At 38.4% G+C, this 72,089-nt stretch overlaps 1 protein-coding gene across 1 annotated transcript; it reads right to left on the bottom strand.

Annotated features, from left to right (window-relative positions):
* Positions 1–56,225: 56,225 nt before the first annotated feature.
* On the bottom strand, positions 56,226–71,239 carry Cetn3 (centrin 3). The gene is made up of 5 exons (XM_051182798.1): positions 71,126–71,239; positions 69,747–69,882; positions 67,236–67,350; positions 61,702–61,893; positions 56,226–56,626 (listed from the first exon to the last, which is right to left on the bottom strand). The coding sequence occupies exons 1-5, from the start codon at positions 71,140–71,142 to the stop codon at positions 56,583–56,585; spliced, it is 504 nt and encodes a 167-aa protein (XP_051038755.1). The 5' UTR covers positions 71,143–71,239; the 3' UTR covers positions 56,226–56,582.
* Positions 71,240–72,089: the final 850 nt, after the last annotated feature.

Raw genomic sequence — 72,089 nt, 5'->3', positions numbered from 1 at the left:
AAAACTCCTTGTGCTATGTATCTTTCTTTCCACTCTCTGTCTCTATACTTCTGCCTTCTTGCCTTCCTATTTAAAGCACACCCAACTTTCCCATTTCCCTTTTGGAAGTACCTGTTCTCTACTATCCATCTCTCTAGGGTTCTTCTCCTTTCACTCCCCTCATAATTCCCTTTTAATGTCCTTGCATCTATGGTTACTCCAGGATATAATTTAAAGATGTAGATTCACAAATAAGACATAACATGTGGCAACTGCCCTTTTGAATCTGGGTTACCTCACTCAATATAATCTTTCCAGGCACATTCATATACCTGAAAATGTCATTATTTTATTTTTCCTTAGATCTCAATAGTATTCCATGGTGTATATATATCCATTCATCAGTTGGAGGACCTGTATGTTGTTTCCATTTTCTAACTATTGTGAGTATAGCAGCAATGAAGATGACAGAGAACGTTTCTGGGGAATAGAATGTTGAGATGTCTGGGGAGATGACAAGGAGTGATATAATTGGGTCATGGGGTATAATTTATTTTATTTTATAACTTTTTAAGATTTCTCCATACTGATGTTTAGAGTAACTGTACCAGCTTAGAATCCCATCAACAATTGATGAAGGATCCCTTTTCCACTCATCTTCATTAGCATTTGTGGTCAGTTGTTTTCTTAACCTTAGTTATTCTGATACAGTAAGAGGGAAATTTCAAAATAATTTTAATTTACATTTCTATAATAGCTAAGGATAATGAACACTTTCGTGATAATTTTGTTAGATATTTTTTTATTTCTTCTTTTGGGAACTCTCTGTTCATATCTATTGTCCACTTTTTTTAAGGACTATGTGTTTTCTTAACTCAATTTCTTGAGTTCTTTGTATACCTGCCTATTAATCCTCTATCAAGGGGCTTCCCTTGATTGATTGTTTCATTTTGCTGTCCAGAAGCGTTTTACTTTTATGAGATCATCCTTGTCAGTTGTTGGTCTTAATTCTTGAACTAAATATTAGTGACCACAGGCTCAGGTTATCCTGAATAGCATGTTCTGATATAGAAGCTACATGAACTTTTTATGGTCATCAGACAAAAGAAAGTCATAAATCAGTGTGTTTAGTAAATATTCTGGTGAGGCCAGCAGGTAGCTGGGTTATAGCAGGGTAGAGGGATCTCTACTACAGGTTTCTGATGCTGTCGGATGATATGCTAAGCTTTGGGTCTTAACTGATAATTGAGAGGATGCTATGTCAGATATAGAGGTGGGTAATAGACAGCTACTGAAGGAACTAAACAGAATCCAACGTTATTTTGGCACTTAACCTGCAATATTCCAACTTGCTATAATTGTGAAGTTCTAATCCACCTTGTAGACTCTTCAGTTTAGGTCTGGTTTTCTTTTTTCTTTTCTTTCTTTCCCTCTCTCTCTCTCTCTCTCTCTCTCTCTCTCTCTCTCTCTCTCTCTCTCTCTCTTTCCTTGAGAAAGCTTCCATTCACAGTATGACTAGACCTTCTGCGAGATAGATGAGGAAGAAAGACAACAAAGAAGGAAAGAACACCATGCAAAAATGAAGCAGGGTGTTGGGGAAGGACTTCGGGAAGTGCTCAAAGATCTCAAAAGGATGAAGGAAGGTTGGCAATGATTCCAGCCTTTTCAGTGGAATCTCATGTTCTAGTCCTCATGCCTGGAGTTTCCAGATAAACTAAGGAGGAAAACATGACTGAGAGAGAGGGGTCTTCATAAAAAGAAGATAAAGAAATGAGTCTCATCCTGAGAAGGTTCCCTTCTCTGGTCATTTCCCTGCAGCGGGTTTGGGATTGACTCTTTTGAAGTGCTGCCTGTTTTCTGTCCCTCCTCCTCTCCCCTGATCCTGCTCAGCCAGGCGCCTTCTGTTTGTTGACAGCTCTGGGTTTTAAAGTTAGTACTACCACCAGGCATTCCCGCTAATGGAAGAAGTCCAAACTCTATTTGGCCACGAATACAATTACACCCACAGAAGTGTATTTTTGCTCGCAGCTTTTAGTCTTCATTTTGCCAGGTAGGTAATTTATACAGAACTAGAAAAAGATTGTTTGGGGCAGGGATATAGTGCATTGCCTCTGAGCGACACAGCCTCTGTGCCTGAGTTCAAGGCAATGAGCAGCTCATGGAATTGTTCCACTTGCCATTTTCTTTGGAATGTAAATGAAACTGATGTTTCTTTGCCACCTACAAGGGCAAGAAAAGTGTCATGAGAAAATTCTCAATGTTCCCTCAAATAGCCAAGTCAAAGATAACCATCTTTGTATTACATGAGATTCTCCATGAATCTTCAACCTCGTGAGCTTTGTGTGTGTGACTTGTTTTCAACAAATATAACGCTGGAATGAAGCCATGGGTCATCTCCCTCAGGAAACTTGCTAACTAGGCACCCTGATTCCTCAGGCAATTCATCCACGTTGACTGGTGTCCATCAAACATCCTGACTGTTTCCTTTATTTTTTTTTCTGTTGCTCTAGTTGCAGACAAATTAAATTATCTCTCGGATATTATCAGCAGCTGTCAAAAAGTACATTATACTCAGATTTCTATTTTGTATTCAGAAAACATAAAAGCATATAACACAATCACTCCAGCAGCAACTTCAGTCGCTTCTTATGCTATTTACGTACAAATAAAGAGGCAATTATATGCCAGTCATCTATTTTTCTTTTCAAATTATGTCTGAGGGCATTCCAAGTAGCTATCAGATGACACACAAGATTTCATGAGCCCTCACTAATCCCCCTTTCCCTAGTTGTATTTTCCTAGATGAGTTCCCCCAAAATCATGTGAACAGCCCACTAAGCCCTGTAAACTCACAGTGATGCTCAGTAATGGAGAACAGACAAGTGTGAGCCAAACTTCTCAGGCAGGGTGCGAGGTTAGGTTACGGAGGAAATTCAGAGTATGGAACCAAAGACAAGGAATAAATATACTCAGGAACAGATCAAAACAGGGTATGTAAGTCACCACCTGATGAGGAAGCGAAAGACGATGATTGGGAACAGTACGTTTCCAGGGTCCTTTCCGAATATTTGCTATTCCCCTCTTATTCATACCCAGCTGCCACCAGCAGGACCTTCCGACTCTCTGAAAGTATGTTCTTCAGAAACTATGAATTCATGTTTAGTATAACAAGCAGTTTTCCTACTTTTTCACTCTGTGTTTTCCTTCCTTTTTTCTTCTCTCTCTCTCTCTCTCTCTCTCTCTCTCTCTCTCTCTCTTTCTCTTCTTTTTCTCTTTGAGAGAAGGGAAGAGGAGACAAATGTTTTAAATTTTACTGGAAACCACACAAGGAAACAAAAAAGTTCGAGTTTTTGAGCCTGGTTCTCATTTAGCTTTATTCTGTCTTGATTTACTAATCAGTGAAAAAAGTTCTATTTCTAGTCTTCCTTCATAGCAGACTTACTCAACCACATGAAATAATGGACACAAAATAGTCTGAAAAATACAATACTGTGCAAAGAAATAGTGAAAATCAGTATTTTCTATTTTGACTATTGTTATTCTCCCTGAGTCCATGAAAGTTGCCTTGAACAGACTTCCAAGACAAATCTGCATTTGTCTTTACAGTTGCACACTGCCACTTACATAGGTGAATATGTTCATCTTTATCCAGCCTCTGGCAAGACATTACTCCACCTTATGTGGCCAGAGGGAAAGAATAGTTCTGAATAAAAAGTAAGGGTCAAGCATCCAATTGACATTCATCTCTCCTAGTCCAATCATCTATCTGTCATAAGCCTCCAACTATACTTGGTAGGAGGTACAAAGGAAAATAAACAGTCAGGAGAATAAAAACCTGAGCAACCATTACATGTTTTTTTTGTTTTGTTTTGTTTTGGGGGTTTTGTGTGTGTGTGTGTGTGTGTGTGTGTGTGTGTGTGTGTGTGTGTGTGTAAACATTCCTCAGTCTGTGTTTCAAGAAGGTATTTTTGTTAAGGATATTTTTTTGTAGCTTTCCCAATATATAACCTTTTGATGATGTAACCTGCATCTCTATAAATTATATACCATGTGTCAGAATCAAATGTTCTTAAAATATTATCAGCTGTTGCTAAATATATTTCACACATTCCTTCCTAATTCTATGTTATATAGTAATTGATACACAGCCCACAAAACATCTAAAAATACTTTCCACAGTAAAATAAATGCCTCCAATTCCTTTCTACTCTATGGTAAATGTAAGCCACAAAAGCCAATGTAGAAATTTGTAACTACAGTTCAGGAAGAAAAGAGAGGAAATTATGAAGGAATGGTTTCCACAGCATAGCACTGACTTTGTCTCCCCATAATTACCAATCCACACACAGGACAAAGGGTTAGACCACACCCTTTCTGCCCCCAGATGTTGAAGCAATCCTCCTCTGGGTCAAGATACTACTTTACTTGAAATGAACAAACAGGAAGAAGCGCTCAAGTTGGTAGGGCACACTGTCATCTGCCTATTCAATAGTCACTCCCCTCCATCTGTCCAAATAGGACTATGACTTTCCGTGGGTATCTGTGCTGTCTTTCCAGCCTCACTGCTCTTTGAAAGAGCGTCTTACTCAGCAAGAAGCAGAATGCAGGTCTTGCCTCTGGTCCTCGGGAGGACAAGCCATGTCCTAATATATACTGAGCAAACTTGGGGGATAAACTAGCTCTATGCTATGATAGAGGTTCCCATCCTCTCTTGAGGAATACAAAAAAAATGAATCCACATTATTTCACACATGTATGGTATCTTCAGAAGTCAAATCAATGAAACAGCGAACAGGTTGTTACTAGGGCCTGAGAGTGAGATGTACACAGAAAAAGGAGACATTGATAAAGGAATGCAATTTCTTTGGGACCTGACAGTTTGTTATTATTGAGCATGAATTCAGTCATCTGCTACAGTGCTTTGGTGTTCATGGAGTCTCAGATTAGATAATTCTCTTGAGTAGTTTGGATCTGTATAAATTTATTGACTATTTCGTGCTCAAGACTCCATTGCACAGAAATAGCAATTTCATTATGCATGTAACTTTCAATAATAGTAATAATTGCCTATTGCCCTTTTAAAGTTACATTGTCCTGCAATACAAACCATCCCAGAAGTTGATTATTATTTGAAACAGAAAAGGGACTACCAAAATAATATTGTTACATCAAGATTTCTGTGTCAAATAATAATCCCCAAAATTCAATCATCATTCTTAAACACTGCTCTAATATAGGACTTTTTAAAAATAGAATTTCTTGTATGCCATTAGAAAATGTCAAATTTTTAATAATATAAATTGTAACAGAAGGATTTCATTTTGCCCAATTAAAGCAAAGTTTTTGTTTTGTTTTTAAAGTAACATTTTTATTCATGAATACCAACGCTCCAAAGAGGCAATAAAGGGTGTGAAGAGCTGACTTGATGAGCTAAATCAGAGCACTTATCCTGTATCTCCAGCATATTCATGTGTCGTTTTCTTACTTGATGTTTTTTTTTTTCACTCATGTCTATCTACTTTTCTAGTGATAAGATTTTTCCATTTTACTTCTGCTGAGAGATAATTACTGCTGTTACAAATTGCAACATAACACTTACAGAAGATTTTAAAGGCCATTCAATGTGCCCCTAAATAAAGACTCTCTAAGCAGAATTTATTAAAATAACAGGCAAACAAACAAGGCAGGTGAACTTAGCGCCATTCCAGTTTATTCTGTAGCTAGAGGATTTTATGTGTCCTGCCTGGTCCCACATCTGCTTCCAAATAATCACTCAGAGGCTTAATATTAATTATAAATGCTTGGTTGATAGATCAGGCTTGTTATTGGCTATCTCATACATTTAAATTAACTTATTTCTATTAATCTAAGTGTTGCCAGGTTGCCTTAGCATTACCAGTCTATTGGTATCTTAATCCTCTGGCTGCTGGTTATTCTGCCTGGCTATTAGCCAAAACATCTTCTTTATTAACCAATGGTAATAAAACATAATCACAGCATTTATGGAGACATCCCACACATCATTTCCCCTATTCTGCTTAATCAAAAAGGAAGATTTTGATGTTAATATCATAAAATTATATACAACAAAATAGCTATTAAGCAAGAGTTACAGTAATAATATATAATCTACTTGTATTTGGCAAAATTAAAGAAATATGACCTATCGTATCTTTGTGAGTCTAGAGTTTTATATCTAATTTATCTTTTATCAAAATTAAGGAAAACTATAGTTATGACAATCTAGTCTTCAACTCCATCAAAGACCCCAGAAGGCTATAACATTGCCTAAGTAAACAGGAAATGCATCATAAACAACTTCTAGAACTCTAGAAATAACAGAGACACCTGGCTGCCTTAAACTTCTCCTGCAACATAGGGGCATCCATCTTCAGCCTATAGGCCTAGAGTATCTAACAGGTTTCTCAGTGAAGCAGGAAATTTGAAGGACTATCCGGCCTACTTTGGCAAAATTTGTCAGTCATTTTCTTCTGTGACCTGTAGAATATCTGACAGACCCTTTCATGCAGCAGGACCCCTGAAGGACTGTCCCATCTTGCTTTGGCAAGTTCAGCAGTCATTTTTCCTGTGGGTCCTGCTTGTCCAGTTTATACAGCGTATTGTCAAGCAGTCCAGGCAAGAACAGTTTCTTGCCCAAATGGCTAGTCTTGCCTCATTGAAAGAAAATTCCATAAGGAGCTTCTTTGATGCCCATCATCCTCTTGAAGTAATTGGAGCTACCAGGAGCAGACATGTCTCACTGTTGAGAAAAGTCTTAAATGTTCTTAAAACATTTTAAATGCCATATTCTGTATGTCTTTGAAGTTATTGAAGATTACCTATCTATCTGAAATATATCCCTGAGTATTTAGAAAACGTAACTAATATGACTCTAAGTTTGACTCTTACAGACAAATATTAATTTGTATTTCTTAATTATATATTACATTTTTAATGAGCTGCATAAACATAATTCCTTAAACAAGAGTAGAAATATACATAGAGTATAACAAATTGACCTTAAATTTACATCAATAGAGGAACATATATACAGATTATCAAAATTAACTTTAAATTTGTATCACTATACCAAAGTCCATGCCAATGCAAAATGTCTGAGATTGATAGCTGTTTTTAATCCTATATTTCTATTATTTCCCTAAATATAACAAATATCCATAACAAATATCCTATCAAATAACCAAATACCATCCTTTCCTGCTCCCAACTCTTGGGAATGTGGATGTCTTTTTCTCCAAACTGATTCCTGCTGTCTGTGGAAGAAGTATCCTTAGGGTTCATGGAGACCTTTTAGAGGGCCTTGACAGATCAAACCATATTAGCCCGGGAAGAATCCACAGCTTCTCATCTTCTGTGGACATGAAAGCAAAACCTCTTTTCCAAAGCAACATATCCTTAGTCCCAAATTTTGATGTCAAGACCTTTAAAATATATATGTTGGTTTAATTTAACAGCCCTCACAATCAAATGTCTCTCTGTAGTTAGCTCATTAACAATCAAAAAATTCAAAGAAAATACAATAGTATACATAATGCAGACTATCTGTGTCTTTTCCACTTTTATGGAGCTTATTTTAATTTTTATTTCTCTATTTTAAAAGACTTTATTATCTCTAGATTATTCTGTTAATCTATGACTGTCTCTATCCTTTTTTCTTCTCACTTTCATCTAGGCTCTTTTTTTAAACACAATGTGACCCATTTAGAGGTTTCTTTATGTCTGAATCTGGCTTTATTGTGTGTCTGTAACCCTTTTCTGACTACTGCTTTAAACTGCTTAGGGGGCATGGCTAGGACGAAACAGGAGGCTTTGGCTGTTGGCTCTGCCTCATTAGGCTTCCCAACATGGCAGAGCTATGTTCACCGCCAGCTGTGAGAGCCAGGCTTACTGCCACAACTGGGAAGCAGTAGGTTCATGCCACCACCAAGCATTTGTAACAGACCTTTGTAAGACTAAAAGCTAAAGCCATCATGCAGTGCAGTGCAGTGAGCATCTTGGATGCACCTCTGTATAGTGTGGTGGGAATCCACCATGCAGTGCAGTACACATCTTGGATATGCTTCGGTGTAGTGTGGTGGGAATCTGCCACGCTGTGCTCAACCCTCCTCCCTTTTCTAAGATTTTTTAAAGCTTTCTCAGGCCCTGTGGAAATTTGACAGCCTCCTGTTGGTAAGCCATTTGTAGCTGGAAGAATTTATGTGTCCTGCCTTGTCCTGCAGCTGCTTCCAAATAATCACTCAGAGACTTAACATTAATTATAATTGTTTGGCTTGTAGCTCAGGCTTGTTGTTTGCTAGCTCTTACATTTAAATTAACCCATTTATATTAATCTAACTATTGTTTGTAACATTACAGGTCTGCTGCCATCTTATTCCTCCAGTGGCTGCTGGCATCTCTCTGACTCTGCCCATCTTTTTTCCTGTATCTCTGCTTGGATTTCCCACCTGGATCTGCTCTGCCTGGCTATCGGCCAAAGCAGCTTTTATGTAGGGCCCTGCATGGACCCCTGAGGCACCTTGAGCTAGCCTGAAGCTGTTGTCCAGAACTCTTTGCCCCAAGGCTTTTGTTGGTACTCTTTCTGTGACAACACATCTCGTGACACACACCTCGTGACACACACGCCCATGACAACACACACCTCATGACAACACAGGGAGGAGCTAAGCCTAAAAATTCCTGTAATTTTCCACTGTGCTATAAGTCGTTATTTAAGCCTGTTCTTGCCCCTCAATAAAGGGCATTCGGCATTTGGCGTTCCGACATTGCCATTGAACGAATGACCTGCTGTCTTGTCTTTATTTCAATCTCTAGGCCTTCGCCCTATTCGTGGAAGAGATGGTAGCACGGGCACTACACTTCTATATATTAGTTAATGGTAATAAAACATTCACAGCATATAGAGAGATATTCCCATCATTATTCAAAGCCTGTTGTAGTCATTATTCTGCCTCTGAAGAGGATCAAAGTAAAGAAGCAATAATTTGACTTTCATCTGGTATCCTAGCATCTGGGGTACCAACAGAAACAAGATCAAGAAAGATACAGAGTTTATAGCTAAGACTAACCTAGTATGAGCCAGGATTGGGTGGATGGTCTCATAATTACTGGGAACAGTTTTGAGTCACATTTGTATAGATTTATTTCTATTGTTTCTAATGGGGGGAAGGTGCCTGTGGACAGGTACTTGAGGTTCATAAGCAGGTGTTGGATCTCCTACAGTTGGAGTTATAGTAGCTTGTGAGCCACACAACCTAGGTGCTGTGAACCAAACTTGGGTCCTTTGCAAAAGCAGTAATTGCTCTTAACAATTGAGCCATCTCTCCAGACTTGTTGTTGTTGTTTGCTATATATACATATTGTTACATGGCAGGGAGTTGCCTACAGAGTCCAGAAGAGGGCATTAGATAGTTAATGAAGCTGGAGTTACAAAGACTGTGAGCTATCCATTGTGAGGACTGGGAACCAAATCCTCCAGAAGAATAGCAATTAGCCATTGAGTTATCCGCACCCCCCCCCCCAGCCTCTGTACTAGGCACATACACACAGATTCCTTAGCTGGGGTAACCTATTCTGTCATTTTGAACTTCTATCTGGGGATTGACTCCCTGAATTTTCTGATGATGAAAGCAGTAGCTTCCCTGTTCCCTATACATTGTGATTGCAGCCAGCATCTCTGAGTCTGAGGTCAGCCTGGCATATAGACTGATTCTCTGGACAGCCAAGGCAACACACAGAGAGACTCTGTCTCAAAATAAAATAGAATAAAATAAATAAATATGAAATATATGTTATGTTTATCCAACTCAACTTTAAACATAGAATAGATAGAAGAAAAATGCAAAAGTAGTCATTGATTACTCCTGCATAACAACAGAGAAGGAGCTTCAAGATCACCCAATTGACCGACCTAAGAATGAGACTAAAGACCCAAGAAAGATGGCATTTGGGGCCTAAATGTCTATGAGACTAAATTCAATGTGCACCACATAAACCAAAAAGGTCATGTAAAGGAAAAAGGATGGAAATATTAGAAGACTGACCTTTAAAAAGGAGAAAGGCGAATTCTGGCTGCAATCCAGAGGTTAAATTGGAAGGATATTCCACCAAAATGGAAAGCTGAGTTAAGTCTGTAAGCCCCCACTTCTTGAAAAGACAGGTAATGCAGAAGTGGGTGGTAAGGTGGAGCCCAAGGACCAGAACAGATTAAATATCAGCAATGCCCTCATCAAACATAAAAAGAAAATAAAGGTAAAAATTGGGAGACAGAAAGTATAAATGATAGGAATTGGTTATATGTAGGATGTAGTATATAATAATCAGCTGTGCATATGTCTGGAGTGTTTTTTAGAAAACTGAGTATGGAATAATGAGAAAAGCTTTACCTCGGGGCTTTTTCAGTGAGCAAAGGTGAGACTTGAAATTGAGCCCCACTATGCTTGCTAAGATATTAATGTCAAAACCTAATATTGATATTAAATAAATCACCAAATCCTTGCTACAGTCTGTAATACATAACTAGAAATAATTCTCTAAAACTGTGTGGATGAATGTGAATACTCATAACAGTGTGTGTGCTGTGAGCACTGATATAAGCACTTCTCTTTTGATATTTCAATATCCAGCAGTGTGTAATTATATAATGTCATCATGTTATGTTTAGAAAGAATACCCCCACAGGGGTTGGCTTATATCACAAGATCTTTGAATATGAATGCAGTTACAAGGATTTTCATTTTGATTATACCTGTGTTGAGGTAGTATATTGCTATAGGTTGTTGTAATAACATTTCAAATTCTATGGCTCTTTCATCCAGGTATTTGGGGACATGTTACTGAAAGCAAGAGAGACAATATTCAACAATTCAAAAACACAAAGCTGTGATTCTTCTCTTACTTATTGTGGAGCATATTAAGGATACGAACTTTTTGTTATTGTTTTTCTATTTCTGAAAAAAATTGGTAATGCAGAGAATGGTGCTAATATGAATATAATGACAATTACTTGAAGCATACAATTACATGATGAAGCAGACTATATATAATAAGAAAAATGCATATCTAGAACAAAGAAAGGACAGTAAGATTGCTTTGAATTCTAGTAGAAAACACATTGCATTTTAAATGTAACAAAAGTGTGCTTCTTTCTTAATTGCTTTCTCATTATAAAACTAGACTTACGTTTGGAGAAGCATAAAGCTATGTCTGAGGGCTGGGGGAACTCACCAGAACTGGATGGATCTACGAAGATTTTGTGAACATTCCCATGTGACTAATCCATACAAAGGCAGCACATTTTCAATACAAGAAACAGACAGACAGAAAGCTTCATAAGCACAGCAGAGAAGAAGCATGATCTAGACACTCAGAGCACAAATCTACAATGCAGTTCTGATCAGTGTCTTTACTGATTATAATGAAAATTATGGTGCTAGAGTATTACAATTATTTTAAGAAAGAAAATATGCTATTTAACATCAACATTGATGCATCATAACATGAAACTGATTGTGTAATTACTTGTCAGCCTAAAACTTTCATGTAATCCTGCAGGCTAAGGGCTCACCTTTGCATAATGGTTTGTTTTAATAATACATTCAAATAAAAGAAAATTCAAACTACCTCCAGGTGCATAATTCCTTACTCATTCCATGAAGTTTTGACAAGACCTAATGTGGTCCAGGTATCAGAATAGGGGCTGGAATGCGTACTGTTGAGTTAGGCAGATAATCAATCCTATGCTTCACGGATGCTTGGTAAACAAGTCCTGTACTTATGAGCAGAAATGCTGGACGCATGAGCTCATCTAACAGTATGGATGAGAAGAGTACGATGCAAAATAGACTCTGAAAGATCAGTAGGAGGTAGGGTTAAGCTAGGCAAAGAGAGTCTTCCCAAGAGTCCAAAGCTGGGAAGCAGAGTACCAAACTCAATATGTCATTGGAGTGGGTTTCTTCTGAGCAGTGGGTACAGTGAGCACAGAAGCTATGCTGATTTGGGAGATCATTGTACCTGGCACACAATAGGTACCCAGGAATTAGTCACTGGATAAATGTACATGAAAGGCAGCTTGCTGGGCAAGTAGCACAAAGTGTTCCTATAGCAGTAATCAAGGAACAAAAAATACAGGAAGCTATGGATGTGTTCAGATGCTTCCATTTTATTCTTAGAACAATGGATATTATTAAAGTTTTCATGCATGGCAGCCACCTATCCATCCAGAGAGATGATTTTTCTATTATCCTATTTCATATATAATTTACTATAAAATGCACTGCCATGAGCAACATTAAAAACAAATGTCTTTCAAACTGTATGTAAAACTGGATTATAACGTTGTGGGGGAAAGTCAATGGGTACAGAACTTGTTGCACAAGCATACGAATCTGAGTTTGGGTCCCAAAACCCAGGTGTGTGGTACCACACAAAGTAATCCCAATGTACCTACAGAGACTAACTGGGGTTTGAGGGCCAGCTAGCCTGTCATATTCAGTGATGAACAGAAGACCCTGTCTCAAATATGGTAGCAACCAAAGACCAACACTGAGGTCATTTTGTGACCTCCAAAATAGACCTTGGTACACATGCCCACACTTACACAGACACACAGAGAGAGAGAGAGAGAGAGAGAGAGAGAGAGAGAGAGAGAGAGAGAGAGAGAGAGGTTTTATTTTTAAAAGACTGAGCAGTAGGTCATTGATAATGTGTCTAACCCAGCATGTCCTTCAATAAAATCCTCAATGGGCTTTAGAAAGGGCTGGGGGTGACCAAATATAGAAAATATATTCTGATTTCAGAGATGTTAAAATGCAAAAGAAAAATAGTATAAAACTTTGAAAACTAGAGATGTATGGAAAGAAAACAGATTAGAAGTGGAGAAGAGAGTGAATACAGTTAGAGGGCAACTCTCAAGGCTGCCTTGGTGTTTCCATCTATTGCAAAGGTATGGGACACCCAGATCAGAGTCTGATAGAATGAAAGTAATGGACAGAAAAGAGAGCTGTATAGGAAGGGTGGAGTAAAGTGAGGAGGGCAGAGACACTGCAAAGCTCCTGGTGCTGTTTACTGAGCTGGAAACAGTGTGGAAACTGTGGATCCGGCTGCAGACTGAAATTTGCAATTTATCAGCATTCAGGTGGTGAATGAGTTTGTGGGAGCAATGAGATTTCTTTCCCCCTAGGGCAGCAGTTTTTCAGTCAAGGGTAATGACTCCAGCTGCACTGCTGAGGTTGCGTTGGTGGGGGATGCCAGTGATGGGAGATGGAAACAAACTGAGAGGACCAGAAAAGAAAATGAGGGGCTGACACAGACATCTTCAGCAGTAACAGAAAGCAAGTTCAGACAGAGTAAATATGAAAACCCAGCACCGGGTGACTCAGCTACCAGTGGAGACTGAGACAGAATTATAGGTTCTGGAAATCATGCTGCCATTAGCTACAATGGAGGGCAAAGGAGCAGCAGAAGGAAGTGATGGACAGGGGAGAAAATGAGCTGTGGTCCAGGCTTTTTGTCATGGGCCATGCATGGGCTGAGGAATGTGTAGGCAAGCTTCTCTACTAGGCAGGAAAACACAGACATCACTCTGAACCCTCCCCATAAGCGGGTGGAGGGGCATCCTGACCTCACTTGTTTTGTTCTTTTGTTCATGGGAAGGGTGGCAGCTTGTTACCTGACAATAGAGGTCTACAGACAGATCTGAATTTCAGCTTTTGCTCACTGGCTACAGACTTAAACATCTCGGACAATATGTGTGTGTGTGTGTGTGTGTGTGTGTGTGTGTGTGATTATATGACTGGCAATAAATATTAAGATATTTTCAAAAGATCTTAGACAAGACATTTGATATCTCTGTGCCCTAGTTTTCCTAATAGGTAAACTGAGAGAAGTATCTGGTTTCTACAGGTGGTTATGAATTGGAACAGTGACAAAAGTTTGATAGAGGCTAGCTATTTTTATTACCTGTCTTGGTGTACCCATCAACTCTGGAACAATATCTTCCAGCTCTCATAACTGTATTTGTTTCCTTCTTCCATGGAGTATTTATTGGCCCCTGCTATGTGGGAGGTACTGGCAGCCATCTGCTTATGCTGTATTTTTCTATTTTTTATTCTAGTAGTCATCTGAGCTATGAATTGCATGCTATATTCCTCATTATTTCCATTTCTTGTAGTGTTTGACATCTTCCTCTCTCCTGATGGTTTGAAGGAAAATGGCCTATTAGGAGGTGTGGCCTATTGGAGGAAGTGTGTCACTGTTGGGGCATTGAGGTCTCTTTTGTGCAAGCTTCCCACAGTGTGACTTTCAGTCAACTTCCTGTTGCCTGCAAGATGTAGTATGCACAGCTCTAGCACCAATTCTGCCTGCCCACTGCCATGATCCCTATCCTGATGATAATGGACTGAACTGATGGGAGGTGTCATTCTGTAAATATGTTTATCTTATTGATTAGTGAATAAAGCACTGTTGGCCAATAGGAAAGCAAGATAGGTGGGATGAGGAGACAAGTTTGGGGACAGGAAGGAGGAGATTCAACATGTAGAGACTTGAGGGAGAACAACTCAGGACCCACTCTCCTGTAAGCCAAGACTTACATGAAAATACTTACATTGATAGAAATGGGTTAATATTTAAGGCAGAGTTAGCCAATAAAAATGCTAGTAATGGGCTAACAGCTTTATATCTAATATAATGTCTCTGTGTGTTACTTGGGGCTGGTGCAGCTGTGGGACCAGGCTGGTGGGAGAACAGCTGAACCTCTGAATCTGTAAGCTGCCACTTCAATTAAATGTTTTCCCCATGCTGTGGTCATGGTGTCTCTTCACAGCAATAAAAACCCTAACTAAGACACACGAACTTTTTCCTGCTAGACTAAACAAAGAAGCTAAGGGAGACATCTGTGAAGTAAGGAAGCACAGACCCAAGTTTGAACTTGTGTTTCAATAGAACTTGTACATTTAAAGGGAAGAAATTAATTACATATCAGAGACAACAGTCCTTCAAAGTGACTGTATCTCCTTTTCCTCCTGTACTTTAGGGAAAAACCACACCAGTAGCTTCTGGCTCTCTTTTTTCTAGCATTTGTAGTTTTAAACCTTCTAGGACCCATCTTTGGGAGTCAGGCAGAATTCATTCCTCTTTACCACTACTTTATATCATTAAAAGCCTTGAAAACAAAGTCATTTTGAAGCTATTTTTCCCAATGCTTTTATTTACATCCTCTTGTTTTTAACAGCAATTTCTAAATTCTTAGCCAAGCTGGCTATTGGAAATTGCCCTTGCTGGAGAAGTGGTCATTGTGATTTATAATAGATCTGCATGTGTATTCTTTCATGGTTTAAAGATTTCTCTTTGCTTACTTGTTTCTAGAAAAATCCCCACTCTGTTCTTCCCTGCTAATTACCCACTTGCCTGTTTTTTCTTTGAACCATTTCCTTCTTAAGAACTATTGTCTTCCGGAGCTTACATGCCATTAGGATATTACAAAGACAATCCCAAATACCAACACCCTGCTTGAAGACACTGTAACAAATCCACCTGCTGTGTCAGGGTCTGTACTGACCAGAAGGAATTCCTTCTGCCAGAATGTTTTTTCACCAATTCTTTACCTAGAGAACACATATTGCAAAATTAAAATATTAATATGCATCTTCTGTTTTCAGGAAAACAATATTTATTTGGCATATTTTTACATTTACAGCCCTGCATTCCTTCCCTAACTATAAATATTGCAATCAAGATGGAAAGAAGAGAACAGAAATTAGCTATTCACCAAAGAGAGAGCAAGACAGAGAGATGCAGACAGAGACAAAGAGACAGGGAGAGAAGAGCAGAAAAAGAGGGAGAGAGAGACAGAGAGGGAACAAAGTATAAGTGAGTAAGAAAAGTCAAGCAAAATGATTATACAAAGTGTTCAGAGTGAGTGAAGACTTCTGATTTGATGGGGTGAAAGAAAATTCTTTGGGACAGAAATTTGGAAAGTAAGTCCAAACCTCTTGTATACTGCTAACTAAATATAATTGATTTAACTATTTAAGTAAATAACAATGTAAATATTTAAAAGAAATGATACTACAGACCAATTAAACAAATGGGCTGGCGTATAATTCATTCTCAATTTAAACATTATACCCTATAAAATGTTACCACATTGGTCTCTGACTATCTGGATATTTTCCTTGCAATGTTAATACCAAAGATTCAAGGAGGAAAAACCACTGACCCAAATCATCACAGCCAAATCACCTAAAGCAAGCAATTAATTAAAGCAAGCTTTTTTATTTGTGTAAACGGGCTCTCTCTCCCTAAAAGCTGGGTTTCAGAGATCTGGACAGGAGGTAGCTCATGGGTAGGGGTTTCCAAATGAGAGATTTGGCAGGCAAAATAGGCAGCATTACAGCAGCAGAATATAAGCATAACAAATTCGTCATAAAGACCTCCTGAAGCAAAGACATGATTGCAAAGTGGTTATAACAAAGTAGTCATAACAACCTTTTAAACTAATGTCGGGTTGCAAGATGATTTTGAAACAAAGACATGCTTGTCATTTTTTGGAACAGGCAGTAAAGAATCCATTGTGGTTAAGATGACAGGTGGGGTATAACTCAATCCTTGAGAAACAGGTTTAATCATAAACAGGAATGAACCTAGTTTTCTTTACTGTAATATGGCATCTTTTAAGCCTAAGATGGAGGCAGACTGGTTCATCAGTAACTGTTCAGCAGATATAAGCTATCCTGCCTCTTAAAAGTAGGAATAAAGCACAAACAGAGGAGCTCTTGCCTGAAAGTAGACGATAACTCAAAAGATCAACATGTTCCTTTGAAATCTCATAGAAAGAAAAGAAAGATTTGAAGTGACTATGAAGTCACCTTTTAGGTAGGGAATCTTTTCCCTTTCTTTAATATACAAGATGCTACATTTTTTAGACAAATATTTTACAGAAACTTGCCAGTTATTAAATATCCTATCTGTGGCAATCTGTGTAAGTCATCTTTTGCAACAGCTCTTACTTGTTTCACAGGGCCTTAACTGTTTCCCATGATAAAGACTGAATAATTGTAGGTGGGGAGGGGATGTTTTACCAAAGCTGTCCAGAAACAGGGCAGATGATCTGCCAACAGGAAGCAGAAAGTAATTCTGGGGGAGCCAAAAGAGAAACGTCATAAGAAACTTTCTGTACACCTTCAGATACTAGCAGCAAATAACTCACAGGTTACACAAGGAATTTCATTCTCTGTTAAAACAAAAAAAGAAGAAAAGAAAAAAAAAGAAAAGAGAGAGAGAGAAAAGAAGCTGCAATGTTCTAGAAAGTAGAATCTTGACTTATAGAAAGTTTCATTTAGAAGAAAACTTCTTCAGGCTAAGCTTAATAATTTCAAATACAAAACAAAAAACTGTAATATTAAAAATTAAAATACTTAAAAATTATAATTTACGGCGTCCTGAGGACTGAGCCCACACGGAGGCTGCCAGCATCCTGGTTCTACCTCCAACCATGGCAGGTGGAAAGTGTGGGCCTGTTTCTGGCCTGCCTTCCAGTGTCCTTCTCGGAGTGTCCTAAGGTCTGAGAACTAAGGACTGCATGAAGGGGAGCCCCACTGAACATGCTCACCTGGGGTCTGCCAGCATCCTGGTCCAGCCTCCAACCACCACCTACTAGAATAGGAGAGCCATTGGAGTATTGGAACTGCTTGCACCCACCAGAAGAGAACCTTGGTCCCATACACATCACAAGAGGGAGAGACCCTACTAGTATGTACTGGAAGAAGAGATGGGTAGACAACAGTGTAAGAACACAGTCAACAACAGAAAGAGCCATATGACGCCATCAGAGTCTAGGGGTCTAGGGACTCCCAACCAGCAAGACTTGAACATTCCAACACAGATGAAGCAGAAAAGAACAACACTAAAAACAACTTCATGAAGATAATAGAGACCCTTAGAGAGGTAGTGAGAAAATCCCTTAAAGGAATGGAAGACAAAATTCAAGAAATACAAGAAATAGAGGAAAGGAAAAACCAAAAAATTATAAGAAACAATTCAAACAGTGAAAGGTTTGAAAGCTGAAATAGAGACAAAAACAAAGAAACAGAAGGAAAAAAAAAACAGTCTGAGGGTTAGGCAAATGATCAAAAACTACAGATGCAAGCATAACCAACCAAATAGAAGAGATGGAATCTCAGGTGTTCAGGTGTTGAAGATACACTAGGAGAAATAGATTCATTGACCAAAGAAAATCTTAAGTCCAACAAATCCCTGACACAAAATATCCAGGAAATATGGGACACTATGAAAGAGACCAAACCTAAGCAAACCTAAGAATAATAATTATAGAAGAAGGTGAAGAAGCCCAACTCAAAGGTTCAGAAAATATATTCCACAAAATCATAGAAGAAAACGTTCCCAACCTAAGGGAAACCAGGCAAATGGAAGTACAAGAAGCTTCAGAACACCAAATAGAGTGGGCCACAAAAGAAAGTCCCCTCACCACATAATAATCAAAACACCAAATACAGAATAAAGAAATATTGAGAGCAGCAAAGGAAAAAGGCCAAGTAACATATAAAGGCAAACCTATCAGAATTACAGCTGACTTCTCCATGAAAACTCTGATGGTCAGAAGGTCCTGGATAAATATTCTGCTAACACTAAGACATTAAGGATGCCATCCCAGAATACTATGCCCAGCAAAGCTTTCAATCACTATTGATGGAGAAACTAAGATATTCCAAACCAGATTTAAGCAATACTTATCAACTAATTCAGCCCTACAAAAAGTTCTGGAAGGAAAACTCCAACCCAAGGAAATTAACTACACCCACAAAAACATAGGAAAAAGATATTCCACTTTAATAATATCCAAAAGAAAAATGGAGAGAAATCCACACACAATACCAACAGCAACAAATCAAAAAAAAGCAAAAATTAACAATCAATAGTCATAAATATCCCTCTATATCAATGGTCTTAATTTGCCTATAAAACATACAGGCTACAAGAATGGGTATGAAAACAGAATCCTTCCTTCTGCTGCATACATGAAACACACCTCAACTGCAAAGACAGATGTCACCTTGGAGTTAAGGGTTGGGAAAAGACTTTCCAATCACATGGACCCAAGAAACAAGCAGGTGTAGCAATACTTATATCTAATAAATTAGACTTTAAACTGAAATCAATCAAAAGAGACAAAGAAGGTCATTTCTTATATTTCACAGAAAAAAAATCCACCAAGATGAATTCTCAATTCTGAACATCTATGCCCCAAATACAAAGGCTCACACATCTATAAAAGAAACATTACTAAAACTCAAATCACAAATAAAACCTCACAAACTTGTAGTGAGAGATTTCAACACCCCACTCTCAACACTAAACAGGTCCATCAAACAGAAGCTTAACAAAGAAACTAAGATACTAACATAAATTATGACCCAATTTGGTTTAACAGAACATTTGGTTTAACAGAATATTCCATCCAAACACAAAAGAATAGACTTTTTCTCGGTGATACATGGAACTCTCTCTAAAATCAGCCACATAGTTGACAATATAATAAACCTCAATAGGTACAAAAAAAATTGGAATAACCCCCTGATTCTTATTAAACAACCATGTTTTAACATTAGAATTCAACAACAACACAAATTTCCAAAAACCTACAAACTTATGGAAATTGAACAATGTGCAATTGCAATTCCTGGGTCAAAAAAGAAATAATTAAAAACTTCCTAGAATTCAAAGAGAGTGAAGACACAACATACCCAAACTAATGGGACACTTTGAAAGCAGTGCTAAGAGGGAAGTTCATAGCACTAAAAAAAAAAAAAAAAAAAAAAATACTGTACAATAGTCACACTACAGAATTAACAGCACAATTGAAAGCTCTAGAACAAAAAAGAAGAAAACTCACCCTGGAGGAGTAGATGCCAGGAAATAATCAATTTGAGGGCTGAAATCAATAAAGTAGAAACCAGGAAAACAATAAAACAATACAAATAATCAATGTAACAAATAATTGGTTTTTCAAGAAAATCAACAAGATATACAAACCTTTATCCAAACTAACCAAAAGACAAAGAGAAAACACGCAAATTAACAAAATGAGAAATGAGAAGGGAGACATAACACAGACACAGAGAAAACACAGAGAATCTTTAGATCATACTTTGAAAACCTGTACTCCACAAAATTAAAAAAATTAATGGAAATGGACCTATAACCCCTAATGAAATTGAAGCAGTCATCAAAAGTCTTCAACTAAAAAATCCCAGGGCCATACAAGGTTTCAGAACAGAATTCTACCAGAAATTCAAAGAACAGCTAATACCAATACTCCTCAAAATGTTCCACATTATAGAAGCAGAAGGGTCATTGCCAAACTCTTTTCACGGGGCCACAATTACCAGAGACACACAAAGACACAACTAAGAAAGAGAACAACAGACCAATATCCCTCATGAACATTAATGCAACAATACTCAACAAAATACTGGCAAATTGAATCCAAGAACACATCAAAGAGAGATATCATCCACCATGACCAAGTAGGCTTCATCTGGGGGATGCAGGGATGGTTCAACATATGTAAATCCATCAATGTAATCCACCATATAAAAAAACTGAAAAAGTAAAACCACATGATCATCTCACAAGATGCTGAAAAAGTCTTCGACAAAATCCAACACCCCTTCATGATAAAAGTCTTGAAGATATCAGAGATAACAGGACCATACCTAAATATAATAAAAGCAATATTCAGTAAACCAACAGCCAACATCAAACTAAATGGAGAGAAACTCAATGTGATTCCTCTAAATTTAGGAATAAGACAAGGCTGCACACTTTCTCCATATCTCTTCAATATTGTACTTGAAGTACTAACTAGAGTAATAAGACAAAAAGGAGATCAAGAGGATACAAATTGCAAGGAAGAAGTTAAACTTTCACTATTTGCAAATGATATGATAGTTTACATAAGTGTGCCGAAAAACTCCACCACAGAATTCCTATAGCTGATAAACACCTTCAGCAAAGTGGCAGGATACAAGATTAACTCAACAAAAAATCAATAGCCCTAATATACACAGATGATAAAAGGGCTGAGAAAGAAATCAGAGAAACATCACCTTTTACAATAGCCACAAACAACATAAAATATCTTGGGGCAACACTTACCAAACAAGTGAAAGACCTATATAATAAGAACTTTGAGTCTGTAAAGAAAGAACTTAAAGAAGATACCAGAAAATGGAAAGATCTCCCATGCTCTTGGATAGGAGGGATCAACATAGTAAAAATGGCAATCTTGTCAAGAGCTAGCTACAGGTTCAGTGCAATCCCTATCCAAATCCCAGCACAATTCTTCACAGACTTTGAAAGAACAATCCTCAACTTTATATGGATAAACAAAAAAACTAGGATAGCCAAAACAACCCTGTACATGAAGGAACTTCTGGGGCCATCACCATCTCTAACTTCAAACTCTATTACAATGCTATAGTCCTGAAAACAGTTTGGTAATGGCACAGAAAAAGTCAGGTAGACCAGTGGAATCTAATTGAAAAACCTGATATTAACCCACACACTTATGAACACCTGATTTTTACAAAGAAGCTAAATTTATACAATGAAAAAAGAAAGCATCTTCAATAAATGGTGCTGGCATAACTGATAATGGTGTGTAGAAGACTGCAGATAGATCCATATCTATCACCATGTACAAAACTCAGTCCAAATGGATCAAAAACTTGAACATAACTCCTGCCACACTGAACCTCTTAGAAGAAAAAGTGGGAGGTACCTTTGAACAAATTGGTACAGGAGACCACTTCCTGGACATGATACCAGTAACACAGACACTGAGATCAACAATAATAAATGGGACCTCCTGAAACAGAGAAGCTTCTGTAAAGCAAAGCACACAGTCAACAGGACAAAACGGCAGCCCACAGACTGGGAAAAGATATTCACCAACCCCATATCTGACAGAGCACTATTTCTAAAATATATATAGAATTCAAGAAGCTAGATACCAAAACACCAAATAATCTAATTGAAAAGTGGGGTACAAAACTAAACAGAATTCTCAATGGAGGAATCTAAAATGGCTGAAAGACATTTCAAAAAATGTTCAACACCCTTAGCCATCAGGGAAATGCAAATCAAAACAACTCTGAGATGTTATCTTACTCCCATGAGAATGGCTAAAATCAAAAACACCAAAGACAGTTTATGCTGGAGAGGATGTGGAGAAAGGAGCACAGTCCTCTACTGCTGGTGGGAGTGCAAACTTGTACAGCCACTTTGGAAATCAGTATGGTGGTTCCTCAGGAAAATGGGAATCAGTCTACCTCAAGATCCAGCAATTCCACTCTTAGGCATGTACCCAAAAAGATGCACATTCATACAATGAGGACATCTGTTCAACCATGTTCATAGCAGCATTGTTTGTAATAGCAAGAACCTGGAAGCAACCTAGATGCCCCTTAACTGAAGAACAGATGGAGAACATAAGGTACATTTACACAATGGAGTACTACACACCAGAAAAACATCATGGAATCCTGAAATTTGCAGGGAAATGGATGGAACTAGAAGAAACCATCCTGAGTGAGGTAACCCAGCCACAAGAACACAAACACGGTACTCACTCTTACATGGATTTTAGGCATAGAGCAAAGGATCACCAGCCTACAATTCACAGGGCCAGAAAAACTAGGAAACAAGGAGGACCCTAAGAGAGACATGCATGGTCCCCTGGAGAAGTGGAAAGGAACAAGATCTCCTGAGCAAATTTCATGGAGGGAAGTGAGAGGGAGTTAGGAGAAAGAGAAGGGGAGAGGAGGAGGGAAGAGGTTGCCATGAGGGAACAGGAAGATTGAGACAGGGAAAGACTAGGGGAGAGCAAGAAAAGAGAAACCATAATAGAGGGAGCCATTATAGATTTAAAGATAAATCTGGCACTAGGGCAGTGCCCAGAGATCTACAAGGATGAACCCAACTAGCAATCTAAGCAATGGTGGAGAGACTACCTTCAATGCCCTCCCATGATAATGAGATTGACGACTATGTTAATGCCATCCTAGAGCCTTCATCTAGTAGCTGATGGAAGCAGAAGCAGACACCCACAGCTAAACACTGAACCAAACTCTTGGAATCCAGTTGTGATGAGCAAAGGGGTCCAGACCAGACTGGAGAAACCCACAGAATCAGCTGACCTGAACAAGGGGGAGCTCATGCACCCCATTCTGATAGCTGGGAAACCAGGATAGGACTGACCCAGACCCCCTGACTGTGGGTGTTAGTTAGGAGGACTAGGCAGTCTATGGAGCCTCTAGTAATGGATCAGTGCTTTTTTTCCTATTATATGAATGGACTTTGGGAGACCATCCCACATAAAGGAATACTCTCACAGCCAAGACGCATGGGGGAGGGCCTAAGCCCTGCCCCAAATGATATGACAAACTTTGAAGACTTCCCATGGAAGGCCTCACTCTCCCTGGAGAGTAAAAAGGGGATGAAAACAGATGGTCTGGGGTTTGGTGGGGACAATAGGAGAGGATGGGAGGTTGAGGGAACTGGGATTGACATACAAAACAACCTTATTTCAAATTTAAATAAAAAAAGGAAAAAAATTATAATTTACCTTTGTTGGAGAAGCACATAATAATTAAGAACTAAACAGAGAGAGTAGAGAGTGAATGCATGTATATTGCAATCTTTTTAATTTCTTGGCTTTGAAAAGAAGTGGATTCGTTATACCTGGGAACAAAACTTTGATATTTTAAGTTAACAAGGGAAAAAAATTAAAAAGGTGTTGTCCAAAGTGAGGGCCTCTGTGCCACATAGGAAGAGTTTTAATGCTGCCATTTCCTGTTACTGCCACATGCCCTGTGTCTACATTAATACCTGCTGTGGAAGTTCCTCTTGATATACATAAATCACCTGAAAATTCCAGTGAGGTAAATATGGTGAACTTAACTAGTTTGTTTGTTTGTTTGTTTGTTTCCAGAACAAAAGTAAGAAATGACAAGACAACAAAAATGGGAAAGGAAACCTCTAAGAGACAAGAGCTGAAGACATGATTTGGAAACAGGAGAAGCAAGTGCACGGACTGACTTCACATCTCACAGAAAGATTTTTTTAAAAAAAAAAATGTACATGTACATCTAACATACAACTGCACCACAAGACTTGGAAACTTCCAAAATGCACAAGGCCAAGCCCTGTGGAATGAAGGTCTGGAGTGAAGCAACATGAGGCCATCTTCCTTCTCCATGGGGTGCTGCAGTGAGGGCAGCAGGAACAGCTAAAGCATGGATTTTGGCATTGAGGTGAAGACAGGAACATTGCAGAGGAGCTGCAGTCAGAGCAGCCCTCCCCCACCCCCAACACACACACACACACACACACACACACACACACACACACACACCTTTCCTCACTTGACTGGCAGAAAATCGGCAGTGGCCTCAGGACAAAAGAGTGGAAGATTCTCTGAATGAAATGAGCCACCTGGCCCAAGAGGAAAGACACAGGTGTGTGTGGAAATGGGAGAAGACAATAATACAAATCAGGAGGTCCAATATCAAAATGTCAAGGAAAGAAAAAAACTGCAAGAAAACTCCATAAACTCCAATGTATGAGCTTCTGAACTGTCATGAATGACAAATCATTACAAAGTTTGCCGCTATGAAAACTTAGCAAACCCAACCATCAAGAGAGAACAAGATACTACTAGCTTCAAAAGAAAAGAAAATTGCATATAAAGTAGTGTAGTATGTGCTGCTGTAGACACAACTTTCCAGTGCAAGCATTCTCCCCGAAACAACAGAAAGCTGGATTACACCAGTGGTTTCCCATCACTGGATGGTCAAGGCATCCTGGGCTTACCGGATCATAGCAGAAGGGAAAATGCTTGGAGACAAACTATACCTTCACCAAACCTTGCACACCCAGACCATCTGCTGACATGCACTGTGGGGCACCAAAGCTCTCTGAAAGGGGTGGTCATAGATTATGTTAAACATTCTGGTTTAGGAAGGGCAAATAGGGTTGGAAAACAGTCATGTATTTTCAGCTGAAAGTTACCACAAAGGAAAAAAATAAAAATTAAAAAAAAATGGCAATAGATCATTATCAAATGGACAAGATAAAAAAAAAATATATCCCTAAATGCCCACTGCAAGGTAGAGGGGGATCTCTTTGGGAAAACATAACAATTACTCAGAATCTCAATTTTTTTTTATTTACAATGTCCAGCATTCAGTAAAATATTATCAAATAAGCCATGAAATGAACTGCCCAAAAGCAGAGAAACCCAAACAGAAAATAGAAACACACACTCTATTAGAGTTGTCAACATAGTTTTTAAATATCAATAATTACATATTCAAGGAAAAGGATGGCAAGATGAAGAGTTTCATCTAAACTGGCATCTATATTTTCAAACACATCAAATGGAAATTCTAGAATTGACAAAATAACTTGGGTTTAAGAAATCAGTGGATGAGTATAATAATAGAGCAGTTAAGTGCAAGAAAGCATTAATGGATAGGAAATGACGCTTTGGATAAAATAATCAAAACTGAAACACGAGGCTAGAGACATGGTTCAGCAGGGACAAGCACTTGCTGCTCTTGCAAAGTGCCCAGGTTTGGTATGCAGCACCCACATGACAGCCCCACGGCAAGCTATAACTCCAGATGCAGAGAATCCAAAACCCTCTTTTGCCCTCAACACTGCACAAAGGTGGTGCCCATACTTGCCAGAAAAACACTTACACATATAAGATAAAAATAAATAATCGGATATAAGGAAACTAAAACACAGAAAAAGCAAAATCAGTAAGGGACACTCTAGAGTGGCGTGACAGATGAGTGGCCATGCCCAGGAGAAAGCTGTGTGGCTGTGATGAGTAGTAGCCAAGCAGGAGTGGAAAGAGTACAGACCCCGCTACCACGGAGGACATTATCACAGGCCTTGGCTGTCAGAGCAGTAGCTCTCTTAGAGGATTGTGTGACTGAATAATGTACATGTAGAAAAGTAAGAACCAATTAAAAAAGGATTTTTTTTTTCAGTATTGGGAATTGAACTGAAGGGCTTATACCCTGAAGGAGTTTTTAATTTCAGAGAAAAGGTTTGTATTAGAAAAGAAGTGATACATTATAATTGTTTTTATTTATCTATGCCAAATGAGTATATGTTCATAAAGATGTAAACAAACATTGATTTAAAATGATTATATAATTTCATTAGAAAAATGAGAAAGGGTAATATTCCTTTATTAAAGAAACAAAGGAGAGAACTATACAGTCATTTTTTTTTACAATAGGAAGAAAGAATGAATAGTGTTTAGAACTGACAAATCAAGAAATAGTACTAAAAGTTGTTCCTTAGATGAAAACAATTATTAGAGTAAATAACTAAAAAATAAAGTAGTTATATCCAGAGGGAAGGAATTAGAAGAGAAATAAAGAAGATCTAACTACTGTCTAATAAGTGTTGAAGCCGTGCTTGATTTCTTAAGCATATGTAAGTAAGGCTTTAATAAGAAATTGTCGTGATAAAATTCAAGTGGAAAAATAATCCCTAGCAGCAACTGGCACATGGTGTGTTTAGTGAAGAGACTGGGAACTCAGGGTATGTGGTAAAAGGGAGATGAGTACCATTGTGAATCAGGGTCATTCAGGAGGGATGAAGCTTTGCTGAGACTGTGCTCTTAAATTTTTTTCCATTTCTTCCAAGCTCATCAATAGTCCAGCTGCTAGCCAATTGATGAAGTACCTTGGCTTTCTTTAGTTGATTATTTAATCTTCCAGAAACTTCAAGCCTTAGAGTTTCATAATGCTAAGTGGTCCAGGTTGTGATTACAGACAACGAAGCTTCTGCAGAGAAGCTGGAAAGGAACAAAACAACCATAGTACTCATAGCCCTCCTCAGAGTCTCAATTGTGTCTGCTTTGCTGATTATATATCTGAAAATATATATTCATAGTATGGCAATTTATAGTGTCAAATGCCCACCAAGCCTGATATGTACACTTAGAAACAAAGCCAGCCCACAGAAGAAACTTTGTAGTTCACTGCTAGAATGTGTGGTGTAAAGGATAGGGGAGTGGGTGGTTGGACAGACAAATATATAAAGATGCATATATTTCTACATGGGACAAAACTTATCATACAAAGAGCAACTTAAACAGAGACATGCAGACTCTCAGATCATGACAGTGGCACAATACCTCGTGTACTACCTCCTTCCCATTTTAGGTATCTCTGGATCCAAACAGAGTTATATTAGATAGTCTCTGATCTCAAAAACAGTGCTTGGGGGTGGTTTAATTATCTATAATGGATGAGAATATAAAAGTGTTGAGTCAGATAGGGAAATCTGGGGGGACAGTGATAACAAATTGAGTGCAAACCTCCAACCTCATCCCAGATGCCAAGGTCCAACATAAGCAAACCCCAAAACCCACAGACAAGGTCTAAAAGACAAAAGGTTTGAGTTAAGTGACTCAAGTCTCAGTTTAAGTAAACAGGGACAAAGCTTCATGAGCTCCAAGGCTGTGTGGAATCACCATTTGTGTATATAAAAGAGTAGATGTTGTCTGTTAATCCTGGGGAAAGTTTACAGGCTAGAACACAGCTTCCTCCTGAAAATACAGTGCTGCCTTGAAAATTTTTGTAGAGACTTTAATGCCACAAAAGATGGGTGAAAGGTGCTTTGAAGAGCACTGTGTAGAGCTAACCCAAAAGTTATAACACTCATTAAGTTGTCACTATTTTAAAATTTAGTTATAAAACTAAAAGAATATGATTGTGCATGTGTAGCCTTATCTATATCAACATTCTCAAATAATCTTTCATTTAAGAAATTACTTTCACACTCTTTGTCACAAAATACAGTGATGCTAGAAAATCATTATATTGTAACTTCAAAATTGGCACAATGCAGTTGACCTTTCAAAACACAAATGTTTCAGCTAAATTCTCAAGTGCCCTTATAGCATCAGGAATATTTCTCTCATCTTGGGAATATCAAAACTGCTGTTTCCCACCCCCCCAAATGCATTAGAAGACCCTCTAGAGTACATTGAGATGGTGCCCTGAGGATGTCTCTATTTATAATGTGAAACGTCTCATGCACAATTCTGGTTCCAGGCAGTTGTGCTCAAGGCAGAACAGAGTGGTCTGTCCCCAGTGAGTTTCTCAGGTGGCCCCCTACAATGCAAATTACACTGCCCTCGAGGTACCCTATAAATTAATTATAAACATCTAAAATAAATAACACAACATAACAAAAAAAAAGTTTGTCTTACTAAACTCAAATCTATTCCCCTCACTTAATGTAACTTTTAAATAGAGCAGAGCAACAGTTGCCAAAAACAAAAGAACAAAACAATGAAAGGGTAATGGTTCTTGCCACCAAGTGTGATGACAGGAGTTTCACATGCTGGAAAGAGAGAACTGCTTCTGTAAGTTGTCCTCTGACCCCCACATGCCCGAAGCTGCCCACATGCACACACACACACACACACACACACACACACACACACACACACACTCATACCATCCATGCACAAATAAATGTTTTTTTTTCTTCTTTAAAAATATGGAAGGGGTGGACTCTAGCACGCTATAAAGCACTTTCTTGCATACATCTCTGAATTATACATTAAGTTATTAGCAGAGCAATGTAACCATGTAAGGGTGGGGTTCTGGATTGGATCCCTACTATTACAGCAGAGCAATAGAACCGCGTAAGGTTGGGTTTCTCTGGTGGGGCCCTGTTATTAAGGTACACAACTCTAGTTACAGAGAACCTCAAACTACCTTGTAAACTCCTTTTCTTTGAGAATTAACTTCTGACGCTCATATTAATAGTGAAAGAATATGAATACAAAGTGAGAATGATTGTTTTCATGTATTCAACAGCACAGAAGTGTCATCCTTAGGAGAAGAAATATGACCTCCGCCATTCCTCCAGCTTACTACCTGGCCAAACATAAAAAAAAAAAAAAAAAAAAAAAAGCAGCAGCCCCTCCCCCCCCCCCCCATCGCACAGCTCCTACCAGGCTGCCATTGGGATATATGATCAGCAGCCAGAGAAGAAAGAATGCGATAAGATGATAATTAAGTCTCCGGGTGGGCATTGCCTCTGTGCATGCCTGCATGCTACTCTGCCCAGCAAGATCCAAGAGTAAGCTTTAGACTATGATCCCTATGGGACAAGTGGCAACATTCCTCAAATAAATACATGTCTAGAACTCAAACACAAGCACAATATCAGGTATCCAGCCTTCAGTCGTAGAAGGATGCAGGGGACAGAGCTGAAGGAATTAGCAATGTGAATGGGATGAAGAGAGAAACAGGACAGTGTCCTTGGAATTGAACTTGCTGAAATAAAACAGTTTATCACCTGAAATCTACTGGACAGACCTAAAAGCAGAGTAGGTACCACATACAAAAATTAACGAAGGAAATGTGATACAGGAAGAGAAAAGATAATGGAGAAATGATGGCTTGGAAATCCCCAAATCTGACTATTTGTTGTTATTGTTTGTTTGTTTATTTGTAATGTCTCTAATACCATTTCACTCTTGTATTGGGTGAACCTAATCCTGTGGGCAGACTAAAAGCCAAAAACTCAAGGGTGGTACTGGAAAATCCACATGATATCTGAATATTTTAACCGAGAGAGAGAGAGAGAGAGAGAGAGAGAGAGAGAGAGAGAGAAAAGAAATAACAACCTTTAACTCATAGAAGTGAATTAAGGCTGAAATGGCATGTGGTATTTTAACCTTATTCTGAATTTCCTTGTTCTAATCAATCTAAATCAGCCCTTAATGATATTTAAATGTAGCTCCTTGTAATTCCCATAATAGGCAAACAAAAGAGAGGTTAAAATAATTCTATTATTTCACAGTGATGAAACAGACTGAATATTTCAATTATTCTGCTTATTATAGTACACATAGAACAACACTGTATAATCTGCTTCGATATATATAGGCCCTGCAACCGCACCACAGTGGGACTAATACAGTCGCTCTGGTTGAGCTGCTCGCTGATTCAGGGTTGGAATAAAGTACTTCACAGATTAGCTTAGTCTGCAGCGCTTAAAGGTCAGGATTTATTGTAATGTAAATCACAAAGCAATTTTATCTTGACAGAGATTACATACTGTTACAATATTTCTCGCTGAATCTAGTGATGCGTTTGCTTTTTCTTTGCAACTGCTGTGCAAATTGGACCGTAGCCCAGAAAAGAAAAAGAGATGGCAGGCTGGTTTGGCTTTTTAGAAACAACTTAATTCTCTCCATTTTTCAAAGTTCCACAAGGAAAAAAAAATTCTGAAAATATACATAAAATCCCACACAAATACGTGTATACCTTTATGGAACCTGAGCTCTGCTACACATAGGTACCCAACATTAGCAGCCATCTCTCAAATATTTTAGTGTGTTTTAAGAACCTGAGCTCTGCCCCAAATGATGTGACACACTTTGATGATCCCCCATGGTATACCTCACCCTCCCTGGGGAGCAGAGAGGGGATGGCAAGGGAGGATGGGAAGGAGAGGGAATTGGGATTGATATGTAAAATAAGATTGTTTCTAATTTAAATTAAAAGAATTAATTAAAAAAAAAAAAAAAAAGAACCTGAGCTCTGGTGCACAAAGGTACCCACAACCCATTAGTGGCCATCTCTCAAATGTTTTTGGTGTGTTTTAAGATAGGAAGCAATTACTGATAACTGATTTATGATTGCACATACCAGTGTCTTGATATACTATGTAAATCATTTCCATTTTAAGCAAACAATCAAAAACAATTGGAAGAACTCCTTTCCACTGAAGAAATTATAAACAAAAAGGAAATAATGGAGTCTTAACAAAAGAAGGTGAGGATTAGGGAAGGCAGTGCTGTCTCCAGGGTCAGTGAGGGAGAGGACTTCTCTGTGCTTCTCTGCTGAGGATTTGCCCTTAACATGGAAGAGGCTGGACCAGATACCAGCAGGAAATTTGATTGCCAGGGACCTAGAACAACTAGACAGTGTGAGGACTTCTTAGTCCCCAGATTCTCAGAAGCATCTCACTGTGGGGGCCCTCATTGACAACACATTCTTGGGGCCCACTTCTGCTAGACAGGGGAGGTGCACTGCTTCCTTCCCTGACTTATAATGAAGTTCCTTTGTACACACTCACCATCCCACCGCCCATGAAATTCATTCTTCAAATTTATGAGCCAAGGAGGCCAAAAGGCTGCAGCCCAGGGTTTGTCTGTGGCTGTTGAGTGTCCAGGCCCCAAGCTCCACAAGTCATGCTCACATGGGGAGGGCTCAGCTCTGCCACGAATTCCAGGGATTCCTTTGTCCCTTGTTGCAAACAGGCACAAGCACTGCTCACATGCCAGGTGACTTTGTGTGGAATGAGTTTGGTTGATTTGCCTAGAAAAGTTCTACTTCCATCCTCCAGTAATTATCCACTGCTCCTCTTCTTTCTCTCAAAGGTATCCTGGTTTGGCTGCTACTCAAAGGATACAGCAAGTCGTTCTCCAGGAAACTGGATAGTGAACATTTCTGACTAGCCTTACTCTTGTCTGCTAGAGAGCTCTTCTGCAGAGACAAAGTGTTTTACCTGAATGGCACTTGAGATTTTATAACATGCACTATCTTTATTTAATCTTCTAAACGACTCTGATTCTAAACTCAGAACTCTGAATTAGAAATGATGAAATACAGTGAGTCAGGGAGACCCACATAGGCTCCTACAGCTACTGCCAGACAAATTATTGCTCCCATCTAAGTCTCTGCTTCACATCATCTTTTTATGGAAAATTGAATTGGGTTGGAGTGGGTAAAGGTATCTGATCATTTGGGGTTTCATTTTGTTTTGTTTTGAGAGGTCTCATTAGGATGCTCTCACTATCCTTAAACACAGAGTTCTCTGCCCCAGCGTCCACAGTGCTAGAACTACACACACGAATCATTACACCTGCCAAGAAACATTCTAAAAGCCCATTCCCCTTCTCTGAAGATACTGAGAAATTAGGACAAGAAATGGGCATGTATGAAATGTTACTTTGCCAGAAACTTTGGGGAGCTCCACATTAGATGTCGTATGCTACCAGGGAGATTATGGGTCTTCCCTTGGCGTTTTTAGTCTCATAACTGGGCTCAGTGGGAAGCTCCAGGACAACTTTATCAGCTTTTGAGGGAAAACAACTGAGCCAGCAGGTTGGAAGTCTTGGCAACTGCTGGGAGGAAGTATATGTCAGTAAGAAAGAAAAGTCATGGCTTCTGGCTTAGACTGACATGCGCAGTGATGGAGATCAGCAAGCCACCATGTGACAAACTGCTACATCACAGTAATGGGGGTAGCTTCAGAGAAGGAGTGAGAAAGCCCAAAGTGCCAAAGAAAACATGTTTAGATTTGGGCCAGCATCTGAAGAAGAAAAAAAAAAAAATAGAAAAGGAAAAGTTATGCTTTTCTGAGTTAGGATTCAGGTAGGCAGGCAGAATGAAAAGAATGCATGAAATCTCTGCAAGCAACTGAACCAAAGGTAGCATTTCCAAGAAAGAAAGCACATTATCCCATTAAGGGAGAATTACTCCTCCCATCTCTTTAGTATGGCTTTAGGTGATCAGCCTGCTTAAGGGGTTTTCTCTCCAGCAAGTGGTTGACAGCTCAACTCCAGGAGGAAGGAGACAGTGATATGCAATGTTTCAATCTTCAGAGAATATCAAAATGTCATGTCTCCAGCTAGGGCCAGAGGTATTCAATTATGGAGGGGCCCATCCCCATGGCCTCTGGAGATCCTGCCACATTCCCCATCAAGAGTGGAGATCCTGCAATAATTTAGAAGTGCTGACATTTGGGGATAGCTGTGACTGATTTACACCATCAAAGCCCAGAGGTCCAGGTCCAAGGCTGTTCAACAGCAGGGATAAATGCTTGAACTGGTGTCTCAAGCATATTCTCAGGTATAACTTCTAACCATAAATGCTCCTGCAGGAGAAAATAAAACAAGAAACCAGGGAGCAGAATCCTCTCCTGGCATCCCTGGCTTCTAGCCAGGGCATTTTGGGAACTGCTGCTCTTGAGGACCCTGTCCTAAGCTTCTGCCCTGTCCTCACCATGCTCCCAGGTAATGAAAAAAGATACATCTTCCACTAACCCTGTTATAAATGCCACTTTAATTGCCAGAATTAGTCAACAGGCCTGTGAATTAAATCAGCCTTTTGTTTAGCCCTGAGAATGTAAACAGATTCTTCATTAAACATTAAATTTATATCTCAGCCTTCTTTGCAGATGAAAAGGAAAGGATGGGGGGAGGTGCAGGCAGCACCCCTGTGTAGTCTGGAGGACAGGAAGAGAAGGGAGGAAGACAAGAACAAAATAGCCTGCCTCTCCATAGGCCCCTCCTTCCCTCCTGCGCCACCACCATGAATGTTATGCCAAACATGTCTATCCTCTCTGCTCATATGGGGGAGGGCCAAAAGCTTTACATTACACCACTGGTTTACACCCTGAGAACCGTCTTGGGAGCTGCAAAATACACTTTGAAGCAACTTTCTAAAAGGCACATCTATATTTACCAATGTGTTCCACATGATTAAACTGTGAAATTTGTCGCCAGTTTGGCAATACCTTAGAGAGATGTTGTGAGGTTTAGAAAGAAAATGCCTAGGAAGTGCCTTAAATCCCAGGGACAGGAAGCACAGTAGACTTCCAAGGTACTGTTATACTCCCCCAGGCTCCGTTGGTGCAACAGCAAGCAAAAGCTCGTAAGCTATGATGTCACAATGTTGTCATGCAGCATCATCCACAGTGAGACCAAGAAAAAGCTGTTTCTTAAGAGCCTCTCTCCCCTCCTCAGCTTGTTAAAGCATATGGTCTTCAAAACTAGTTCACAGTGAACTTCATCTCTGCCACTGCTGTAAATGAAGTTTCTTCTCAGGCAGATGTCAGCGCTAAAAGTTTGGTGCTCCTAAATACCAAATTTACATATAGCTTTCTGCAGAAGTCTTTTTGGTGGGCGTAGGCTGGTCGGCTGGGAATCGTGGTTCACTTGCTTCTTCCTGTATTCGCAATACCTCTCACTAATTGGAAAAGCAATAACTTTGACTCATCCCTAGATGCCATTCCCCAAGCCCTCTCTGTGACACTGAAATTAAGAGAGAAATTACAAAAGTGCACAGATAGAGATCCTTGAACTGTTAAGTCATGCCTGTGGCTTCAAACTATGGGTCACTATTTATGAAAAATGTATTACAGGATTCAGTGAGAGTTGACTACATAGGTAATTTACGCCCATGAAAACGACTTCTTTCTAAGTAAACTCGAGTTAGCTGCTTGCCAAAACAGGAGCAGCCACTAACTTAACTAGAATTGCTGTCTCAGAAAAGAAAAGGAAATGCAAAGTATTTATGAATTGGGAATCTGGCTGAAGCTATAAATTGGGTGGGGCTTATTGAAAAGAATTTCAAACCAATACTCGAAAAATAAACAGCTATTTGGTATTGCCTTCATTGGTATGGTTTGGCCCCCAACATGGTGGTGTAACCTCTAGCTTCTGAACTCTGGAGGTAGAGGCAGGAGGATCACATGACTTCAAGTCCAGTCTGACTTCATAGTTGGAAAAAAACATATTGTAGTCTAATATTTATGTAAGTTGACTTTCAGAAACATTCTGAAATAAAAAATACAATTACTGACGACTTGTAACTTCTTTGGCAATAAGTTACAGAATTAATAAAATGAAGTCAATGAACAGGGTAGAACGATAAAGTGGAATTAGTGACTTTGTGATTGTAACTGCAGGGTATGGATCCAACAACTATAGCACGAATCCTACTAGTGCTCTCCAAATCTGCAAGAGGGAGGCAAATCAGGAGGCTTGGAAAGAGGTCTCAGTCACCTCAGCCACGGTCCACAGAATCTCCCTCTGTGGCACCACCCTGCTGAACACCTTGTTGATTTTGCTAACTACCTGAGGACCACAGTCAGTTCTTTGCCTGGTGAGTGTTCCTCTTTTCAGATGATGGAGCACATCTTTATCTGTACAACGAAGGCTAACACTTTTAGGAAAAGTCTCAAGCTGTTTGGAAGCATTCCATTGTCATTCCCACAAAAAAGTGGGGTCACAACACCACTCTGGTTTAAGCTTCCAAACGCCTCTTTTGACTTATGGAAAACGCTTAAACTTTCAAATGGCAGTCTTGAGCGGTGTTTCCAGATTCCACTCTGATGAGTGCACGGAAGCAGGCTACTCATCCATTGGCCATATACTCTGCAGTTCTGGATTCTTCGCTTTCTCTTCCCTCATATCAAGGTCTTGCAAGGCAGTGTTGTTTCTGTTTGAACACATCTTTCTTTCCTTCTTCACTAATTAAAAAGTTTAGAAGCAAAGAAGTCCCTTCCCCTAGGAGATACCTTGCTATATTGGAAAATAAACTCTTTTGTCTACACCTAATAATTAACCAAGAAGATGCATTTGCTTTAAGCAGTGGCTCATGATTTGAGGTGGAATAAGAAGGCCCGGGGGAGGTGGGGTGTGTGAGTGGACCAATGCCATGTGAGACATTATTGGTGATAATCTTCAAGGCAGTTTCCAATGCACCCTCCCACACCTGCTACAACCCCTAAAGGGCCAGGGGAATCTGGGAAGCACTGCTCCTTTGGAAACTCTCCTGTTCATTTTATGAGATTGTTTCTGTCTTCAGTCACCTTTCCATTGTTTTTATTTTTATTTTACTGAAACATGCATTTAACAAGAGTTTTAAAATGTGTATATTATATATATTCAATATGTACTATATATATATATGTATTATATATACTTAAACTACAGATATATATTATATACATATATTCACCAGGTATGGCGATATACTCCTTAATCCCTGCACTCAGAGTCAGACTGATCTCTGTAAGTTATAAGGCAGCCTAGTATATGGTATAAATAGGGAGTTCACAGAGACTGCCAGGGCTACATAATAAGACCCATCTTTAAGAAAAAAAAATTATGTCTCTTTTCTGTCATTCCCTTATAAATCACACCCCCTAAATGCTTATAATTTAATATTTCATATTTCTCTGTCAAAGAGTTTCTATAACCACAGCATACAAATCACATAAAAGCCTAAGTAAAATAAAGAGGGTGGGAAAACATACAAAATTTTAAAAGTGTTCTCATGGCAAGAAGAAGCAGGAAGAGATAAAATATGACAAATTCAACCAATGTAAGTTAAATGAGTCACCCTTTGCTTATGATCAGTTGATGTTCTGAAAAATACATTATTAGGTAAGGTCTCCCATCGTGTGGACAGCCCAGTGTGTACTCATACAACCCTAGCTGCCACAGCAAACCAATAAATGAGATGGCAGAGTGATATGGAATGTCCCTATGACAATGGGGAAAAACAGCATAACTTTAGTCAAGAACAAGAAAAACCTATGAATTCAAGAAACCACGGAGGCACTGGTGTCTGGAGCTGTTGCAAGTGTAATACAGCACATCCCCAATAAAAGGCTAGGGCACACTCCAGAACAACGAAGAAAATGCAATAAGGAACACAATAATTTACCAAGTACTGTTGCAGGATATTTGCTCACACTGAATGCTGATGTGTCTCTGTCCTTCCTTGCCTGCCTAAGGCACCTTCTGACTGGTATAATAAAGACCTTAATGGTCAAGAGCTAGGCAAGAGAGGATAGTCAGGATTTCTGGGAAGAGACAGGAACTCTGGGATGGAATCTGATTTTGCCAGGAGATTCTGATGAAGTCAGACATACAGTACTGAAGAGAAGTAGCAAGTCATGTGGCAGAAGGTAGATTAATATAAGCAGCTTAATTTAAGTTTTAAGAGCAAGCCTAAGTAAACTAAAAAGTCCAAAGAGAGTATAACTATAAAGTATATACTGGTAGTACATAATTATGTGCTGGGTATTTTATAGGACTGGTAGGGCAGTAAGTTTTATTTTTATAGTCAGTTGCCACCTGTGAGGAATGCATTGTGCTGTGTCCTTAGGGTAGTGAGAAGACTTCTAAGCTCAATTATAATCTTATGAGGTCATTGTCATATATGTGGCCTGCAATCAATCAATTTATCTTCATGTGTTTTATGGCTGAAAGCTAACTTAATTTGAATTATTTTTAAAGTGCTGTATTACTGAACTATGACACCACCAATTTTGTTTGGTATTCTGTTTTACTGTCCATGATAAAATCCATCCAACAAACTCTGAATAACAATTAGAAACAATGTATTAATGATTATTTTATAACATGTAATCTAATGCCATGTGGCAAAAAGGAAACATGATTCCTAATGATACTTTGCTATATTCATAGATGAGTGCCTTGCAAGTTGTCATCAGACAGGATTCCTCCAGTAGCTGAGGGGAGCTGGTGCAAAGAACCACAGCCAAACACTATGTAGAGAGAGAATCTAAAATTTGAAGTCTCTATCAGGTCCCTCTCCTCGGAAATTGAGGAATCCCACAGAAGAGGGCTAGGAAAGACTGTAGGAGTCAGAGGGTATGGAGGACAGCAGGAGAACATGGCCCACCAACCAACTAAGCAGGGCTCTCATTGGCTCAGGGACTGAATCAGCACGCTCATGGGACTGCACCAGGTCCTTTGTGTATTACGTTATAGCTGTTAGCTTGGTGTTTTATGAGACTCCTAACAATGGGAGAAGGAGTGTCTCTGACTTCTTTGCCTACTCTTAGGACTCTTTTCCTCCCAGCCTTGTCCAGCTTCAATATGAGGGATTTAGGCGTGTTTTATTTTAGCTTGTTTTGCCCTTGGCTGTTGTCTCTTAGAGGCCTGTCTTTGCTGAAGTCATGATGGAAAGAGAGTAAATCTGGGGCAGAAGGGAGGTGGGGGCAGCTGGGAGGAGTAGATGGAGGGGGATCTATTTTAAATTAAAAAAAAAAAGAAAAGACAAAATAGGGGAAAGTTCATTGATCTCATAATTATTTATTTTATGTGCAAGTGTGTTTCCCTACATGTATGTAAGTGCCCAGAGAGCAGAAAAAAAGTGTTGGATCATCTAGAACTCAAGTTACAAATGGGTATGTGCTACCACATGGGTGCTTCGAACCAAACTTAAGTCCTCTGCAGGAACAGCAAGTGCTCATAACCACTGAGCAATCTCATCTCTCCAGTCCAATTTCATAATTTTAATGGACCTTCTGTTTGTGTATTATAATGATTACAAGTGCTGTATCCTCCAAAGTTATTCACAGGAATAATTTCCAACACCAGAAAAGAAGGTGCAACTTTCTCTGTTACTGTTATGAAAATCAAGAGAACAATTTGATAAGGAAGCATGGTCTCATAGCTCCCTGCCTTTAGGAAGAATACCCTATTTTGGGGAAGAATACCAGATGGTGGGAACATGGGCTGAATTACTTTCTTCACTTCTTGGTTCAGGGATTAGAGCATACAGGAAGAACCCAAGGCAAGATATGGCTCAAAGTATGCCCCACCCCAGTGACTGATTTCAAGGCCCAAGTCCTACTCCCCAATCTTCCAATAATGCCATAAAATTATGAATGCCTTAAATGATTATTAAATGGTAATGCCTTAATGACTGACTTGGTCAGAGTTCTCATGATCTCATTGTCTCTGGTACACTTAAGACAAGCCCTACTATGCTTATTAATCTGGGAATGTTTCTTTTTGTTTTGTTTTGTTTGTTTGTTTGTTGTTTGGGGTTTTTGTTTGTTGTTGTTTGTTTTGGGTTTTTGTTTTGTTTTGTTTTGTTTATCTAGACAAGGTTTCTCTGTATTCCTTTGGAGCCTGTCCTGGAATTAGCTTTGTAGACCAGGCTGACCTAAAACTCACAGAGATCTGCCTGCCTCTGCCTCCTGAGTTCTGGGATTAAAGCCATATGCCACCAATGTCCAGCTAGGGAATGTAGTAGTACAATGAGTTGCCAAGACTGACTATCACTGTCCACCTGATGTCCTATGACTATACAGTAGAGACTGGTAAACATCTATGGGAAAACCAGCATTCTTTCACCTATTGACTTAAACACAGGAGCAAGCCATGCTATCTAACTTTGATCCTGACAGAAACCTTTATTTCATTTAAAGCTGACTAATTTCAAGGGGTTGCTTTGGCACACATTCCTAGTCTTAAAAACTCATGATATACCTGCAGTAACTCTTCTAAAGTGGCCTTGAATGATAATAAATCTTCTGCTTTTACTTCCCTTTCCACTTGGCAATGTCTTCCCACTGAGTAATCTAAGATACTTGAAGGTAAAAACCATGTCTGTTGTACCCTGGAACTAGACGGAATCATTTGTTTGAAGGACATCAGGAGTACAATGATTTGAGCAAGATTGTTTCTTGGTTTTCTGCTTTGATGCAGGTGTCCTTACATGGAGAGATAGATTAGTACTGTGTACTATGAATAGAAAGAACAGTGAATTAAGCAGAAAAACACCTTTACTCATCATCAAAGTACCTATTAGAAAAAATGTAAACACAAATGGGAATTTGAGCATGACAAATGTCTTTAGTGAAGTTAAATCCATCTCAAACAAAAATTAGCTACAAATTGCAAAGGAAAAGAATGGCAATAAGACTGTAAATCTCATGTGTTGGATCCTAATGAAAACCGCATAGTTCAGACATTATCTCCATTTAACAGATGGGAAACTTGAGAATCACGAAGTTTATTGAATTTTCTGTCATCATACACCTATTATGGCAAACATGGAATGTACAATCAAGTTGACTTCAAAGCTAATGCTTTTTCTACTGTCTCATAAGAAAGAACCCTAATAAAATCTGACAGTACAAAAATTTAAAAAGTAAGATGATTTTTAAATTATATTAGAACTAAAAACAGAGCATAAAGACAAACAAAAACCTTGTAAGGCAAAAGCAAAACAACACTAGCAAATAGCAGCACTGAAAAAGACCTAAGTTTTAGAGTACTTTGCACTCCCTCATTCCTAATCATGAATGAGTCAATTCTTTTGACTAAGTTTGCCTCTGAAACCTTAATAAGCAGAGATGACTTTATTGTATACGAACATCAGTTTGGAGAACTTGCTACAGTGTGGATTCTTGAGCTCTACTTTATGATATTCCATGACAAATAGTAAACATGTCAAAGAGTAGACCCCCCCAAAACTACTCCGATTCAAAATATCCTAAAAACAACCCTGAAACACAAGAGTAAAAGAATACATACTCCATGCTTTAATTGTTACCTCAGCATGCATACCTTGGAATGTTGGCCTTCTCTAAGAAAAAGCATTCCATCCACTGAAAAAGGAATCAAGGACTCAGAGTAGTGCACAAAGACCAGTGCCATATCCTGTCATTAATCAAGTAACAAATAGAGAGTAGATGAAAGGTTTTCCAATAACATTCTCTTTCCAGGAGGTATAATCAGGATTCAGTAATTTTAATGTATTTCTAATGGTGGTGAAAACAGAGGTAATTGGGTAAATGCTGGCAAATATGACAGTGTGATTCTATGGAAGTCCCATTTAAATTTTTATACAATAGGCATAGCGGTTATTAGCTAAAAAGAATAGAAAAGTATGATATGAGGTAGATGTTACTAGCTGATTAAAAATACAAAGTATTTAAAGTATTATATGAGCTACAAAGATAATCATCCATTTATTCTTTCACTTCCTAGGTAAGACAGATACAGATATATAGAGATATAGATATAGATATTCGTATATATCATGAGGTCCTACAAGAGGTATGTGGTCTTGGAACCCAAAGGAAATTAATCAGTAGTAAAATTGTATGTCTTTCACTAACCACATTCAGCCTCACAGTTTCAGGCCTGTAACAAATACCTGGAAGCTTGAATTTCAACAAGTACATGGTTTTGACTCAATAAAGACAATTAATCAAAGAGAAAAAGGAAATCCTGTGATGGAATTTTCTAGGATGGATTATGATGAATGTAAGTAAATTAAGGAAAGAAGTGTGGCTGCCAAAATGACATGATGGGAGAGCTAATGGATGAGAAGTCTATGTGATGTTAAAGGAATATGCAGTTATAAATAGAAAAACAAAGTAGAAAAAGGATGGTCAGAGAATGGAATTCATGAAACTTGTTTGACATTATTAGTCAAGCCATAACTATAGAAATTATCTAGCCTTTTTCTTCAGTTTCTAGAGGGTAGTCCTGAAAATCTCATAAGTGGCAAGAATAACTTTGCTGTTGCCCATGAGCTTACACTAACTAGTATGGTGGGTTTGAATAAAAGTTACCCACATAGGTCCATCAGGAGTGGCATTATTAAGAAGTGTGGCCTTGTTGGAGGAAGTGTGTCACTGGAAGTAGGCTTTGAGGTCTCAGATGATCAAGTCAAGTCCAGTGTGTCACTTCCTTCCTGCTGCCTGAAGACCCAAATGTAGAACTCTCAGTTCCTTCTCCAACACCATGTCTGCCTACAAGCCACCATGCTTTCCACCATGGTGATAAGGGACTAAACCTCTGAAACTGTATTCCAGCCCTGGTTAAATGTTTTTCCTTTACAAGAGTTACTGTGGTCATGGTGTCTCTTCACAGCAATAGAAACCCTAAGACACTAGGGGACTAATGATATACATCAATGAAATGACACAGGATTGGGGACGGGCTACTCTTCAAAGATCAATCATGTAACTAAAGAGTTTGGTTTTTGAGACATGTGACATCATCCTGATGGGAACAGAGCTGGAGATTGAATTCAGCCAGTGGTCAGTGATTCAACCATTTTTGCCTACATAAAAAACCTTAGTAAATACTTTGAACACAAAAGCTTGGGTGATCTCTTTGGTAGGCATTTTTCTGCATATGTACATCATTGTGCCAAGTTGGTGGCTGTATCTTGACTCCATGGGGTGAAAACACTAGAAACTTCCCATGTGGAGGCCTCCCTACTGTGAAACAGTACCCTCCTATACATCTACCCTTAGCGGACTCCGACTTCTATCATTTTACTTCAGTAAAATTGTAACTATAAGAAAATCAAAACAAAACAGACCATAGAAATTCTAGACCATTGGGCTAACCCTTTGAATGAAAAAGAAAAGAAAAGAAATGAAAAAATGTAACGGGAGAGCAGTAAAGCAGACACACTAGGAAAGCACATGCAATCATAAAATGTCACTCCACAGTTACCTTCCCTTTATTAGTATGTGTGTGTACACCACAGTAAACATGTTGAGGAAGGGGAACACATTGAAGGACTTGGTTCTTTTCTTTTGCTATGAGTACAGGGAATCAAACTCAGATCATCAGGTGTGGTAACAAATGCCTTTACCCACTGAGCCATCTTGCCAGCCCTCATAAACACCTCTTTCCTAAGATATAGGAGTGTGGTGTGTCTTTATATATAGATAACTTACAAGAAAGAGAGGAAGGAAGAAAGAAAGAAAGAAAGAAAGAAAGAAAGAAAGAAAGAAAGAAAGAAGTAAGGAAGGAAGGAAGGAAAGAAGGAAGGAAGAAAAAAAGGTATCTTCAGGTTGTCACAACTTACCTGAAATATAAGGAAGTTATAATTTGGTGGGTACACTAATATTCACAGAATCATACTTAGAAGAGGCTATTTTAACATTTATTATTTAAATAAATACATACATACCTTAAGCAGTCTGCATTCTCCTTGGAAAGCAATGATTTTATCTACTTAGGATTTTTTTTTTTTTTTTTGCTAAGCTACAAAAGAGCCTACCAATTGCTCTTCACCCAGATGTTGACCCAGATGTTGGCAGCTTCATATACAGGCTTTGCTGAAACAATTCTCAGGGCAAGGAAAATGCATGTAACTCATCTGGGCTACAGAGAAAGCTATGCTTAGAACTTAAAGACACCTCCTGCCCTAAGAAAGGTAGCTACTGAAGGGATGATCTCCTTGATTAGATTTTAAAAATCAATAACTTTCAGACTCATTATTACATAATAACTAGTTGGGTGTTTTTTTTTAGTTATTAGTAAATCTATTTGAAAGAATATTTTGTTCAATAATGGTTTGTGAGTAACAGAGTATGCTTTTATAAATATTAGGAATCATCATTTTAGCCTTAATTGGAGTATATGATAAACCGTTATTGCAAATTACAGTGGACATCTGTAGGCACAGCACTCAGGAGGCAGAGGCAGGAGGATCACTGAAAGTTCAAGATCAGTGTGGTCTGCACAGTGAGCTCCAGGCAGGCCAGGAACACACAGTGAGACCCAGATCAAAACAAACAACAGCTGTGGGAAATAGCAGATATTTTGAGAGACAGAAAGAAAGACATGAAATTGGGTGGATAGGAGCTGGGAGGATTTGGGAAGAGCTGGGAGAAGGGAAAGAATATGATCAAAATAGACCATATAAAACTTAATAAAAATTTAAATTGCGACATAATGCAACAGATTTAATTATTCTTGTGATAATGGATATTTAAGGTAGTTGTGAAACCCTAAGGTTTCATTTTTTTTTTCCTTGAGAAAAGGTGTTACTTCTTATAGGCTACTCTAGCCTAGAACTTGCTTTGTAACTCAGTCTAGCGTGTAACCTGTGATCCAACATTTCTGCCTTCTAGGTGCTGGGATTTCAGCACTTAGTATATGTGAAAGATGTATCTTAACCAAATGGAACTTGGTGACACACCAAGCTCTTGACACTCAGTCTCACCTCTGGTTGACATACTGCCCTTCTCAGAATGCATTAATTAGAACATGTGATTCAATCCACTTAACTCCAGAAAGTAAAGGTAGACTTTAATCCTGCTGTGTCACTGGAAGTGGAGTGGAAAATGACTTGCAAATACACTATAACATAGCTTGCACTTGAGCACCTAAATTTGTTTTGATACAAGCTATGTATCCCTGGCAGGCATGGAACTAACCCACTATGTAAACCAGGCTGACCTTGAACTCAGAAAGATTCTCCTCTGCCTCCGAAGTCCTGGGATTAATGACATCTTCCATATTCTTTAACAAAAGTTGCTTACTTGTAAAATATACTAGGTCAGAGAAAAGCTAGGAAACAAGGAGGACCCTGAGAGAGATATACATGCTCCCCTGAAGAAGGGGAAAGGGACATGATCTCCTGAGCAAATTGGTGCATGGGGGAAGGGAGAGGGAGTTAGGAGAAAGAGAAGGGAAGGAGAGGAGAGGAGAGGGGATGGGCTGGGGGAGAAGGGAGAGGGGCCAGGATGAGTGGTGGGAGGGGGAACTTTGGAATGTAAAATGAAATTTAAATAAATATTTTGAATTGAAAAAAATATACTAGGTCAGGAACTTTATCTTATTTGTGCATCAACAGTGTCAAAATTGTGACTGCACATACTATGAACTTGCTGGGAATGTGCTAGTTGAATGAATGGGTACATCACCTAGGCATTTTTCAAAATAAAAGTATTCTCAAATACAATTAGTTCTATAGGAAGCTAAATCTACTACATATTGCCATTTTGGTATGATTCAATACTTAGCTTATGTGTTTCTTGGCAACCCTAAAGGACTTAATGGAGGCCCCTTCCTGGGAAGCAGGGCATGGGAAGACACAAATGTGCTTTTCATTCCAATTCCCCAGAGGCTTTATTTGCGGACATTTGGACTCAATTATTTATTTGATGATCTTGAAACGAGGAGAAGAAATCTACTCATTGGGCAGCACAATTGTGTTTACTTAAATCCTGGATAGTACACTGATGTTCGTAAAGGGACTATAAGTGATACAAACAATATGTGTGCACATATGCACATGTACCCTATTAGCCACAATGACATGTCACATTTTGCCTCAGATTAACAATTTCTCATTTTTTTCAAATTACCTCATGCAAACTGCACACTATTTCCCATTTCTATGCAGAAGCCCCCCCACCCTACCCCACCCCCGCCAAAAAAAAATGGCCTTTCATAAATCCTTTGGTTTTTCTGGCTCTCTTTCCTCTAATAGTCCAGAGTATACATGTAGTAATTTGATATAAAGCTTCTATGTCCCAGTTCCTAAATTAAGGCCTTTCATGGAACTTTTAATAATATGGTCCATGCTCCTGGAATTATAGGCAAAGTTAAAAATCATCTCCCTTTGCCTTTCAACAAATTTCAGTTCTCGCCTCTAACCGGGTGCATGTAAATTCTATTAATGCTAATGGAGGCAAAGCTTCTGCATTTGGAGTGGCGTGTATCTCTAAATCACACTTTAATCTTAAGCTACATAACTCTGGCATCTGTTCAAATGATACATGTGCCTCAGAAACATACTGTATGTCAGGTTTTTTTTTCTATCTGTACATTAAAATTTATTCATGTATTTTTAGTAGCTATTACAACAGTTGGGCCAACAAATTCTCTTAATAATGTTTTACATGCATTGAGTTTTAACTGAGTACTACATGAAACCATAAATATTCTTGATTTATTGTAATGCAATTAGAAAACAAATCTGATCACTGAGCAGGTTATATTTGTTTGAACTAATAGAAATTTTCTGTTGTTTTCAACCTGGTTAAATATATATACTAAGGAAAAAACATAATGCAAACAAAACAAATAACAGTGACTTGGTAGATTGTTTCTGTGTGAATCATGGTTATATAATAAATTATACATAATGAAAATGCATTGTAATGCATACATCATAAAAACCCAGCTAAATGAGCTCATATTTGCCTTTTAGTATACAAAAAAAATATTCACTGAACCTTTAACTTGTTAGGAGAAAATTGACTAGCTAAATAACTTTATTTTACTTTTACATAATCCTAAATGATGCTCTCTAAGAGAATATATATCTAGCTTTTCTTGGAGGTTCCACAGCCTTCCATCTTCACATTTCATTCTTTTTCTATTTGCCCACTTATCCTCCAATAGGTTTTTTAAAAATCAGTAAAATGTTTAAAATGAGGATGACTCAAATATTTTTTCAGTAAAGAAAAATAGTAAATTCTTTATTTTTTGACTTCTGATTCTAGAGCCCCATCCCAGTAGAACAGACTCATTGCTTAAATGTAACTCAACTTACTCATGTTTAAATTCTATATTTTCGCACAAGGCTAAGTTCAAAGGCTTTGCTCTTCACTTCCCTTCCCATTTCCACTTCTTGAGAGAACAGAGGCGAGGAATTTTATGTTTTCAAGCAGTGCAAGTAAAAGAATCCCTTGTGGTCCTATATGTTCTGTCGAATCTTGTAGCCTCTGCCAGTCTCCACAAACAATCTATGCTCTAGAAGAACTTCAGATACCCCAGACCCACCCACTTGGTTAGATGCCTCAGCCAGCCAGTGTTTGGCTTCAGTACAGTTCCCACACAGATTACTGAGCAATCCCTTCTAGGAATTCAGTTTTCCTTGGGTCTGACCCATAACACTCCTCTCAGACTTAAAACCAGAGAACTAAGAAAGTCATTTCTAACCCTTCACTTTTTCTCTCTCCTCCTCCCAGTGATGGGATGTTTAACTTTCCCTGCTACCTTACCAGAACTGTCTCTGAGACACGTCTTCTTCCCTGGGGCCTTCTCCTGGCTTCCTCTCTGACATGGTCATGATTTTGTCCTATCTAGGGCAGCAAGGCTGTTCAGAGGGACTTGAGTCTCTATCTAATTTGAAAAAGTGAGACATAATTTGTGTTAAACAAGCAGAACAATCGTATCACTGTGGTTAGCTGTTGTAAGAATGGCATATGACACCATTATGACCATAAGAGAAGGCATGTGGGCAGAGTGCTATAGCTTCAGGCAAATTGTTCCTTTCTTTTTGTTTTGTGTATGCTAATGGTATAAAGCATTGTATTTCATTATGACAATTTTTTTTAACAAGTTCTCACTATGTAGTTCTGGCTGGCCTAGAACTCACTATATAGATATGTTAACAGGCTAGCCCTAGTGACCTGCCTGCCCTGCCATTTTGAGTGCTGGAGTTAAAGGCATGCACCACCATACCTGGTCTACGGTACTTTTATACATGTTTATAATGGGTGTACATTTTAAATTTTATCAGATTTACATGCTTTTTACATGCTCCATCCCATCAGTCACCTTTCTCTTCCCAAACACTTCTCTACTTTCCTGTCTTTCTTGACTCCACAGTGCACATGACAAAAGACCTGTGATCCTTGTCTTCATGAGTCTGGCTTATTTTATTGGACACTAAGAACACCAATTCCAACAATTTCCCGGAAAATAACAAGATTTTGTGTTTTATGGTTGAAAATCTAATATATATATATATATATATATATATATATATATATATATTCCCTATTAGTAAGCACTTAAGATACCTTGGCTATTGTGGATAGTGCTGCAAACACATGAGTGTGCAGGTACCTCTAATGTATGCTGACTTAGTTTCTATCAAGGACACAAGATGGTGCCCTCATCCATGCTCTGTATTGTAAAGGAAAAGACATGACAGCACAAATGAAAACCTAAATAGATTAATTAGAAAGTAATGTTGAGATCTCAGGAAGCAGAAAACTAAAATACAGAAAAGAATCATTTCCATTCTTCCCTTGTAAATTCTCACTATGAATGATGGCCAGTGACCATTTCAAAACACGCACACACACATACATACACACACACACATACACACACACACACACACACACACACACACACATCTTCCCATAGCATTTCATAGTTTAATCAATATTGTGTAAATTTTGTCATGTAGATTACTTGTCAAACAACATAGAACAATATTTCTCACAAGTTTTCATTTCCCATCGTTAGTCTTGTTTATATTCTTGCTTAGTATTTTTTTGCATAACTATTATTGATTTAACCTTAATCTCTCTGAAAATTATTTGATCTCCACTTGACCCTGCCAGAAGGCCAAAAAGCAATTGGAAATTCATTAATTCCATCCCACTTTTCCTCAGATCATATATTCCAGAGCCTTAAGAGCTTCTCCAGGTTGGACAAGTTACTCTCTAGGCCTAAAACACAGCTATAGTCTTGCATTTTGCTTTACTATCCTGAAAATTTTTGCTTGGTTTAGCTTGTCTTGGTTTTGAGTTATACTCTTTCAGATCAGGCATGGTACTACATAACTGTAATCCCAATACTGAGGAGGCTGAAGCAGGTATATGTTGAGTTCAAGGCTAGCCTGGGATAGAAAACAAGACTTTCAAAAAACTTCCTTTCATAAACACTTAACTTTTAGATGTGTACATGTCTCCGTGTGTGTGTGTGTGTGTGTGTGTGTGTGTGTGTGTGTGTATAGCAAAGCCAGGTCCTTCAGCCTACGTTGGCCATGAAGCCACTCTCATTGTTCCTGATTCAGCACATGCAATTTACCTGATCTCTGGTACCTGCAGTTATTTTTGTGACTGCTCGTATCCTAAACTTTTGTTTTGAGGTATCATATCATATCATAACTCATCATCAGGTCAAGCACTCAGTTTGAAAACTTACATCCTTATTTGATTAGTTTGCTAAAAATTTCTTTCCTGCTCAATCCCCCATGACACCCATTTCTCTGTTCATTTCGAATCTCCTTTATTCAGATGCCAAATATTTACATCCTAAATGTTTTCTTTGTTCATCTTATCCCCCTATTTCCTGAGATTTCCTCAACTTTATCATCTCTTAATTTGTTTGCTGAGGTCTGTCATTCCTACGATCATTTCTCTAAATTTCTGGAAGTTTTTATGTTCTTTGAATGCTGGTTTCTTTGTTGTTCTTTGCTTTTCTTTTGCAGATGCATTATAGTCTCTTATCCAGGGTTATTAATCTCTTTTCATCCCACACGTTCTCTTTCTTAGGAATGAACTCTATTGTAGGTAGTTGCTTGTGTCCAAATGATGATTAATTGGGGAGTGTGCTTGAGAAAAATACTTGTTACAAAAATTGTATTCAATCTGTTCTTACACAATTTCACACACATACACTGTGCACATTGACCATTCTCAGCTCCCATCACCTTGTCCCATCATTCACCATCTCTCCTCTCCATAAATTTCTCACATTGATGTCTAAAGATAGTTTTAAAGAAATGAGTGTGCCAGTGACAAATGAAGATATAAACTGTGATGCAGCTGCCAAAAATGCGAATGGGATGTTCTTGAACTGAACTGGACCTTCAGAATGCTCGCTCCCTAGTCAAGACAAACCAGGGCTTTGTGTTCCTTTCTCTGCCCTGCACCTCATCGAGGCAGCTCCTGATGAAGGAAGCAACTTTTACCAAAGTAGCATCATTCACCTGTGAGCCCTCAGCCTTGATCAACATCTGGAGAAAATACCCAGTTGTGGAAGGGCCAATCTTCTTGATACAGCATGTCCCCTGTGATCAGCCTTCGGCATCAAACCAGATCTTTATGTCATTCAATTACTTAGTGATCCTTGGTATTCTATATTTAAGACAGACATCCTAACATGGTTTTGGAAGCATTTAATACAAGCTGGCTGTTGGTTACTAGATACTGTGATCTCTACTGTACAGTGAGTAGAGAACATTTCATTCCATTGGTTCCCAGGTATTCCTTCTGGGATTATTCAGACTCCATAGGAAGCATCTTTTGCCTGGGCTGGATCACCACCACTCTGATGGTCAAGCAAATGGATATGAGGCAGGGTCTAGACACTCATTACACAAATACCCAATCCATCACATTGTTTTCAACTCAATTTCAAGTAACTGCCTGTCTTCCCTGCCATAATACGTGTGTGTGTGTGTGTGTGTGTGTGTGTGTGTGTGTGTGTGTGTGTGTTTCCCAGTTCGTAGAGGTTTTGTTTTTTAAAAGTTTACAGTAGAAATTAAACCTCTGATACTCTATCAGTTTGTAGAAGGAAAGTTTTCTGTCTATACAACTGGGTATTGAAATATTTCATATGACGATTTTTTCCAATTATCCTATTTTTAATTCTATCTTGAAACTCATTTCCACACATACCTGGAAATGCCAATTCCTAAACCTCTTGGATATTTTGCAGTATGAGAGCCTCTCAGATTTTCCCACTGTCAGCAAAGAATTTTGCTTCCTAGGCCTGCTGAGGTCAGTACCACTCATTCAATTGCTTTCTAGCTTCCAAATTTTGCTTCTTTTCCATTCCTTTTGTACTGTGGGTGTGTGCTGTTTTTTGAAAAATCTAATATTATTTTAGGGAGCAAACATATAATCTTCTACTTTAGAATTAGTAAAACAGTGATTTGCATACTCTCCCCCTCATCTCTCATATTCACACTTTCCAATAAGTAGAATGCTCTCATTGTTCTAAAGAAAATAATTGTCTCTCACACCTCTTGGTGGCCTCTTTTGTTCCTAGTCTCAAACAGGCCAGTATTTATTAATCCTCTGTCCTTCAAGAGTTTCTTCAAGAAATCAATACATATCCTATTGCTCATTTTTGTGTGAAAGGGGGCTTACTGTAAGAGAATTCTGCCCTTTGCAGTTTTCATCTACCATTTCTTGACACTCTTTGCACATGAGCATAGATTTGTGCTTATTCTTTTTAATTGCTAGATGGTGTATTGTTTAGGCGATTTTCTATTTGATTTCTTTCTAATCTTTGCTCTAACACACCTTCAATAAATAGTCTTGCACAAAACTATTTTGACATACATGTAAAGGCTGTTTCAATAAACTTGCCATGTCAAGTGGTATGTTGACCCATATGCTGCCAATAACCCTACATGAGGGCTGCCCGACACCTTATCCCTAATTAGTAAAACAGTATCTGGGCTTAGTGTTTTTTTTTTGTTTGTTTGTTTGTTTTTTAAATTTTACCCCCGTCCTAGCACTGGACAGAGTATCTCACAAAAATAAATAGGAAAAGGTGGTTTCTAAAACATTTTAATTTCACATTTCCTTACAAATTGTTTTATGTCTTAAGATATATTTCATTTTGCTTTGCTTCCGCTGCATTGTGTACATACAGGCAGGCAATAAGGAAGGCCTATGTTATGTATATTGTGTACAAATGTGAGCATTAGTCCAAATGTATCATTCCATCATTGTTGACTCAAATATAGCATTATAGTGTATAAAAAACTATTTCCACTACATCGAAGATGCATGTTTATATTTAGTAAGGACAAGGAAAATAATCAGAAAGCAGTTACCAGAGCAAGGCATTTCTCATATATATAGCATGCACACACACACACACTCTAATTACAAAGTCACTATTCTAGCCTAGTTAAGGAAGCATGTTTGGATCAATAGTTAGTCCATATCTGGAATATGTTATTAATCAGCTGTATACTTTAGAAAGAGTGTTGGCATAAAAAGCACAAGGCAGAAAATGTCACATTAGCCAAATAATGTGATCATTCTCTGCCCCATTACCTTATCTGAAAAGTATGGAAAGGAACATTCTACTGTGCCTATAAACTGTTCACCACTGAAACCACAACATAAAGTATTTCTAATCAATAAAGTAAGGATGTAGCCCAATGAGTCAGGTAAAAACCATGCAATATAAAAATTACGGAGACTTCTCAAGAACAATATTTGAACAATAAAAAATAGGACTACTAAGAAAAATGGGTATAAGTTAACACAGTAGTACTTGATGCTGAGAAACTAAAATCACAAAATAAAATGCCCTCATAACCCAAAGGGGGTGGGGAGAATAGATTTATCCATTTTGTGGTTACAGAACTTTCCCATTTTGATAAGTATAAATGTTATAGTATGATAATGTTTCAGAAAAAACATCTTTACATGCCAGGCAAAAAGAACAAAATTTAGTGAATTAGGAAAATTTAGAAACAAGTGTTTATGAAAAATATTTTTCTTGTTTGCTACATGTAATTATATAATATTTTAAATAGAAATTATCATCAAAGACTTGATCTCATAATTATTCTATTTAAACAAACTGACACTAACAAATAACAAAAGCCTCAGATATTTTGTATATCTAATTACATATTCTGTAGGGTGAAATGGCATTAAATACCACTATGGGGAGTATACTTTATTTTTTTCAAATAGGTGTATATATTTTAAAAATAACATCTGTAGCGCTGGGGCATAGCTTAGGGTTCAAGCACTTGCATAGCTCACACACGTCTCTTATTCTGATCCCCAACAACACAAAACAAACAAAATAAGAACTATAATAGCCTGTCTTGCAAAATGCCACCTTCTTCCTCCAAGTTTTTTTTTTTTTTTTTTTTTGGGGGGGGGGTGTTTGTTTATTTTTTTAAGTTGCAGCAATAGGTCCCCCTGGTGGAGATTGAAAAAAAACGTGTGTCCTATTTTTCTGTGGTTCCAAGTAACAATCACAGTGTGAGCATTTTGATGAAGTGCTGTTCTTCGAACAATTGTACAGTGAAAGTTGTAAGAAAAAGGTGCCCAAGAAAGGACAGTGGGTGGCATAAAGGTTGCCTTATCCACTCTACATGTAAATGTGTACTTAATACTCATAATTGCAAAACTTAAACCCCCTTTACCCTAAAAACTCCCAAAACATGAAGCTGTAACACACAATCTGTAATATATGATGCCTTTTAAAACTAGATTTAGATTACACAAAGATCCATTGTACCTGCTCTATATTCCTATACACACAAGACAAATGATCCCTGAGGTGAGGAAGAACTATCTCACTGTTTGCTGGAAGCTCCCATGACAATCACCAAGACAATGTGTGCATCCTTAGGTTACACAAGGCAATGTTCTGGCCTAAGAGTCAGAGAAGCATGTGCCACCTTCTATGGATGAGGGAAACACAAGCTCTGGAAGTGAAATCAGAAACACGTGCTCTCATTCAACTTCGTCGGTGGATGCACACCCACAAGTTCAATCACTTCAAAGCCTCGAGGAACTCTGTGCCCTTCTGCAAACCAACGTGTGCTGTCAGCTCAGCGCAACAACAGAAATTCTCAAGGCAGAATTAACTGCTTTTTGTCCTGGAGAACCCAAACAGCCTACATCTGTCTAAAGATGTGAAAATCACTTAAACTCTGACCAGTAAATACTTGACTGTCCTTTCTCTGCCACTGTCCTATTGTTGCTCATTATTTGCTAGCAGCTTCTACTATGTCAACCCTAAATTTGGCTTCCCTTAATCACAGAAGCAACCTCTGGAAGCTATTGCTATAGTAATCTGGAGTCTAACTCACCAGAATCCCTGAGCCATATTCAAAGAGATAGGGCAAATAATAATATATAATCTTAACCTATTTGGAGAAGACAGGATTGAACTATTGTCAACTCTGTAACTCAGGTTGGCCTGAAATTCACTGTGGATCTCAAACTCACAGCAATCCTGCCTTGGCCTGAGTACCAGTATCACTAGGATGAGCCACCATGTCTGGCTTATGTTCTTGAAGGTATGAGGTATGTCGCTGAGCCAGGAGGATGAGAATTGCACTCTAGATGCATACTGTAGGTCACATTCTAAACCAAGCTCTATTACCTCTAGGCTCTCACCTGTTAGCCTAAATTTGAAGTACTAGAACAAGCTTATGGAAACACTACACAGCAGGGGAAAGTGGACATGAGCCCTATGAAAGCCCAGTGTGATTCTGGAGACCTGAAATCTATAGGTCTCTACTGTCAACTTGTGAGTAGTCTCAAGACTCCTTTACCTGACCTCAAATAACTTAAGTTGCCTGTATTCTTCCTTCTCATTCCAGTTGCATTTTGTTTTTAATCATCCTAATGCATTTTTAAATTTGTCACTGACCTATTATTGAAAAAAAAAATAAATTGTAAAGAATTTCTTCGTTTTTCAGCTCAGTTCACCTTTTAAAAGTGGAGATCCTAATAGATGGCAGGAAGCAAGGGGATCTTGACAACTGCAAAATAAACAAAACCTTTGGGTCTTAGTATCTACCCAAGCAGCTAGATAAACAGATCATTTTTAAGCTTATTCAACCAGCTAATAATAGTGTATGATTTATAGAGTTCCTCAGATCTTCCTCCAAATGCATAGAGCACTTATATGAACACTCAAAGAAATTAATCTAAACTTAAAATTATTACCTCAAATGCATCAGGGACCTCAGACATCCAAGGTCAGATGCAAATCACTTGAGGCCACAGGCCAGTAATGATTTGGCAGTCCTTTTCCCTCCAGCAGAGTCCCACCAGGCTTAGTATTTCCCTGTGACTTCTACCAGTTCCCACTGTATCCACCCTCATTGACAGCTCAGTGGTAGTGTGCCTGCCTACTGTGCACCAGGTGCTAGGTCTGATCCCTAGCATTAAAAGAAAATAATGATAATAATGATTTACCTCCAAACAATATCCTAGCTATTCTGGGTCTGTGTACTTAAAAGATTCTGAGAGGCCCTGAAGATCCTAGACTTTCCAAGGTAATTACAGAAATATAAATAATTACAGAATTATAGGCTGTTGGGCTCATGGACCAATAATTTAAACTACAGATTAAGTCTAATTGTAAAAGTTCGTATTTTCGGTTTTTTCAATTCACATTTTTGACAACACAATTTTATTTTTCTCTAAATGAGATCTCTCTCTCTATCTCTCTCTTTCTCATTAATCTTTGACACAGTGATAAAGCCAATTATATTTGAAATCTTAAAATGCAAATCTTTCATCTTTCCCCCCTCTAATTTTAAGGGAGTTACTTTGTTCTTATTGCCAATGTTGAAAATGATCCCACAATCCCTTGGGATTTAGGTTCCCAACAATATCACCCAGCAAGATTGCTACAGAAGAAATCTCCCATACAGTGTAATCTGAGCCAGTTACTCAGACTTAATTGAACACTCAATCTTCACAGAAAATGAGAAAAGGAAATGTAGATCTTGCTTAAAATATGGTTGCATCTACCTGTTTGGCAGGGACTTCAAATGCATGAACTTTGAGAATAATCAAAATGCCCATTTTATAATGAAAGATTACTCCTTAGTAGGTCAACCCCAAACCTTTACCCTGCTGTTAAATTTGAGGTGGTTTTCAATGGTAGAAAATATGATTTGGAAATATTTTTATCACTCAGCATTTAGTTGATGTACACTGCATGTTTTTTATTCTAAAGTGCCATCTATCAGAAGTAGGCTTTCATTAGTTAAGTCACAGGAATTCATGATTTATAGTGCATGTGTGTCCTTGCTGTCAGGTTGGCATGGACCTTCTGGAAGACCCTGGGGACAGGCAGTCTATGGTAATACCATACAGAGAAAATGATCGCTTTTTTTAGAGGACACAGTGGTGTGTTGGACAAATGTTACAAGCATATTAAAATCAGAAATGTCAACCTCCAGGGATTCTATTAAGTATCCCTGATTTCTTTTATTATGGAATAAAGGAAATCTATTCTAAAATATTGTTAATTAAGTATAAGATGAAGGTAACCTGCTGATCCTCAATTCTATAAAATGTCATCTTCCTAAAAATCATTGCATACTGAGAAATGTTTATGTGGTTTCTGTATAACATTTGTAATTTCTGAAGTTATAATAAAAAGGTAACAGATTTTATACATAATTATATAATAACTAATTAGCACTTAACGTTTTGAGTATTCCTCATTGGAACAACTTCCACACATACCTCAGATAAAATAAGCCATGGATCTACTTGTTTGAACCACTCTAGCTAGCTCAAAGTATTTCAACTGTCTCAAATTGTATTGGTTTTCTTTTTTATTTAATTTAAAGAAAAGTCACCAAAATTAACAACTCAATTTTCTTCTTAGGAGAGTTCATATAATCAGGACTGATTACTGAAGGGTATCATTGTTCTGTGACCTACCAACCATAATTCTTTGTTTGCCCCTGACTTCAATAAGGTAGAAGACCCATTAATACCTGAAGAGTCTATCTCTACTATTTCTTGATACACTGTGGGAAAACAAAGTCCACAGTGTTTTCTTGTGCTTGCCATCTTTCCTTTTCCTCACTATCTTACCACATAAAAATCCAACATTTAAATCTTTCATTTTTCCAGGAAGTTAAATGATTACAACTGTATTCAAGTAGTTTAGTGAGAAAATATTCAAGCTCAACTTGTCATTAAAATTGGATTTCTAAAATACATTATAAAGGAAAGATGGGTATATAAATACAGTCCACAGCCCCTGCAAAATGAAGGACAGCACTCATACAAAGCAATCAGGCCTATACTAAATTATCCTACATTGAAATGCAAAATGTCAAGCTTAATGAGCACTTAGGTGATAGACAATGTTCTATTATCATTTGTTATTTTCTGATTTATTTTCAAATACAAGTGAAAGTGTAAAGACTAAAGTTTTGAAATATCTTTTACCAAATGTTAACAGATATCAGAAATCCAAAATAAAAAATTTACCAAACTGAAGATACTAATAAAATAAGTATTTTATTAATGAATGTCTAAAAAACCATGTGCACCAAAATAAAAGAAATTAGCTAATGCTAAATTTAGAAGCCTCCAAATAATATACAACACGTGATTTGATATTTTTTAAGCTTTATATAACTTGTATTATAAACATGAAGTTAAAATTATTGATGCTAACAAAATTGATCATACAAAGAAACTTAACAGCAGTGAAATGTAAATACAAAGGATGCTTAGTTTTAGTCCTTTTGGAGGAAGAACAAGTTGGATATTTTTTTTAAAAAAAACAGGACTTCAGTCACAAAAGGAAATATAGATGGTAACTGCAACGTTTTGGTGTTGACTCTTGTAATCCTTTATATGTCACCAGTCATAATAGCAATGAATTCCTCTTGATTTACTGTGGCAAGAAAAACAATGTTATGGTCAGAAACACAGGAGCTTTCTTTCACCAATGAATATATCATTTTATAATGTATTCAACTTTACAACATATAAAAATCCCAGAAGTCAAAACAAAACTTCTAGAATAAAAATGTATGGATAAGCATTATCAATAAATGAGTATCTTATCACCTTAAGAAGGGATAACAGATGACATATGGATCATAAAAGTGAGTCACAGACAAAACATTTATGCCGAAACAGTTTAAAAAGCGGCAGGTCTACTTAAGTAGTCTAACAACCTATCTTTATAATTTTTACTTTACTAATACATTTAATAGAGTAATTCCAGAGCTACCTCAATAAGTATGTTAGGTCTGAAACAGAGAGCAAATGTTTGAAACATAAAATAATCGATTATGAAATATGGATTGAACAGTATTGGAAAATACTATTGTAGAAGAAACCATCAATGAGGAATTTTTTGATATAAGCAAATCACAAATTGAACAGTAAAAATACAGCATTTAAAAAGGAATTGGAAAGAAAGCCAAGGTGGGGAAATGCCATCACAAGCCCAGGCAGAGAACACGTACCTAGAAAAAGAAACTGTGAGTTAAGATGAGTGAGATGTTCAGAAGCGGGCAGATGTCCATGAAGTCCTGTTCAGTCTTAAACATTTACCAGGCATCTGGAGACATGGAGGAACAGGGTACAAACCTACACTACTCTTAAGCTAAGTCAAGGACCTGAGAAATAGGGGTTGCAATCTCTGTGGCTAAATAACACATCTGAAGAGCTTATGAAAACAGGATCACCTCTTCCCCAACTAATATCTCAAATATGCAAGAATCCCAAACCTGTGGTCCCTTATCTAAAACCTCTTGATTGAAACCATCTAAACCAAAATAGAAAGAATTGTCTTCTTAAGAAAACAATAAAAGGAGCCTCAAATGATTTGATTATAAATCATTTAACATTGAATATAATTATGATTAAAACAATCTTGTTTCAAATTTAAATTTTAAATAAATATAAAACAAAAATAAATAAACAAACAAAATACCATGACCAAAAAACAAGTTGGGGAGTGCAGTAGTTTAAGTGTAATTGGCCCCCATACTCTCCTAGTGAGTAGTATTAGGAAGTGTGGCTTTGTTGGAGTGTGTATGGCCTTGTTAGAGGAAGTGTGTCACTGTGATGGCGGGCTTTGGGGTTTCCTATGTTCAGGATACTGCCCAGTGTCTCAGTACACTTCCTGTTGCATGCAAGATGTAGGACTCTCAGCTACTTCTCCAGCACCATGCTCCTTCCATGATGATAATGGACTGAACCTCTGAACTATAAATGCAAATAAATGTTTTCCTTTACAAAAAAAAAAAAAAAAAAAAAAATACTCAAAATCTAAGAAGTACTTGTTTTATTCAATATTTTTCCTTTTCTTAAAATAACTAACACTTAAGTCCAACAAAGTAAGAAACAGAAAGTGACTAAGGGAACCAAATGAGCTACCGACAACCAGAGAGGCTTCAGATGGTAAGCTAGGTCTTCTAACACGATCGTTCTCAAAATAAACACCAGAGTGGCCAAGACAATGGCTCAGAAGTAAAAGCATTAATATGCAAGCCTGATGGCCAGTGTTCAATCCTGGAACCCAGGTAAGAAGCCGGATGGGATGGTGCACATCTGTGTTTTAAGCATTCCTACAGAGATGGGAAACTCACCACAGGCTAGCTAGATGGAGTCTACAGTCCAGGAAACAGAAGTCACTACTCACTCACAAGGAAGGTGGGAAATGACTCCCATACTCCTCTCTTTCTCTCTCTCTCTCTCTCTCTCTCTCTCTCTCTCTCTCTCTCTCTCTCTCTCTCTCTCTCTCATGTGTGTGTTAAGAAAAGTACATGAGAGGCCATCTGGCTTCAAGAGGAAAAAAACAAAGTTTATCATTAGAAGTACCAGTCAATACATTAATTCACTGCTTCCCATAACAGGAGGTCTAGTTAACATGTTACCTTCTGTCTCAAACGATACAGTATCTCTGCTTATTTGGAAAACTGAGTTTAAGTTCTGGTACCACCATGAATTAGCTTTGTGATAACTTGGTCCTTAGCCTTTTCATCTATATATGCATCTATGCTATGTGTATACAGCTATAAGCCTATATCCATTTTACAAAAGTGATTATGAAAACTGAGTAACATAGTTCACAAGCTAAAAACTATGTTCCTATATAGGAGCTGCTAAATAAATGCTGACTGGACTGGCTAGTTTTATGTCAACTTGATACAAGCTAAAGTCATTTAAGAGGAGAAACCTTGATTGAGAAGAATCCTCTTGGGCTGTAGGCATTCCTGAATTACTAACTAATGGGGGGATAGGGGCTATCTCTATCCTGGCCTGGTGGTCATGGATTTTATAAGAAAACATACTAAGCTAGCATTAGAAACAAACCAATCAGCAGCAATCTTTCATGGCCTCTGCACAAGCTCCAGACCATTTTGAGTTTCTTGCCTTGGCTTCTTTCAATGGACTGTGACTCAAGATATGTAAGTTAAATTCCTCCCCAAGTTGCTTTAAGTTGTTTTATTCAATATTTTTCCTTTTCTTAAAATAACTAACACTTAAGTCCAAGAAAGTAAGAAACATAAAGTAACTAAGGGAACCAAATAAGCTACCGACAACCAGAGAGGCTTCAGATGGTAAGCCAGGTCTACTAATATCTAACCACACTGCTTTGGAGAGAACAGTGGAAGGACTTTAGAACTTTGTTCTAGAAAAGCCATTGAGTGTTCAAAGCTTGGAGAGCTGTTCTGTGGGAGACTGGAAGAAATGCAGCGGATGGAGGCCTGGCTTATGAACTTCCAGAGGGAAGTTTGAGAATCACATTCTGTTGGGGCCATTGAATATTTTGAGTTAAGAATATGTGGTTCTGGCTAGGTTGGGCTGAAGAATCAACTGTGATCAACAAGATATTAAAACCACTAGAGTGAAACTGCCAAACCCACTTTAGTGAAACCTCTGCTCTGCTGGGACAATGGATGTTGGTCAGCTTAGTGGGGATTAAGAAGAGACCAGCATTGCTGAAGTGAAGTCTTCTAGAAAGTATTTCCTCAGAGTTCGCACACAGAAACTGTGGTCTAGAGGTGGCCAAGTCTGTACCTCGTGCTGGAAGGCAAACTTGGTCTAATGTAAGATCACCCAGGTGGTACAGGTTTTGGAGGCATGAAGGGGGACATGGAGAGCAGTTGAGGATTGGCACTGTGTGGCAGGGCTCGAGTCCCTGAAGGCAGCCCAGGATAGGCAATTGGTGAGGTGCAGCCTACCTGAAGCAAAAGATCCAGAGGTCTGAAGATACCAGTATCATGGGATGACCTCCAAGAGCAGCAGCAGCCCTGGGATGGAACTGGCTTCTGCTTAGGAGACAATCTGTGTGGCTGCAGATGGCAGAGCCAGAGAAGTGACCTGCGCCCTTTGGAGGAGCCCGGAAGGGTGGAAGCAGATGAATCCCAGACATTGGATAGAGTTACTTACGCTGTCAGGAGTTTGGTTTCACTTTGTTCAGAGTGTGACTGTGTCTGGTTCTTCCTTCTGGAAAACTCTCTGCATCAGCTCCTGCCTCCAGGTTCCTGTCTGGTTTGAGTTCCTGCCTTGACTTCCCTCAATGGACTAAGACTCAGGTATGCAGGTCAAATAAACCCTTTCCTCCCCAAGTTGCTTTTGGTCATGGTGTTTCATCATAGCTATAGTAATACTAAGACACCAACCATCATTATCTTCATTATTTATAAAGTGATCTACTATGGCTTCTTGAATGCTGCATTCATCTTTATAAAAGCACATACTGCATTTTGTTTTATATTATTTATACTTATATTGAGAGACTAGGGTGCTATTCTTTCTATATTATTAGATATGCTTAAGTATGTAGTATACATTATTTATCTTCATATCCTCAATCAGTCGTTATTACCCTAAGCTCATAAAGTTGAAAAAAGTTATTCTTAAAAACTGGATAGCATTAAACATTTATAAGAGCAAATGAGTTACTAAAGGTCACAAAAAAGCAAGTATTTTTATCCTCAGCAGTTCAAAATGCAAAAACTACAAAACTCGGCTTGCAGCCAAGAGAATCCGTATTAAATATATTAAAGTGTCAAAGCCATTTGCTCCTCTGAATGCTAGGAGGCTCAGTGGAACCCTCACCAACCACAGGCACCCTTGTAGAGGCTTTTGAGAAAAGATGGTGTTTCAAATGGACAATTGGCCTGAATATAAAGAACAGCATGATGAAATGCAAACACTGTCTTCAGTATACAGTGTTCTGTACACTAGCGCTAGAGCCAGCGCATGAAAGAAGAATGGAGCAGAAATAAACCAGGTACTAAGTGTAGGACTGGCATAGGGGAGTTTTGCACCTTACTCTGCAGGTAGTACAGGCTCTTTCTTCGGTGTCTGAACACAGAAACAACATCATACTGCAGTTTAGGGAAAGAATATTACCAATGAAATGAAGAAAGATATTGGAGACTTCTATGTCCAGAGGGCAATGGGAAAGCTGTAAGAAAGTGTCTGTGGGGGACAGGTAGCACCTCACAAGCAGCCAGGGAAAGGATGTGGTAATATTTTAAATAAAAAACAGGGCCCGAATCAGAGTAGAAGGAAACAATTTTTATAAAAAAAAAATTAAAAGTGATTGAAAGAAAGTTATCTAATTTAGTAATAGTTCAGAAGTGTAAACAGGTTGAGAGGGAAAGCATGGGAACCTAAAATTTTAGTAAGTAGCTAAATTTTAGTGTTATTTAATCTTCAGAGAAGTATGTATAATATTTCAGATCATAACTCGCATAGCTGTTCTAAAGATCTGCTTCAGTATAAATAGAAGCTTTTGGCACCCAATTGGACTCCCATCTATTCAGGAGGCTGAGGCAAAAGGATTATCAGTTCAAGATCAAACTTGAAATAAGTTCAAGGCAACATGAGGCTCATCTTCAAAACCAAAGGAGAAAGAAACTGTGGGGGAGAAGGGAGAGAAAATTTGCTTGGAGTCTTGAAAACTCAACAGATTTTAGAAAAAAAATTAAGCAAACTTACTCTCTCCATCGCCATCTTTATCAAATTCCTCTATCATAGCTCGGAGTTCTTCATCGCTCATATTTTCACCCAGCTCTCTGGCAACACGTCGCAAATTCCTCAAGCTTATTTTACCCGAATCATCATCATCAAATAATTTAAATGCTTTCAGTATCTCTTCATGAGGGTCTCTTTCCAATATCCAGTCTGTCACTAGAGTTAAAAGAAACTTTTGAGTCAGAGGACATTCATCTAGAAAGTCAGCTATTAAATGAGGTGACAGCTGTGAATCTGACAACATTCCATCTAATAGTTAAATGTCAAGGTGGATCACTAAACTCAGAGATAAAACTAATTCCAAAGCCAGGCTTTAAATGGTAATCTTTTAGTGCCTATAAATATTATAATATTATAAATGTAAGCAAAACTATATTGTACAAAGGCCAAAAAAGAGACTATAAACACACACACACTATATATATACATATATATATATGTATATGTATATGTATATACATATATACATATATATGAATTAAACTGGGGATGGAGAGATGATCAGCAGTTAGGACCACTTGTTCTTACAGACCATATGAGTTCAACTCCCAGCAACCATGTGGCAAATCACAACAGTCCATAATTCCAGTTCCAAGGGATCCAAAGCCCTCTTCCGACCTAGACACCATGTTCACATGTGTTGCAAAGACACACAAAATTATTAAGTCCAAAAAAACTTTTCAAAAGTTGCTACTCTATCAGGCCACCTAGTGTAAGTGAACAATGAGCAGGTGAAAGCTATTAGACAGATAACACCCTGATTCTTCCTCAAATGTAACCAACTCAGACGTTAAGGATTAATCAAAGATATTGTCAGCACCAATACAAACAAAACACAAGTTAGTGCGTGAAAATGCTATCAGCATCTTCATGATTAAAAGAACTAGTTGACTTTTGACAACATTGAATTTGGATTAAAACAATTAAAACTGATCACACAACATACAGCGCTCTGTATGGGGGTCTAAATCATATCATATACACACATACATATAAAATATATCATATATGTACATCACAAAATAATAATTCTCAAACTAGTTAAATAGAAATGAATCATTTCTGACTTAATATATTAAATAAAGCCACACATCAACATACTAAGTATATATACTTCAACAGCATAGGCCTTTAATCAATAGTCAATAAAAACTGACATCTATAAAATTTGATACTGTTTAATAGAATTCTGAAAATATCTAGGTAAACAGTTCTGAAGCAACTCTACATGTTGTTCTGCTACAGGAAAAGACATTTATTATTTTCATTACACCATCAAAAGTAATCTAGTCCTATTGGGATGTATAGATTCATTTGAAAATTTCAAATGCCTGTAGCCAGAAAGTACTGGAATGATTAATGAGCCCAAAGTGAAAAAAATACAATTTAAGTCCTCTATAAATTGTTGTCTATTGCTATTTCATCTGTATTTGGCTGAATAAGCACCTAGTCAAGCTAATGGTAATATCAACTACACATATATCCAAAATTATCTTTTAGACATTAATTTTATCCAAAAAAGGTTTCCAAGAAACTAATTGACGTATATTACCCTAAGTATGCAAATCAAAGTTCATAAATATTCAGTAAAAAGAATTGGCATACCTACAGCCATAACACCAAAATAAAATACCACACTTAACTCTATGGCACACACTCAACTTATTTTGAATTCAGTCCCAACAAGAAAGCAGGACAAGAAAAAAGTGTTATGAAATTTCATCGATTAAGTAACATACATGACAGGTAAACCAGAAAGGCAGACTGCAGAAAATACTAATGCACTTAAAGAAACAACAGATGGGAAGCCAAGATGTACAAGCACTTATTATCCAACCGACACTCTATTAGGATTTCAGATAGATGTGTCTATATGAACACCTACCAATACTCTCCCATAGAATTCAGCTTTCATAGGACTTGTAACTGCCCATAAATTCTGAGCAACTAGAGCATCATCCAACATAAGGTATTTTACAGTGACATTCCTCCACACCTTCACCTTCCATTTCTGTTCTACAAGTACTATTCACAAAAAATATCTTTTTCAATGGAAACAAAATAGGCATGGTGGCTCACACCTACACTCCAGTAGAAAGACTGTTAACACACACACAGTCAAGGTATCACCTGTTTCACAAAACTCCAAATTTCTATCCATTCAACCACTTTTTGTTTTAATTTTTATACTGTAGTACTGCACTTTATTGACATACAGCACACCAAAACCAACTACAAAGATACATGATTTAACTACTGTCAGAAATGTCCTCCTATCAAAGTTATTAGACACTATAAAAATCATGTAAGAAAACAGCTAATTCTGAAGCACTGCCTTAAAAGTCAATCAAAAACCATGAAAGACAATGTTTGAAAGTTCCTATCCAAACATACAATACTTATTTCAAACTCACAAATACTGGACCTTCAAAGCCTTCCACAGCCACCTATGGGCTTTGCTGCTTCCTTGACCGCCACTGACTGAAGGGTAACTGTATCATTTACTCATTCTAACATAGTGGTAAGGCTTTTGCTCCCATAAGTGCCACTAGTAAGAACTACAATCCTGAAGATACTATCTTATTGTACTCTCAAACTCAACCCTCTTTCTTTTCATCTAGCAATCCTGGCCATAAAGTCTACCACTTTTTTTCTTCTCAGAATCTCTTCAGCTCTTCAGTCTTCTCATCAGCTACTTTTGTAAAACATGGTATCCCCGTCTATATATTCTTCTGACTAAAATAAATTTTAGTACAATTTTAGTACATTACTTAAGACTATCATTCTGACCCAATTCTGCCTTCCCAGGTGCTCTGACCTTCTCTAGCAGAGGGGACCACATGAGATCAAACTTCTCCAACATGCTGAACATCTAATACCACTCAGCCTGTTGCTTTGTCTGCCCTGACAGCCATCTCCTCTACTCTTACAATCTTCTTGTCAATCTTCGATTCCTGAAGATTTAAATTAAAAAATCCCCTCTGCAAAGGCTTAGTTTCTCTGGATGAAGACTGGAGAGATATTTCCCGTAAAGGGCCAGATAAAAAACATTTTAGGTTTTGAGGGACTTAAGCTCACAGTCTAAACTACTCACTCAATCATGATAGCAGAAAGGCAGCATAAATAAACAGGTGGCTGTACAGAAAATGCAGCCAAATTCAGTTCCAGGGTTACAGTTTGACAACTTTGGCCCTAGCTAACAATCTCCCTCTATCAAAGAACCAGAGTTTGTTATTACTTATACCTAAATCTAAGGTCCTAAAACAATTTCCTGATAATTGTAACTAACTCCCATTCTTCCCACCAAATGCAAAAATTTCAGTGCTGGATAAATAATCAAAATGGAAACAATACTGGATTTTAGATAGAATTTTAAATGTAAGTAGTATAAGCCAGGAACAGATGAAGTATAAAAACATCTCACTTCTACTCTTACTTTAAAGGCAGCAACTCCTCAAATACCTGCTATTCATTAGCTAAATGATGTTAACTACCCTTGCACTGGATGAACGTTAATTCTTTTTTCTTACAATAGGGAAAGTTCAGGAAGTGCCAGGCTCATCTGGAAATATCCTGGGTCAATGTCCTTAGGCAAAACAAATGGTTCGGGTTCGTAAAGATAAGGTCTAGGTAGTATGGAACTCTGTTCTTAAGTACTAAAATATAAAAATTACAATGGTTAAAATTGCATTTATGTAAAAGATGTTTTACAAAACTATAAATAACAATGCTTAAAGCAGTCTTCAACAATGAAAAACAAAGTAAGACAATGAGAATATAGAATAGAATGTTTTAATGCCCCAACAATACAAATATATTCCCAAATTCTGAATTCAGAAACAAATAAAACAAAAGACTCTTTCTCTGGCCCTTTTCTTTTTCTTGAACACAGGATCTCATCATGTAGCCCTAGCTGACCTGAAATTTGCTGTGCAGACCAGGCTGACCTCAAACCCATAGTGCATAGACTACCTCTGCCTCTTGAGTGCTGGGATTATTCTCAATCATAATAACAGCATGTAGCAGCTCTTCCTATATACTGCAGCGTTTAACATTTCCCATTTTAATCAACTACTTAATCCTGACACATTACACTATCCCCATTTTACAAGAGAAAATAAGGCACAGACAAGTAAACTAATCAAGTTTCACAGATACTTAAGAGTCAGAACCAAGATCGGGAAGCCAGGGAGGGAATCTGGTTCCAAAGTAGTGTGTGGTTTATATGTGCCTCCATTACAGCTTTGTCTTAGCCACATCATCTCCACTATGAACTGTCTGTCAGCTGGCTTCTATAAATGACCCATGTAAACACCTGGCTATTGGGAGCAACCTCAGGAGGCCTCCTACACTGTGAGGGAAAGGTGGCTCTTGCTCTCCTCTCAAGGAAATATTCTACAAATTAGAGGGGGCAAAATAAATCCACTTCTGCAATGGAAAATCTGCCTCTCTAAAACAGTCATACACTAGTTCCTAAGTTGAGGGTCTTCTGTGTTATGAGAAATGTTTCTTCCTCTTAGATTTGTCATCTTTTGCTCTTCTGCTTCCTGTGCTTTAGGTGTGAGTTTAATGAGAGAGGGAGGAAGAAAGAGAGAGAGAGAGAGAGAGAGGGAGAGAGAGACAGAAAGAGAGAGAGGGAGATAAATATCTATTTTTCTGTCTTCTCATTAGCATTTCTTTTTCTTTTCCCTGTTACTTCTCCTTTAAGATTAAATAAAGGTTTTGTGTGTATGTATAATTGCAGTAGTTTTCAATCTTTCAAATATATGAAAATAACTGCATGGCACACTTAAGATTATGATCCCAAAAGTATTATCATTGGTTAAGAACAGTAGCTTAACAAAACTGAATCTAAATATTTACATAATCTATATATAACATTGTAGGCACTGTAACCTTCCAGAATCCTCTACTGAAAAAGTATTACCTGGACAGCATAAGTAACTAACTCATTAAAACCAAATATCTATACTGTAAGGCACAATAAGCTCATACTATCTAAAACAAGTTCTCATGAATCCAGCCTGGCAAAGATCTCCCTTACAACAGCCCGTCCATTGCCTCAACTTCACAACAGCCCATCCATCACCTCTACTCCACAGCAGATGACAAACATCACTAAGATTAGTTTTTAAGAGCACAGAGCCTCAGAAATTGTCCACTTTAGAAGATATATTCATCTCCCCATCTCCCACCAAGACGCCCAGTCCTACTACTTCTGTCTTCTCCCGCTTTACCAACAAAAATCACACAGTGCATTAGTCTCCAGCAACGCATCCTCGACATCAGCATACTAAACTGTTTTACTAACAAGGAATTTTTGGTCACCCTTTAGTGACATAATATTAATAAACCAGAAAAAGCAACACAATAATTCCTTGTTAAAATCATCAAGTTAATTCTCACAGTACAGTTCAAGGTATTTTTGACTTTGAAAACAAACAAAACCTCATAATTTCCCAACAAATACTGGAAACAAAGGTTACTTAAGTACACACCAACTTCATTAAAATCTTCAAAAGTGATTTTGCCTGTGGCTTCTCTGTCATAATCTTTAAGAATCTTCAGTACATCAGCTTTTTTCACATCAAAACCCAAGGCTCTCATTGCCACCTTTTGGATTAAAAGGGAAAAACAAATTATAAAACACTCCTCACAAAAGAAGTAAGCAATCATTGATTTCTACGAAAGTTTACATCTTAAAAGATGACAATATTACTAAAGCACAATTATTCTATATTTTTATATCTCTAAAATAACAAAATAATACTATTTTAGCTTTTCATTTTGAAATTAAGTATAAATGTTTTTCATTGACATTTTGATGTTTTATATGACCAACTAATTGAAAAAGAATTTACACAAAATACGTAACAAAATGCACTAAATACACAGATAACATTCATTTGTTAACAAGAGATTAAAGACATGTTATAAATATTAAAAGGCTAATCAAGAGAATAAAAGCAGCCTGCTAAGGTGACACATGACTTTCATCCCAGCAACAGGGAGGCAGAGGCAGGTGGATCTCTGTGAGTTGGAGACTAGCCTGGTCTACAAAGCGAGTTCCAGGACATCGAGAACTGCTACACAGAAAAACACTGTCACAAAAAAATGAATAAATAAAAGCAGTAAAAAAGCATAAAACTGCATGAACTTCACAATCATACCACTCAGGTGATGAGACAGGATTGCCATAAATTGAAACTAGTATGGGATACCAGAAAGAAAAAGAAAAAGAAATCCTTTCCCAACAAACAGCGTTCCCATCAGAGCAACTATGATTAGCTACCCATCGATCTGTCTTGGGGTAATTTAAACAGAAGCACTCTGCTGTTAGTAACAGGAAAGGGAAGATGTGTCACTAGTTAGTGAAGTGTTACAGTCAAATCAGCCCTTAGTGAAAAGGTAGAGTTGGTGGAAAGGATGGGGGATTACAAGAAGTGCTGAAATGAAGACTAGGACAGAGGGCGGTTTACCTTCTCTAGATGGGAAGAGTCTGGGTAGAAGTAATTAGCAAGGAAGAAAAGTAGTGGGAAAAAAATACAGCATTAAAAAGAAAAACTACAGTCAAGGTTTATGAGCAATGAACATGCCCAAAGAATGGAAAACACATAAACTTAGGGGAGGTGTAAAATGGCAAACCAGAGGTGAAGAAGCCCCAGCTATGAAGTGAAGTCCCAAACATGAGAGAAATGACAACAAATGCCTAGGACACAGTACAGGGATAACTTACACTCTGTGGGTAAGGGTAGCAGCAGCTACAACAGAATAGTGTTATGGGGAGTGAGCTAAAGGATGACCTCAAGGGTGAGGCTACAGGGCCAGGCCAATTACTAATGTTAGACATTCTATCCTCTCACTGCATAGCTCCTACCCCTACTTGGATTGCTTAAAAACCCTACAATGTTGCCAAATTAAAAACTATTGAATAACATTTAAGGCTACTAAAAGATCTCAAGTATGTTACTAGGCTGAATATAAGAAATGTAAGATCCTCACCAATTTCCCTTTCTATCTTTACTAGTAATTTTAAGCCCTGAATTTGACATGGTCCCTCAGTATGTGTCAACATTAGACATCAGACAATGTACATCCTTTGTAGCAAAGAAAAGCAGACTAAGAATGTGTCAGTATTATCTTTAAAATTAAAAGATTGAGCCAAGTGTTAGTGGTACATGCCTTTAATCCCAGCACTTTGGAGGCAGAAGAAAGCAAATCTGTGAGTTCTAGGTTAGCCTGGTCTACAAAGTGAGTTTCAAGAAATCTTGCCTAACAAAACTATAAAATAAAGTTAAATAAATAATAAAAGCTTGAAAGACAACATTTTCAATCTTGGAAATGTCTGAGCAAAGGAGAACACTCAATCTGAAAACTGTTGAAAACTGTTGGTGCTACACTTAAGTGATACCGCAGTGGGTAAAAGTGCTTGCCCTGCACCAGAATTGGAACCCACCACCCACATAACAGACAGGCATGGCTGCCGGTCCCCAGCATTGAGGGGTAGATCGGGTGTGAGCCCAGAGTTCACTCTCTAGCCAACCTAGGCAAAGCTGATGAGCTTCCAACTCAGCCAGGCTCCCTGTCTCCAGGCAGTAAGGTAGTCAGTGATCAAAGACACACAAAGCCCTGTTCTCCCTTCTACATGCTACACAATGTGGTCCACATGCCTACACAGGCATATACATATGCCACATGCATGGTTTTTAAAAATCCGAGCTCCACAGTCCTCCAGAAAAAGCCAGAAATGGAAAGAATAACCTAAGGATTGTTCTTTTACCTGGGTGAATGAAAAAGCCATACTTTCCACCAGCACGTTCTTTTACATTTAAATACAAGTTTCTAAAAGCCATATTAGGGTTTTTTATTCAGTTTTATTGCAGCCCCTGTAGGCGGGTACTGAAAACAGCTTCAGGTTCTAAAACAAGCTTTTAAAATAGACTTTAAAGCAACAGTGAAAAATGCAATTCATTTAAATAACAGAGATGTGTCATGAAGTACACTGTTACCTTTAACTCATGATAATCTATCGCGTGGTCTTTGTCGGTATCAAAGAGCTCAAAGGCATCTTTAATTTCTTGTTTCTGTTCTTCAGAGAGCTCTCTTCGTTTTTTCCTCTTTGTTTTGTCTACTACAAGCTCATTTCTGTGACACAGAAAAATGTGTTTAGTCCAGTTCGACCCAAATCACTTAGGACAAACAATGGTTTTCTAAATTTCAACAAATCGGCGTAGAGTAGCCTGGAGAATAAAGAAGCTGTCCCTAAGTACTATACTCCAAATGCACTTGTATATACCAAAATCCAAAGCTCCATAGCTGTTATTCATGTTACCTACCAAGAGCATGAAAACAAACACAAAAATCCATGTGAAAGTAAACTTCGTAAATGATAACCACAATATTTGGTTTACACTGGACAGCCTACAATTAAATTTTCACAATTACTACAAAAAGCAACCATAAAGCTTAAAAGGTGAGACACTTTAACACTGCAAGTTCAAATGTTTTCAGAGTATACATTTCTAACAGTGTTTTGTGTTTTTATTCCATATTAACCAGCCAAAATATAAAAGCACCTAAACAAATATAAGACGCCCAAAATAATAGCGTCTAATGTCCTTGCTTGCTTGGATCTCTGTGATGTTTAAAAGTGTTGTAATTCTCACTTAACATATAAACGATGGGTTAAACGTCTTCATTTAAAAACTCTGGAGAAGCATAAAAGAAAATCTAAAAAAGGGCATTTAGAGCCGAAAAAAAAGTCTGCCTTAAAGGCTGTCAACGTAGGAGTCCAAATGTTTAAATGAGGCACAACACGTGTAACAGCAACGTTTTAAGAGTGGAAATTTGAGGGCCTGTCACCAGCTAAGTGTGTCTGCTCCTCTAACACCTGAAGGGCAGAAGCCTGCTGGGGCTGAGCAGGGACTAAGGTGGCCTTTCCCGGACGCCTGCCACACCCCCGCCGGGCCACACCTCCGCCCCACGCCACAGCGCCTGCACGTGGAGATGGACAGGGTGAGGAGCCAATGGGAGCCAGAGAGGTAAAGGTGGGTGTCTGGACGTGAATGGCGGAAACCCAGGACACCAGATCCGCCAGGGGCGGCCAACGTTACAGGGAGCCTCGACCGCGGAGGGAGCCTCGCCGTCCCGTGCTTGTCCTAAGGAAGGAGGCCGCACACGCAGGAGGGAAACCTCGCGAGACTTGGCTCCCGGCGCAGGGCCAGCGCAGTACGCAGCCAAGGGCCGCAAAGCGGCAGGGCAGCGGCGGCGGCCGGGAGGCGGGCACCGCCGCGATGCTCTGCGCTCTGCACCCGCGCCCGGCCCGGCCTCCCTTCCGCGCCCGCCCTGGCCCTCTGCGCAATGGAGACACGGCCTCCTCGTTACCGACCTCAAAGCTAAACTCATTTTCTCTTCCGACAGAGACGTTCCGCCCAAGGACTTTTCCACGGGAACCGCTCAACAGCCGCCGACCTCCCGGCCGCGGGACCGCCCACCGAACAGAGTTTCGGGGCGCGATTGGCTGAAGGTTACCAAGAGTCGGCCCATTGGGGCGGGAGGCTCGCCGGCCCTCTAATTTCATTGGTCTCCACTCGTGTCAATCAAGTTCACCTTCGGGCCCCACTGCCTCTCTGGCCCCTCGGATTGGCCAGATGCTGTCCGGTCCGGAGTCCTCGGGCAGTGTCAGTCACCACGCTGGGTTCGGGTGCTCAATTCCAGGCTCCACGCGTGACTGTTTGTGCTGGAGTCGAGCACGCACGGACAGCCTCGAGGGAGGGAAGAGAAAAGGCACAGTACAAGCTGCCGCCAAAAGATCAGCGGTTTGGGGTGGCCCTTGCACCTCAGAAACCAACACGTAAACCAGAGGGCTTTGCTGTTCATTCTTATTTCAGGAACTACTAATCCACTAAGCGTTCCCTCCCCCCCCACCAAAAAAAAAAAAAAAAAAAAAAAAAACTTTTGCAGGTGATTCCAAGAATTCGCTCTGTAGTCTAGGCTGACAGAGATGGCCTGGCCTGCCTCTGCCTCCCGAGTGCCGGGATTACATACGTGCATCATCAAGGCTGTAAGACACGACTGGAGTAGGTCCATCATTCATTATATTGCTCTGTTAGGTTATTTACGTTAAACTACCTAAACCACCCTTTTCATCATGTGTGCGATTTGAGATGTATTTGTTTGCTTCTATCCCGTGTTTTCTAGTGCTGTGCAGGTTATCTTCATTACCCACCAAACCTCTTGAAGCTAACTGGGATCATTCAGCTGTTTAGCTGAACGTCTTCAAGGTCAGGAGTCTACTTCCCATTTAATCTAATGTTTGTACCAAATAAAACGCCTGGTATTTTTAAATGTTA

Source organism: Phodopus roborovskii, unplaced genomic scaffold, assembly GCF_943737965.1.
Source record: "Phodopus roborovskii unplaced genomic scaffold, PHOROB, whole genome shotgun sequence".
Lineage (NCBI taxonomy): Eukaryota > Metazoa > Chordata > Mammalia > Rodentia > Cricetidae > Phodopus > Phodopus roborovskii.
The sequence above is the reverse complement of the archived record's forward strand: the minus strand, read 5'-3'. Positions and strand labels throughout refer to the sequence as shown.

What these genes read in the sequence shown, in the direction of transcription:
- Cetn3 (XM_051182798.1), bottom strand. An exon ending in TAGATTATCATGAGTTAAAG is followed by an intron (nt 67,351 to 69,746) that starts GTAACAGTGTAC and finishes TTAATCCAAAAG; the next exon opens with GTGGCAATGAGAGCCTTGGG. An exon ending in TGAAGATTTTAATGAAGTTG is followed by an intron (nt 61,894 to 67,235) that starts GTGTGTACTTAA and finishes TTTTAACTCTAG; the next exon opens with TGACAGACTGGATATTGGAA.